At 46.2% G+C, this 70839-nt stretch overlaps 2 protein-coding genes across 2 annotated transcripts in view; one reads left to right on the top strand and one right to left on the bottom strand.

The window, feature by feature from the left end:
* UPK1B (uroplakin 1B) overlaps nt 1-5414 on the top strand; it is a 6299-nt gene extending 885 nt beyond the window's left edge. The window contains exons 3-7 of the mRNA XM_032202364.1: nt 1527-1601; nt 2348-2470; nt 2770-2949; nt 3845-3928; nt 4533-5414. Of these exons, the coding sequence (XP_032058255.1) occupies nt 1527-1601; nt 2348-2470; nt 2770-2949; nt 3845-3928; nt 4533-4583 (513 nt within the window). The 3' untranslated portion in view covers nt 4584-5414. The remainder of the gene's footprint in view (nt 1-1526; nt 1602-2347; nt 2471-2769; nt 2950-3844; nt 3929-4532) is intronic.
* Nucleotides 5415-11511: 6097 nt separating this feature from the next.
* On the bottom strand, nt 11512-70363 carry ARHGAP31 (Rho GTPase activating protein 31). The gene is made up of 12 exons (XM_032207652.1): nt 69547-70363; nt 36590-36692; nt 35940-36084; nt 30565-30647; nt 29743-29850; nt 27841-27986; nt 26302-26500; nt 24425-24549; nt 22095-22154; nt 20825-21451; nt 20176-20489; nt 11512-19288 (listed from the first exon to the last, which is right to left on the bottom strand). Exons 1-12 carry the CDS (start codon nt 69644-69646, stop codon nt 16820-16822), a joined length of 4479 nt encoding a protein of 1492 aa, XP_032063543.1. The 5' UTR covers nt 69647-70363; the 3' UTR covers nt 11512-16819.
* Nucleotides 70364-70839: the final 476 nt, after the last annotated feature.

Here is a 70839-nt window from a genome sequence, read left to right as displayed (position 1 = left end):
TGATAATCACCCACTAAGCTTTTATTAGTGAAGACAGCTTTTATTAGTGAAGAGGAGCCAAAGGATCTTCTCCACCATGGCTGTGTTCTCCCACAAGGTGATACCTGTGAGGACATATGCATGACAAACTCCCAAACCAGGATGAGGGAATCAATAGTGAGAGCTGCAACAGAGGTATAAAGTCACGGGCTTGACCCTGACCTTGCCCTGGAACCATGCAGAAACACTTGTGCAATCACATGCAGCTGAGATGTGGTTTAGATTCTTGTTTCTCCCCACCCCCTACTGCCTTTCAGCTGTCATGTACCATTCAGTTTAGGAGCTTATAAGTAATGACTGCTTTACAAGGCATTAGTATGTGTAAGTATACCAAATATGGGTGCAACTGACAACATTATACATCAGCAAGCAAGCAGAAATTACAGGGGTGAGGACAGAGAGCTTTGGATAAGCCAAAGACAATGTTAAGGCATGAACAAAACTATATAATTTCTTACTTAGTCCCTCAGGTTGACAGTGGTGAACTTAATTGGTGCTTGCATTAAGGAAGGGTAGAGCTGAAAACTATGCAATCAGCTCTCTCTTGAATTAATGTAGGATGGCAGGGTGTCCGTTTTAAACAGGAGACACTTAGAGATCTGAGCTCTTGTGCCAGAGAATTCACTAAAAAACAGCTGATGGAAGAGAATTTCTGAATTTTAGTGTCTTGGCTGAAACCCAAGGCTGTGGTATAAGAGAAAACAGAGAATACAGGGGGCAGAAGCTGGGGTAAAAAGAAAACCAATGCCCTGAATATGAGGGGAAAAAAATAAAAATAAAAATAAAAATAAAAATAAAAATAAAAATAAAAATAAAAATAAAAATAAAAATAAAAATGTGAGAGTAGAAATAGACACATGAAAACTGCAAAAGGAATATGGAAAAGGCTAAAAGGAGTTGTGCTATGAAAGGAAGAGAAGCAGGTGAGAGGTTCTCTTGAGGATCAGTTTTCATGAAGGATCTTTGCTTACAGAGTAAGAGTGCTGAGGATATCTGATGATGCTGGGGAAATCCTGAGATCAGGAGGATCTGATCAACCCATTAAATTGCACCTTCTTTTTCCATAAAGTATGAGGTCTCCTGCTACGATTGAATAGCTTCTTGCTGAAAAGCTATTAGCTTGCAAGTGGAAGTGAAAGGAGACGTGGCACAAACATAATTTGCCAATGAAATACAGCGATGAAAATGGCTAATGTTATTCTAGGGCATGTGGGGCAAAGAATGGCATTAATGCCATTCAATGAGGTTCTGATGAAATTACGTCTGTGAGATGGAGTGCAATTCTCATTATCTACCTTCAGGAAAGCAGGCTGCAAACTGAAAACAATCACAGAAAAGGGCTACATGAATGTTCAGAGGAAAAGACTGGGGAGACTAGGATAGCCTGGCTTCTTCTGGCTTGAACAGGAGTCGGGGCTTAATCTTGAAAAACACAGAACTGGAAGAAACTGCTTAACTAAGCCAATTCCGCTCTCTCTCTCCCACAGTATATTATTCTGATGCTGATCACTTTTGCATTTGAAATGGCTTCTTGCATCACGGCAGCAACTCACCGAGACTTTGTGAGTATTGTTTTCCTCATGTATTCATGCAACCACATCAGAAAATGTTACATTTCTACGGCACGGTGCCTCCTGTTTGGGAGAGTAAATGGCCTGTGTGGTGGTACACTGTAAGCTCAAAGGACTACTGCTGAGATACAATAAGACCCCACAAGGGAAACCTTCAGCCTCATTATTCTAATGAAGGAAATATCTTTGTTGTTTTTAACGTAGTTTTGTTATTTTTGATACTTTAAAATGTTTATAACTCTGCATCTAAGGAAATAATAGCGTGGGTTAGCTGAATCATCAATACCGTGTTTAGCCTTTCAGCTACAGGCTGATTAATCTATCGTACATACAGACTACACATCTTCATCATTGCCACAGGCAGTGTTACTAGTGAGGGAAAGATTACGTGAGTAACTGCAGATATTGGTGGGGGGAAATGACCTGTGGCACTTCAGCTCCAAGCAGCATATCAAGTGTAACCTATAGCTCCTGCAAATCTCCTGGGATCTGACATCTGGAGGGACTTGCTCAAGAGTCATGATCAGGATCTATGTTTGTGTTGCTCCTGCTCCTTCAGTCTGACTCATTACCCTCCTCTGTGTAAAACTGGAAGAGGGAAACCTTCATTCCTCTCCTCTATCAGGACACTGACATAAGCAAACAAACCCACCCCACATAACCCCATATTTGCTTTACATGGCCACTTAATTACATAGTTCCTTCATTTTTTTTAATTTTTTTATTTTTTCCTGCAGCTTACACCAAATCTCTTCCTGAAGCAGATGCTAGAAAGGTATCAGAAGCCTGAGGCAGACAATAACAATGACAAATGGATGAGTGAAGGGGTCACAAAGACATGGGATAAACTCATGCTTCAGGTAATAATAACACCGAAAATGCTCGTTAATAACTAAATGCCCTGCAGCTCTGGAATTTCAAGTCCTCCTTGGGGCCACTCCCTAATAAAGAGGATGGTATCTGCCTTGAACCTTACATGAAGTCCTGCCATACTCCCTATTTCGCTCATTTATCAGATGGCAGACTGTCAAAGGCAGGAACTTCAAGAATCTTTCCCATAAATTCATGGTTAATGACTAACCAGCCATGTGCAGGGTCCAGTCTTGTCCAGGGCCGTGATCTTGGCTGTTGAAGAACTTTCCCTTCTCTCTCCCCACAGAATCAGTGCTGCGGAGTGAACGGGCCCTCCGACTGGCAAGAGTACACATCTGCCTTCCGCACGATGCACAGTGATGCTGACTTCCCTTGGCCACACAATTGTTGCATCTTGGATTCTCAAGGGCATCCCATCAACCTTGATGGCTGCAAACTTGGAGTCCCTGGCTTCTTTAAAAGCAATGTAAGGTTTTCTCTGCTTTTTCCAATTAACTTGTGTTGGCCAAAGGTGTCTTGATGTTAGGGAAAGAAACGAGGAATAGCCTTCCTCCTCTATTGTAAGCTACAGGTGTTAAAAAGGTTTCTGGAGGAGAAGCAATGCCTGTAGGGTCCTCGTCATGTTGAACACAGGACAGATTGTGATAAAGGCATTTCTGATAAAAACATTATTTAGAAAACTCTTCCAGTGCCAACTAGGGCATCTTCTACATGCAGGTGGACCGCAGCTAAACCAAACTTACCCCGAAGATACAACATGAGTGAGCAAGTCAGCAGTTCTCCTCTTCAAGGCAGTTGCCATAACCAATGGAGAACAGATGTCAGGGGAGGATGAAGAGGCTGTCTTCTGGCATGGTGCCCCAGAAAATGAAGAGTAGGGCATCTCTGAAAAGTGGAGGTTGTTTCCTGTGGGAAGATCCAGTTACTGAATGCATCACTGGCTGAGCTTTCCAGTAGACCAGCTTTTCCTATTCAGACAGATTGCTGGGTCATGAGCTAACAGGCATTTCTAGAGGGTGTTCAAGTTTCCAAACTAGCCTACACCTTCTTGATTATGGAGGCCATCTCTTTGCTGGCTGTGTTTGGTTACATATGTTTATTTGGCATGTGGATGTCACAGAGAATTTTCCTTGAAGTGTTTAAGATGGATCTACTTTGTATTTGGAGCTAGAAGCAGATAGGCAGTCTGCAAGTTGTCAATAAGCAGTTCAGTTCTGGCTTGTCTTCTTGAATTACACAAATTAAAATAGGAGAGGAGCATGCCACTTGACTCTCTCTAAAAGGTGGATGACCTTGTAAAAAGGATAACCTTTGAGCAAAAGCTCAAAGCTGGTGTTGATTCAGGCATGGTTGTCTTACAGGGTTGTTATGCTGCTATTTCTGGGCCAATGAACAGACAAGCCTGGGGTGTTGCCTGGTTTGGTTTTGCCATCCTCTGCTGGACTGTGAGTACTTAATATTTGCTTTTATTTCCACTTCTCTTTCCTTGCTATTCCACACCCAGTAGGGCGGAGGTAGATGACAGCTGACACATTTTTTAAAAATCTGTAGATGATGGTTATTTATTTGTCACCAATCTGCTTGTAGCCAGTTCCACTAACAGGGCTACATTCAGATCTTCCCCTCCATCCTGGCTCCCACACTTGAAGAGCTAAACGGCCTGCCAGCCTGCTGTGGCTTGCTGCCACCTCAGTAATACAGCACAGCAAACACAATGTGCAGACACTTGTTTTTTAAGGGCATTGAATCATCTGAACTGCAATCATGACAGGTAATCCAGTATCTGGTTCAAAGACTTTGCATGAGTGTTTCAGGTGTTCTGGGTTCATCAGCTTCATGACAGATAATCCCCAGTGAGCTGACTGATCCAGTCAAATAGTTACATCTACACATATCTTCTTTCTTTCTGTAAGCCTCTTGTGCCTGAATGGACTTTGCTTATCAAAGTCCACTGTTGCTCTCTTCTATCAGTAGGACTACATGGGACTCAGGGGAGAGGTATGGAGAAAGAAAGGGGAGTAGAGAGACTTAGTAGTCTTGTTTTTTCAGTTCTTTGTCCTCCTCGGCACTATGTTCTACTGGAGCAGAATCGAATACTGAAGGCCCGGTGTCCTCAACGTTGTCCTGAAGCACTCCGTGAAACTGCATTCGTCTCCTGCTCCATGTTCCTTGTGCCACTGAGGATTTGAAGTTTTCCTGATCCCTCTCCCATATTACTTTCGCCCCTCCAAAAACTTGACACACTGAGTTGATCCTTCTAGGAAAGAACCTTCTTGTTCCTTCCTTGCCCCTTGTTCTGCCCTCTGGCTGAGGTACAGTCCTTCTTCTGCTGTGCAAGAAATCCTTGGAGCATAAGATAAGAAATGATCCGATTTCTTCTGTGATGACATCAGAGAGGAAAATGCCCAGGTGTGCTTGCTCCAGAAAAGTCTCTCTCTAAAACTAGGCTGAGTGTAAATCGTAACGCTAAAGGCTCTGGCAAGGGCTGTATGAGCAAAGCTGTAACCTCCTGTGACCAATAAAGACGGACGCTGCAAGGGAGAGGACTGCAGAACTCTCTAATGTATTTCATCTTTCAACTTCTGTTCCTGAACTCTGTCACCCCGTGCCTTCGAGTAAGGCAGATTCTCTGAGAGTTTAAGTGTGTCAGCAGTAAAGACGTATCACAGATAAAAAGCCTGTTGCTAGTCAGGCCCAACAAAAGGCTAGCTCACTCCTCTGCAATACGCTACCTGTATCCAGGCCTACCTCCTGTGACCGATGAAACTGCTGCCTGTTCTCCTGCCTTCAGAAGTGCCAGTTCATGAAAAGCTCCACTTGCTAGCAAGCGACACCACCAAAATCTGCATGTACTTCACAGAAGATTTCACTAGAATTTGTTCAGAATACAAGGGGTCCTGTGCCATAGTTGGCTTTGTGAAAGTGGGAGTCCCACACCCCTAAATCATTGTGCTTCTTGTGCCAGCTACCTACAGGTACATGGTCATGTCTCCTTTGTACTCCTCCTCCCACATCCCCAGATAAGGCAGGACAGGCATGAAATAAAGCCAACAATCTTGTGAAAAATACCAGCAAGTTCCTTAGTGAGCCAAGTCCAGTTGGTGCATCAACAGTTAGAAATCTCACTCGGTTCAATAGTGGTAGTTTACTTTGGCCCAGACTGACCTGCTGTCTTTCCTGGTGGATGTTTCAGTTACATGTGTAATGTAAACGTGCTCCTATGTAGAGCATTTTAAGGTGAAGCCTCTTCCCAAGGTGTTCTGGCTCAGGTTGTGACAGTTTGCCAGCTGCTGTGATGCCTTGTTTTTTGTATACTTGCCAAAATGCTAATTAAAAAGAAGTGGAAGTGAAATTTTCCTTTTGCTCATGATTCTGTGTTTGGGAAGGGAAGATGATGAAGGCCTGTATCTGGGACATCCTGGGCAGTGCAAGGTGAGGCCTTGTAGTCCTGTAAGCCCATCCTGAAAGTCTGAGTATGCAGTGCCGTGATGCATGGTGCTACAGTATGTCTGCAGTTCAGTAGTCCCTCACTAGAGTACTGGTGGAGAAAAAGATGGTGAATACCTTGAAGAAGAAACAAGTCCCTGTAGCACAGAAGTGTTTTTCTTTATGTGTGTGCCTTCAAAAAGGAAAATCCCCATGGATCAGCCACTCCGGTAAGGGAGATCATATGGAAAAGTCCTGTTTTAGTGGGGTGGTGATGGTTTTTGAGAGCCTGGACTCTCAGCAATTTCTGTAAGGACTGCCTTGTGTCTTCAGTACTTTTTTGTGAGACTTGAGGACATGGATAGTCCATGGGGACTGTGTATGTCAGTGGTCTGGGCTTGTTTTATGAATGCCTTTTATGTTTGTTTGTGTGTGTGTTGCTGAGAGCTACAATCATACATAGATCTAAATAAATCTGAAGAGAATTGGTGTCTGCCTAGGATAGGCAGCAACAGCAAAGGCTTAGTTAAATGCTACTTGCTCTGAAGTGCAAATCCCTGCCTACAACATAAGCAGAAAAGAGAAGAGAGGAGAGGAGAGGAGAGGAGAGGAGAGGAGAGGAGAGGAGAGGACAGGACAGGACAGGACAGGACAGGACAGGACAGGACAGGACAGGACACAAATGGGGGAATAAGGACAAAATGGAGCCACACTGCCTCTGTCCTTTTGGCTTGTCCGACTCACCCTAATAACTTCTCAGTCATGAGAGCCTTCGTGGATAGTTGCTCACCTGCCTAAAGATCTCTTGCTTGAGTTACTTCTACAAACCAAGTAGCTCTGAAAATGAGTAACATGACCAGTATGGAACATGTTAGAGACTAGCAAGGCCTTCTGCTGGAGAAAACTTTAAGACCACAGTAATAACTGACTTCAGACATTATTTTCTCCTCTGGTCCTTTACTTCAGACCCAGAACTCTCTTTCTTCCTTCACCATCTAAATGTGCTGTGATTATAGAACTGCTCTCAATATAGGGAAAATGCTGTAGGATTTTATAAAAGAGGAACTGAGAGAGTAGCTTGAACACACTATTGCAGTATTATCTGCTCCAACCGGTTGCAGATGTTGTTATTGACCTATGGCATAAATGGCAGTTTAAGCCAATAAAATTTGTGTTCATCAAGTTTACCTTTTACTTTTTGAGCCTTTAGCTCATTTGGCACATTATGATTTATGTTTTTTTTTTTTTTTTTTTTTGTATATATAAAAAAAGAAAAATTGTGATGAACTAGCATTCTGTGCAATGGTGGGTCTGAGCAGAAGTGCCGTGCATTTCAACCAGGAAAAAATTGAATAAATACATAAATAAAGACAGCTTTAGCTGTCTGAACTAAAGTGGGAGAAGAAGGCTGGGTTGATGGCAGAATGACACTGACCATGCTATTGAAAAATCCTGCACAGCTTTTTCTGGTTTTTCAGCTTCTGAAGGTTGATTCCAATCTCTACAGGTTCCCTACCTGGGATGCCAGGAGAGGGTGAGGAAGGGATGGAGTCCATGACAGGAATGGTGGCAAACTGGTTTGTGTGTTAACTGGGGCTTGTAAAGAAATCCTGATCATTCTCAGCTGTTTGGATTTCTGCTGGAGGTTATGGCTGTAACTGGTCATCAGAGCAGGCCATGTCCATAGATGTATGAAACTGGACTAAGTTTGCTGGACTAAGACAAGAGGAAGGAAAAAATCTACCAGATGGAAGTTGGGTGGTATTTTTTGTTTGTTTTGTTTTGTTTTTGCAGATTTTCTCTGTGTATTTCTTCTCTGTAGGTGTGAATATTCACAGTTCTCTCCTAGCAAAAAGAAAAAAGTTTCAATTCTCCCACAGCCACCAACTGTATTTCTAGATTATTAATATATTGTAATATTCTAATTCTGAGAAATCAGACTTTCACTGAGAAATATCCTTTGTTCATGCCTGACTGAGCAGCTTGACCTCCAAGCCTACAAGTATCCCAAATCCCAGCTGCTCCCCTCCCATACACATACAAATATAACCCAATGCCTTTCAGATTCTCAAATAATTGTAGCTGGCAGTGCTGAAGGTCTTCATTCCTTCAGGCCATGGGGCAACATAGGCCTGCCTTTGACCCCGTTTCTCCAACAGGTTCTCCTACCCCTTCCTTCTTTCCCCTCACTTGTTCGTCATCTGCATGAAATCCGTTTGCACGCAATCTCTCAGGCCCTATTTCTCCTCACCTCGCTGATTATATACAAAGCCTTGCTGCTTTGTGCTGTGCTTGCATCTAGCTACCCACCTCAGCGCATGTGCTCCGATGATTTATTTCCCATCCTGCTCATTGCCTTGCCATCTTCGTTTTTCGCATTCCTTACAACAGGCACTTGTGCCAAAAAAATATTTATTGGAACCAAGCATGACCTAAAACTAGCTCATAAACGAAGCCTCCTTCTTCTACCCCTTGGCAGCCCTACTCCCTCTGGCAACTGGGGAAAGCCTGTGCAACGTGTGGTATGCTGGGAACCTCCTGTAAGAACTCTCCCTGTAATCTCTGGCATCTATCTTTAGGAGAGCCTGCTGCGTGAGGAGCCGAGGATGACTGCTGAGGGTTTATCCGCAACAGAAAAAAAAATAAAAATAAATAAATTTTAAAAAAGTGAGGGTGTTTTTGACAACATTAGCTTGCACGCGAGGTGAAATTCCAGCATAGGCAAGGTCATCTGCAGTTCTTACACATTCACTCGCTGAGATAAACTCTTCAAGAGAAACAGTGATGAGCAGTGAGCTGTTCTGTCTGCTCGGGGCTCTTACTGAATGTGAGCACAGGGCTGAAAGCCTTTAATCTCTACCTTTTTCCTTAGGCAAGGTACAGAAATGTACACCTTTAGAAAGACACTGTGGATGGCACCAAGCCTGGAGGAGGTAAAGCCACCACAGATAACCCCTGCAAATAAGCTGCCTAGTCTTTTTACATCTCCCTTCTACTTCCACTGTCTGGCAGATTGTGTTTAAAACAAATTATCTCGTGATACAAGAAAAAAAGAAAAAAAAAAAAAAGTGAGTAAAGCACTATGTGAGCACCTGTTTTTAATGATCTAAACTGAAACTGACTTAAATGAAGGAGGAGGGAAAGAAGTTACCTGATATTTTCCAGACTGGTTCAACTCTATCATATAGCTTATGGGCATGTTTTTTTTCTTCTTCCTTTTCTGGTTTTACTTATCTGGAAACTTTCCCTGTTTAATAACCGTCATATGTGTTGCTCTCTTTTCTCTAGCTCTGGTTGTTCTCATGTTCCTGTTCCTTGTGGTTCATTCTTAAGCAGCTACTGAATTTTCTTTGAAGTCATTTCCTCTCACAGAATTCAAATATTCCCTGGTCTTTTCAGATAAGGGAGTTGAATGATAGATATGTGCTCCCTGTAGCAGATGTACTGTGAGAGAAAACAGGTCCAGTTTTAAGATGCATCTGGACCCAAAGTGCAGGATGCAATTCCTATGAATTTTCTAGGTACACAAAACATTGTTCCTCTCACACTGCAGTTTGCAAATAAGACATGAAAAAACAGCTACCCTTTTTCTTATGGAATGAGCCAAACTCTCTTGTTTTAACCCTTATGTTTTACCTAGCTTCTGGAGGCATCAGAACCTGGCCAGGTGTGAGCTTTGCAGCTCCTATGTCAGACAATATGTTCTTGGAAGAGTTAATCCTGTTCAGCTAGAAAATGTAATGAAATATCTTACTGCATTTCTCCATCTTGGCCATTATAATCATGTTCTCCTTGCTGTTGTTGTTGCCTTGTGCTAGCTTGACCTAAGTTTCCCCCGCTGGGATGAATTTCCTTCCCTGCACTGCCTGCCTGCCAAGTGGGATAGCAGCTTGACATGTCCTGTTGCCCACAGCTGCAGGACTCCTGCGTGGCAAGGAGATTGTATGAGACACAAATATTGAGCTCCCTTTGTACTGGGTTAGCTTTTCTCCTGGTTAACAGCCAGCTCGGGAACTCGCTTAATCTTACTTTTGACTTAGCTGACAGTATTGAAGATGTTATAGCTGGTGTTTCCAATCCAACCTACACAGATGTTTGTCCTGAGTCAGACTTTCAGACCCATAGTGATGGGAAAATAGGGAAAAGGAATTGGCTGAAATTGCAGTGAAGCACAGTGCTGACTGAAGTATGGCCAGGTCTGTAGTGCCCCTTTTGCTCGATATCTATAATGGAAATGCTGGGGGCAGTTTGAGAGTCTCCTCTTGTCTTATTGCCAAGTCATTGATAGACTCTGTGGCACAAAGAATACAAACATACTGTTTCTCATACAGCACTAATAATTGGTTAAGGCTAACACAATCAGAGTTCAACAGACGTGGTTTTCTGTCCCACTGTGCATGCCAGTTGCCATGGAAAGCAGGAAGAACAACCCAGGCATTTTCCTAAAGGGAAATCGCAGTCATGAAACTGGTAGGAAAAAGAGTCAAGTTCTGAGTTCAGCTGCTGAGTAGGAAAAAAAATAATGTATTTCATTTACCCTAATGATTCCTCTATTGTTTGGGGGGAACAAGAGCAGGCTGCACTGCAGATATGTCCAAGAAGGCTATAACCACAAGAACATCTGCCTTTTTTTACTTTTTTGGGGGGTCTTTTTTACTCCACAGTAGAATAATGGACACATAATGTTTATATCCACACTACATCTCAGAGATTAAATCAATGAGGACTCTGCAAGAATCCAGAGAACCAGAAGACTTAATTCTTTCTTTTTTTATTTTTCTTTTTATGTTTTTACTTATCCTTTATATACTGACAAAAGCGCATACATGAGGCACCAAAGGCTTCATGGTTAACTATCTTGTTCAGCTTCTCTTGTTCACTCTACAAGTGCTGGGATCCCAAAGTATTCCTGCTCCATACTCTCTGCTGCTCTGCATTATTGCAGACAAGGCAGAATTCTGCAGGACCTGTACTAAATGGTAGGACATTCTCAGGTTGGAAATGAGGAGACATTTCTTCTCAGAAAGAGCAGTCAGGCACTAGGACAGGTTGCCCAGGGAGGTGGTGGAGTCACCATCCCTGGGGGTGTTCAAGGACAGGCTGGACACGGTGCTTAGGGACATGGTTTAGTGGGTGACGGTAGTAGGGGGTGATTGGACCAGGTGATCCTGGAGGTCTTCCCCAACTTTAATGATTCAGTGATTTTGTGACATGATTAGGCATCACTGAAGCATCAGCCTGGTAGAACTAGAAATAGTTAAAAAAAAAAAAAAAAAAAAAAAAAAGAATTTTACCTTTGGAAATTTTAAAGTGTTGCCAGTAATGGTACTTCTACAGAAGTCTCCGAGTCCTCGCCATTTTCAGAGCTGCTGAGCAGCTGTAGCCCTCATAAATTCCAGTCAGAAATATGTATGATCAAGGCCTTAACATTCACCCCCACAGTCAAAACCCAGACAAGCACAGCTTAGTGCCCTGGCCACTCACACAACAAGAGAAGGGCTCTAACTCCATGTCAGAGGAAGACAAATGCATTTACATTGCATTCATAAACCAAATCCAGGAGAAAGAAAATATTTCAAAACATCACTAGGGCACAGATCTGTTTTTATAAAAACTCCAGTTTAATCTCATGGCTGAGACCTGGCAAAACATCTTTTTTTTTTTTTTTTTTCAATGTTGTTTTTCTTTTTTCTTTTTTTCTTTCTTTTTTTTTTTTTTTTAAGCAATAAGGCACAAAGACAGGCAAGTCCACACAGAGAACAAAGCTTAAAAAAATACAATCCATCAGGGCTAGCAGGAGAAATAATCAAAAACCAGAGCCAGCGGGATGGGGACAGTCCTTTTCACAGTGTCTGACTTCCAACCTTTCCCTTGATGTGGCAGCAAATAGTGTTTCGAAGGAGACCAGTGTCTGCAAGAACAATATCCGAGGTCTGGGCTGCTGCATGGAGCCCTCAGGAAGCACTTGCCTCCTGCTGTTCTTCCTTTCCAGGCCTGTGAAAGTCCTGCTCCATCTCCAGTTGAACATAGTGGCAAGCTTTCCATTCCTTGCTTGGAGCACAAGTAGTTAACACCAAGCCTTTACATTGATTAGGAGCGAGAAAAAGCTAAACTGAATTGGGATCAGCTACAGCTTCTCCCCCAGCCCTAGAGGTTATTTTCTAGAGATGGAGAGAAGCAAGAGAGACAACTGCAAAACCTGGGCATGCCCAAAAGGGACTATGTGTTCCAGCAGATTGCTTGTTTTCAAGGACCGGGGAGAAGCTTGTGGTAGGAAGCCAAGTCAGTCTTTGCACTCTGGTCTCCCCTGATGTCATCCTTCCTCTCCCAGGACAAGATCCTGCTCAGGAAGGCAGATTCAGGCCTTCTGCCCACCACAAAACAGTCAGAACTAATTAGCTTCTCTGCGGGCAGACAGCCAGTTGATCTCACACTTTCAGGGCTAGAAAAGTTGCAACATAAAACAGTTCCACGCATCAGCCCAAGTTTCACAGATGTGCAGGATTCCATTTAGACAATTCCTTCATTTTAATTACATTTCCTTTTTAATATATTTATATAAAATGTTCTTTTATATATATATATATATATAAATTTAACACAATATTCACCACTACAGGCATTTCAGAATTCATTAGGAAAGAAAATAGACTTTGATTGCACCTTTTGGACTCCAGGTGAGGGAAAATACTGCAGGGCTTTATGAATGCCCTCTGATGCAGACCTACGTTCCCCTGAAGCTCTAAAGGTGAAAAAAAGAAGTGCTTCGGTCTTCCCGCAGTAATAGCATAGGATGGGCAGTCCAGAGGAATGTGGCTTATAAGGTGAGATTGCACACTCATTTCTGCTTACCCTCTCTCCAATAAGGCAGCTCCCACACAGGCTAACATTAACCACGTCCCTCCTTTCCATCAGGGGTTTCACCTCTTTGCCAGCCCAACCATTTCACACTGAGCTATGCTCCTGCACTGAACAGAAGCTGCACAAACCCACTGACGACATGCGAAAAATAAGTGAAATTAAGCCACCTCTCTCATTTCCCACCGGTAGAAGGCCACAAGCAGCAAATGCTTGTGGTACAATGTCATGATTGAGACGGAGTCCATCTGCAAGTTTAGGGGTGGCCTAAAGGGGACAGTCCTAAAGGAGATATTTAAACATCCATAGTCCCAGGGAATTAGATTTTTCTTTTAGGTCTCTGAAATGATCTTTGCAAAGCTGCAAACGATGTGATAGACTTTTTAGGAAGATCCTTTCTATAGTGCCAAGAACCTTTGACTTAGATCTCACACAAACCTTCAAATACTGGGCCAAGCCCATCTCCTGTAACACTGTCCTTTCTCTCTCAATGCTTCACAGAAAAAAAAACAAACAAAACCAAGGAACAATCAAAGAAACAATATCCTTTCGTAAAACCTTGTGTTTTCAGGATCATGCTGGAGAGCAGGAGTTTGGTACTGCCCCAAATACAACTGCAAAACCCCAAACCTCAGAAAACCTTCTGGTCTCAGGTTCAATCTGCTACTGCAGGGTGTCAGGGAACAGCCTAAGGGCCCTAAAGGGAAGATGACGTCAGGTCTGATCCTGGGGCTGACCCCAGGAATGGCTTAGTAATGTGGCGTCTCAGGAGGTTCCAACCACACAGTCAGCACCACTCAAAAGTTGACAACTTCTCTTTCCTGGCTCTGTCCAGATATCAAGCCTTGGTTGTTGAAGCTGACTGCAACTGTAGTACCAACACAGACCCACCCTTGATCATTAGAAACTGCAGAAGTTTGGGTCTGGAGCTGGGCATAGTGATATTTGGGCAGTAAAGAAATTGCTCTCAGCTCTGAAGGATCTGGGGCCTTATCTCTTCTCTCGTGACACGAGTCCACTTGCAACCATAAAGCTATCATGATGGGCCTGCATTCTGTCCACCTGGCTAGGATCTTGGAAGTTTGATACAGCAGCTGCAGGTCGGATCTGAAATTGCAAATACAGCTCTGATCAAGCTAGAAAATAGAGATCTTGTTGCAGAATCTCTGCTTAATTAAAATCCAGGACCTGGATTTGAGTTCACATTCTGAAGCACCTTTAAAAATTACAGTCTGGATACAGATTTTAGTCGAGGTCGATCTTGAATATTACACATAATTTTCTAATAATTTTCTCTTGCAGGAACTTCACCAATTATGCCAAAAGCACTCTTACTAACTGGAACGCTGTTAAGAGTTGAGGCAGTGTATTATATACAAATTGCCAGACCTCATTTCTTGTTCGTAGATCAGCTTATATGAGATCAAGGAGGAAAAGAAAGAATGGTTTTAAGGTGCCAAGGTTTCATCACATTTTCTTTTTCTTTTGACACATTACTTTATGAGTTTGGCTGGCTCCATTCCAGGTGCCTTGGCAGTCGCAACTAGGAACTGAGAGAATATAAATCCCTGCCCAAAGTAAACTGTTTTATTGACGCCAAAAAATCTGGGCACCATTTCCATTACTTTTGCTCTCTGTAAAGCCTCACCACAATACCTCGTACCACACCTTCCAAAGTCATTTGCCACTACTCCAGCCGTGGTGTTTAAAAGCTTTCCCATGAGGCAGTAGGAAAGCACTTGGATGCCATCTCAACGCAACACAGAGCTGTACTATGAGGAATATGGAAAACTGGCAAGCCCCTGGTTTTAATGGGAGGCTGCACAGGCATTTTATGATCTGGGAGGAGGCTAATAGAGTTGTCATGAAGCTGGATATGCTGAACTGGCTGTCCACAGCTTGCCCAGGTAAAGCAGAGGCTGGCATCTGTGAGACAGTATGGACCCAAACAAGAACTCCAGGATTAATATTCTCCCTCAACCAAACTGACAGCATGGGCTTAGTCCTTTGCTCTGTTCCCTCCTACATTGCATTACACACAAGTGGGACGTGCAATGGGGAGGATCAAATACAGTAACTTGTTACAGAGACACGCCCTCTTGTTTTTTCGCGCTCCCTTTGGATATGGCAAGATAAAATTCTGCTGAAGGTGTATTCCTTGCATCTGTGTGCCCGGAGCTTCTCAAAAGCACTCTGTCACCTCTCCCCTTTAGCAATCAAAGTGTGCAGACAAAGCAGTGAATAGACCAGGCCCTCCAGCCACAATGACACTAATTAAGTGACACGTTCATGACAGACCAAGAGCTCATGGGCTGAGCTTGTGTGTTGGGTTTTACAATTTTAAAATTACAGTACATTATGAAAGAAGCCCTAAACATACATCCACCGGGAAATTCCGACTGATACTTGTGGTGGCTATAGCACTAACTACCAGATGCCCAGTTACTGCTCAAACTATAGCCCATAATACCCATCAGAGAGCCTACAAACTCATACACCTCCACGAATGATGGGCCCTGCAAGCACCATTACAGGGACAATCTCAGCGCTGGTAGCAACACCTGTGTTCCCACCTCCTCCTAGCCACTGGTGGCATTTAAATCTCAGAAACAGCATGGGCTGTACCTGCCTTTGCAATCACCCACCGTCACGTACCAGGCAACAGATGAACCTGCAGTTAACTCGGAGTTAGAGGCTTTATAAAGGAAGCTTTAATTCTATTCCCACAGCAGCTATTGCTTATATGAACATGTATTTGCCTGTAACGATAACGGCCCTTCAGGAGAGAGTTTAATTCACTTCAAATCCCCCTCTCAGGATATTGTTTGCGATCTGTTCTACAGTCCCACAAAGCATCCTCTTTACCATACCCTCAATCAATTTGAAAGCATTGAAGGGCAGGGAGGTGAAAGCCAGCCATGCTCTCAAAGAAACAACATAAAATCGTAAGGAACAAGAAGTTTGAAGGAGGAAGAAGCACCTGGGGACATGCCACACAGTGGCAATGAAAGACCAAGGGTCAAAGATCCATCAGTCAGGGTGCAGGAGGGCAATAGCCCAAGGACATGCAGATCAGAAGATCCTCTTGGTTTTCTCTGCTGTAGGCAGTGTGGAGCACAGCTGGAGATAGTTACAGAGGTGTCACCTGGCTTTAAGCAATGATGAAAATAGTTGATACTGGCCTTTGTTATGACTGTGTCTTCACTTCCATTGATAGCAGCCTGAGAAGTCTCTATCAATGGACACTCATTCTCCAGCCACACAAATCTTGCCTACCAAAGGAAGGTGTGGCTGAGCACAAAAAATCTCATGATCAGGACTTGGAAGACTGACAGAACAACTGGGCGTTTCCAGTCCAGCTTTCATTCCACCTTACACATGGTGGAAAGATGCCATCTTTGATGCAGGAGAAAAGCTGGAGGCAGTGCCCTCAGGTTGCATGTTTGCCACTGGAACATCCTTGTGTAGCTCACACCCTTTGTCACTTGCTCGTGCCAGCTTCACCTTCCTCTTCAGCTATCCCCAGCTTCCTACACTGTTTTCTTACACTCTCCAAACAAGACAGCAAGACAGCAGAGACAGACAGCCATGGTCCTTCAATAGCTGCTGGGAAAATATAGAAAGAGGCCCCAAGCATCTAAACTTACCTCCTCAGCAGATGTTTGCCCCTGCACCCCGGGCTGCAGTTTCCCCCCACTCTGTTTTTTCAGTTATTCTGAGATTTACTTTTCCTTTTTTTTTTTTTTTTTTTTCTTTTTCCTGTAGAGAGGATGAGGCTTCCACAGGGCTTGTTAGATAACAAGAACGAGGAAAGGCAAGTTCCTTGGGACTGGTTTACAAAAAAGCAAGACAGTGAGGGACTACAAAGGGATGAGAAAGGGAAGGAAAAGCAAGACAAAAAGACTGTGAGCAAAATGCTTCGCAGGAAATGGTAAAAGATTTGGGTCCTCCTTGCACAAAACAGTTACAACAACAGCAAAATGGAAAGAGTTGGTCTTGGTGTAGACACTGCCATCCCATCCACCACAGAAAAGGAGTAAGGGAGGCTGTTGCTATTCAATCTGCCTCCCACTTCGTCCATCCAGAATCACAGAGCGCCTCTGTGGCTGGTAAAAGCAGCTGGTAGAAGTCTCCAGTCTCTGGCCATTCTTGGGGATGGTCATTTTGTTCCTCAGAGTCACCCCCTCGGGCGTTGTCCTCGAAGTCTCAGACAGATCGCCACAGATGGGGCTCGAAGAGGTGGTCTGAGTGGGGCTCCTTATGGGTGATAACAGCACCCTGGAGTCTGCTGAAGAGGAGGGGTGGTCCATAATGGGGAAAGGGGGGCTGAAGAGAATCAAACTCTGGGGCCTCCCGGGCCTAGATCTATAGGAAGGCTTGGAGAACCCCGACGGCCTCTCCATCTTCGAGGACTGTGGGTTATCTTCAGCCGTCTCCCCCTCCGAAGTGCGCTTTCGGCGCAGAACGGGGGCATCCAGGGCAGGGTTATGGTTGGATTGAGATGGCTCCAGTGAAGATCCAAGGCTGCTGTGCCAAGGGCAGGCTGAGTCCTTTTGAGCTGGGTCGCTGTTCTCTTTCTCCGCCTTGGCTTTCTTCTCTGTCTGCGGGCTCTTGGGGGGCTCCAGGTGGCCCCATGCCACCCGCTGTGTCTGTCTGCCAGCCTGCTTAGCTTCTGCCTCCTTCTTCTCTGCTGGGGGAGCAGCATTTTGAGCCTGCAGGGGTTGGGGGATCTGGGTGTACTGAATCTTCGGTGGTATCACAGGCACGGCTCTAGCCTGGCACATCTTAATCATGAAGGAGGTTCTCACCGCCGACACGCTGACAGGGGCAGAGTTACGACGGCCGGTGGTGGCATGGGCCACAGCCAGGTAATCCAAGTCCAGATCCACGTGAGCGTTGAAAGGAGATCCCCAGGGAACACCTTTACCCACAGCAGGGCAGGCAGTTGGCAGGGATGGCACAGAGTCACTGCTTTTCACTTCCTTCTGCCCACAGAGGTGGTGCCCAGTGGCAGAGGGCAAGGCCAGGCTCTCAAAAGTGAAGAAATCTGGGGCTGGAAGGAGTGTATCCAAGTTGAGGGACGACGGCCTAGTCTTTACTTTACGAGGTGTTTCTTCACCTTTATTACTCAGACCTGATTCAGTGGCAGAGCACAATGCTTTGGTAACGGCATCTCCTCCCAGGGCAGTGTCTTGAGATATGGGCAACTCCTCCTTTGTGTTCTTTGTCTCTAAAGAACACTCTGGGGTATTTGGGTACGACAAAGACAGCTCGAGCTTTGAGCTCCAAGGGTTTTCTTTGCTCGCGTCCAATTTTTTCTCCTCTGGTTCTGAAAGAGGGATTCTGGAGGGTTCTTCTTGCTTAGCTGGTGTTTCCTCCCTGTCATGGGGATACCTCAGCTCTTCAGGTTTCAGAGGTTCTTCTGGAAGACTTGTGCTATTCTCATCTTGCTTAGCTCTGCCCAAACCAGAGGGGAAGATGGGCTGTGTTTTGGGCAGCTCACAAGATGCTGGCAAGATGTCACTGCAAGGTTGCTGCTGCTCAGGGGCATCTATGAAAGGGAATGGGATAGTCCACAGACTCATCACCGTGTCTTTACTATCCAGGGAGAGGCTGCGACTGAATCGTGGTCTAAGAGAAAGGCCTGTCTCTGATCTCTGACTCTGTGGCTGAAACTCTGGTATTGTCTTCTCTTGAATGTCCTTAAAGGTGGGGGAGTGGAGGGGGCTCGTGACCCACTGATGATCCTCCCATGGCTCCACAAGTTCTAAGCTCTGCACGTTGTCTGTCCAGGTATCCTCGTCATCCTGCTCACCAGCTTCATGAGTTCTGCTAACAGCATTGCCCTCCTTCAGCTCCTGGATTCCAGCTCCACTCAGCTCCTTGGAGGAGAATGCATCCCTTCCATCAGCAGGCATTATCTCAGGCTTCTCCCTTTGAGTATGAACTCTGGTATGACCCTCACTTTCCTTCTGCAGCTTGCAAGTGCTATCTTTTTCTTTCTCTGGCTCTGAGCAGGCTCCTTTGGAAAGAGAAAATGTATCTATTGGGGGAACCTCAGTAATTTCTGGTTGACTATGAAGCTTCCAGTCCAGGGGAGGAGTGAGACATTCACTCATGCTGTCCTCCACCACTGGGTGGTGGTTCTTTGGTATGGCTGCACCAGTCGGGACAGTACCCGGTTTGGGTAGGGCTGGAGCACAGCTCTGCTGTGCAGCCACATCAGACTGGCAGCTGTGGTGGCTGTCTGGTCGTTCCATGTTGCTGGCACCAAATAAAGGCACCTGAGCTGTGGTCTGTGGTGTCCCACATGCAGATTTCTGCTCAGACAGGGTTGGGCTTTGCCCTGGGCCAGAGGAAAAGCTATTTGTTTGTGCTGAAGAAGAGTCAGAAATTGGGCCTGTCTTGGGGACAGCTGCTGGCAAGATCAAGAGCTCTTCTTCAGGTTCGATGATTTTCAGTTCATGCTGTATCTCTGGCCACAGTGGTTCTAGAAGAGCATTCACTGGGTCCTCCTCAGTCTGAAAAACAGAAGAAATGCCATGATCAGACAGCTCACAACTTACCAGTAAATATGCTTCTGTTTTCCTCATACAGCCCTCTTAGGACAGAGTGGCTCCTGGACAAGCATATTCATGGGTACAGAAACACACACACACACTGCCACTAATCCACCGAAGGAAATACTTCTACAAACAAGTAGGTTTATGAAGAAGGTCTGTGATGCAGCCAGAATGAGGCCTGGGAGGATGCACTTGGAAGAGTGAGGTGAATGAGGAGCTGGAATGCCTCAGCCCATTTCTCAGCTCTTCCCATTCACTTGTCCTCGCCAGAGGTTCTGCACTCCGAAATTGCACTCTAACTGGAACGAATAACCTGTTTAAGAATATATGCCAACAGATCTTTGAATAGATGTCCAGAGAGGAGTATATCCGTAAGAAACTTAGTGAAAAAGCTCTGGTAGAGATACAGAGGAGATAGGGGAAAAAAAAAATTAAAAAGTGTCTAGAGAATGGAATGAAAATGAAAGGTTCAGGCTGTACAGATCAACAAAATGGGACAGCAAAAATAGAAGAGGATTTCAGAGACCCTGGGTCAAAAGGATCAGACACCTGGACAGTCTCACATTTGGATAGTCTCACAGCAGACAGATTGTACCGACTGCAGGCATAGTTACAGAAAGAGAAAACAAAGAAGAGACAGTCGGTTGTTGCATAAAGCTAAATCACCAAATGCTCATGGGAGCAGAAGTGAAACTAATACATGGTCAATTCTTGACCCTACTTAGCCTAGGCCATGGACTGAGTTTTCATGCCTATGGACGGACACACAATGAAATTTTGAACAGCCTCCCAGTCACCACCATGACATTGCCCCCAATCTTTTTTTCTCACAGCTTCTTCCTTACCGCGTCCCTTAAGCGTGGCGCCTCCTCTGGCTTAGCCTTCTGGGTATCCTGCTGGCCACAGCTGCCTTCTGGGGAGATGTCCTTCATCTTGAGCGGCCCTTGCTCTGCCTTGCCTGCAGGGAGCAGCCCTGCATGAACCTCTGAGGCTGGAGTTTGCTCCAAGGTGGGACTTTGCTCTGAGGATTGCCGGAGGCTGCTGCTGCTGCTGGTGCTGCTGCTCTGCCCACATAACATCTCCTGATTTTCTGCTGCGGGCTGTGCAGTTTCTAATGTCTCGGGTTTCCTGGCTGCCACCAGCTCCTCCGGGTGAGAGCCTGGATCAGAAACACAAATGAACTTTGTAACGACTTGTGACCAAAAGCATGTGCCTGGCAGTGCTCCCTGAAATGAAGCAGTGCAATTTTGGCCCAGCGAGAACAAAGAAAGCTGCAGAGCTTCCTCTGGGCAGAACAGGGCGTTGCTGTGAGGACAGCCACCTCCTCAGCCCCAGTATTCGTCTGCAGCTGCCAACGCCAACCCTGGCACTGCTTGGCCTCTTTCCTGCCACGAGATCAGGCTGGAGCCACCTCCACGCCCCTGCAGCCAAGCATCAGGGTACCACCAGTAGCCCAACATGGGCTCCACACAGCTCTCCACAACACACCTTTACCTCGGGCTGCTCCCGTTGGCAGGAGAGGTCCCGGTGGCTTCTCCTTCTTCTCTGGGGCCAGCTCCATCCTCGTGTGGCTCCCCGCTTCCAGGGCCGAGGGGCTGGGGCTCTCGGGCACCAGGGCAGACAGCTCCTCCAGGCTGGAGAGGGAAGGCTTGTCCTTGGCAGGCACGCGGCACGGGGTGCTGTTGGCGCTGATGACTGCGGACACCCGGAGCGGGACAGAGACAGCGAAGGGCTCTGAGATGTTCAGGGCTTTCCTCTGGTGCCGTGGGGAGGCCTCCAAGGGGAAGAGGCTGCTGGGAAAGCCCGACTTGGTGGCTGTTTCGGAGGTGTAGAACATGCGGCTGCCTTTGGGGCAAGTCTGCTCGTTTTCGGCGTCCTCTGCTGCTCGGAAGACCTTCAGCTGCTCAGGGGGTGATTTTGCCTGTGGTGTCCGGCAAGGAGCTTTGTCTCCACTCAGCTCTGAGCTTCCTTTTGCCCCCATGGCAGATCCTTCCCGCTCCCACTCATTCTCCTTGCTAAGGTCGTATGAGCTGCCTGTGCCTCCAGTCCGCATTTTCATCACCGGGACGAAAAACCCTCCAGTAGTCACCGCCCGTTTGAATCTGCTCTTTTCATCCTCCCCTAGAGGAGGGAAGACACAAGGCAGTCAGTGGGAAGCAAAGCACTAGCAGCAGCCTTTCTCTGCAAGGAGCCCATGTTCATGCCTCCAGGAACGGCTCCTGCCCTTGGTGAACACCCACATTTCCTCAGAGGGATGGGGACTGTCACCCTGGGACTCCTTCAAACTGGGCAGGCAGGGCTGAATGGGATGCCCTCCACTGGAAATCATCCAGGACTTTTATTAGAGGCCACTCTCAATCCGAGGCAGCCAAGTCTAGGGCCAGCACACATTGCCCACAGAGATCATAGCTCAGGGCTTTCTTGGTTTGTTGCGAGTATTTTTAATTGCTTTATACTTTTTCTTGTAAAAGGGGACTTTGCACCCAGCAGAATAACCAAGAATGAAATCAAGGCAATCCCACTGCTAATAAAGATGCAGCTAGGCACAGTGATAATTCTCAGGTGCACGCACAAACAAAAAAGATGCAGTTCAAGGTTAAAAATGCATGCACAGAAGGGTGAGGGCACTTGTGAGCAGCTGTGGCATAAGCACATGAGGATATACAACACGGTGAGATAAGAAAAGACACAGACCACAGCATATATGCAAGCTTGGGGGAGAGCTGAGAGGGCAGAGGTGCAGCATAGGCAGTTGATGTCTCACCTTCCACTGGCAGGGAACACAGTGAGTCCATGCTCTTCGCAGGCCGAATGGTTGCTTTTTCTGTGGAAAATGAGTTTTAGAAACAGGCTTCAGATCCCGCAGCTTTGCAGGCTTCAGCCCATAAAGAACAAAGGCTGAATATAGACAGACATGCCAGACAGACATCAAAGTTATTTTCCGTTTCCGAGCGTTCCCCCTCTGCATCTACACCATGCTGCTTATTACCCACAACACTTGTCCCCACAGCTGGGGATCCACTAGTGCTAACAACAGCTTTGCACCTGCCAGACATGTGGAGAGCTATACTTAACCCAGCCAGTCAACACCATCCTCACTCTGTAGCAGTTTGACATCCCTGTCTTGTGCCATTGCCCTCCCCGATCATGCCAGGTTGTTGCTTGTGGGGACTTTTTAACTAAACTGGCATAAACGTCTTCCCACTTCTCATTCTTTAGAGTTGGGTTATTTCCATGTTACATTCCCAGATTCTTGCTTGTAAGAGCATGCCCAGCCTCCAGCAAGCACACCAGGAAATTTATGTGGTCAGTAAGCCACTTATTCCCTGATCATCCTCACTGGACTTACTTGTCCAAAAATGATCTGCCATTTGTCACCAAACACTCTACAGGTCTGTTCCTGAGAGGTTTTGGAAGCATGTGACTGTTACTGCTCTGAAAGGGGAGACGGAGGGGAAAGTAGCTGGCAAGAACAGCAAGTTAGTTTCTGGCAGCACCAAAAAGGATCCTGGGAGCTCTGGAAAACGTCTGGGAGCAAACTTTGCTGTTTACGATGGTGCACAAAGTAGGCAGAAAGTGAGCAGGCTTGTTGGACTTTATTTGTTTATATAATTGAGGCTTCTGGGACTTTCACATGAGCACGGGAGAAACTCCAGCTACCTTTCGCATTTATATGGAGTCCTGGCTACCTTTCACATTTATAGGGCATGATGTCTTGAGCACCAGCTCTGCACTCCCAGAGGAACAGAATTCAAGCTGCAGAGCTCACATTTTATGTGACTTGCAGACTTGTGTGCATGGACACAAACCGTGATAAAGCATGTGCTGAGTTTCAACAGCAAGTTCATCTGTTTCCCCACATTATGCTGTAAGCAGAGAGTACACAAAAATACAACATGGCAGCGCTAAAGCATTGCTTCTCCAAAGCACTGCTCTGATGCCTAAATCTCTGCATGGTTCTGCATTTTTACGTCCTGCTGGTGAAAATGTGCAACCTCCTGTCACTCAGTACTGTGCTTGGAACAAAGGCTCAGCCCTGACAATCACTGGGCTCCAAACATTCCCAGGAAACCCTGGGCTAGTACTATTTTGGGACACAGTATTCCTTATCAAAGTGAGAAGGTGATCCCATGATCAAAATAGGATGGCGAGCTATTTTGAGGTCTGCCATGGACACTCTGTGTGAGGCCATCTGTACATGTAAAACACAGGGGGAAGGCAGGTGTCCAAAGAAAGTTGGATTCAGCATTTGGCTTCACACTTATCTTAGATCCAAAGACTGCCTCTCTTATACATGGTTGGCAGCATTCTATAATGTTGGCAACACTAACCATTTTAAGTCTTGCAATGTTTGGTAGCATTCCTTCAAACACCAACTCCTAGAATCATGAGGTTATCTTAAAAATTGCAAGTTCATCTTGTTTCGAATAAGCAAATCATGATTATTCTAAAGCTATCTCTATGATTTTTAGGTCTTGAGTCATCATTTCTGAACACTTGGAATTGGCACTCCTAGGTAATTTTCTAGGAAGCACAGAGCTTAAGATATTGCAGCTCAGGAGAATCTAGAATTTAGGATTACAGTCAGGAGGAAAGACATCTTCTCCCTTGTAAATGTTGAAAAAGTAATCACTTTCCTCAACATACTGAGAGCCAGGAGCCATAGGAACTCCTTGTTTTTCACAAAGACACTGAACACAGTTGGTTCTTTAACGTCCTTTGGTAGAAGGACAGCCGCTCACCCAGTGCTGTGAAAGGAATGTAAGGAGTTGGCTGGGTTGGAAGAGTGGACTAATCCAACCCAATATGCCACATAGCATTTCCTAGTCCCCAGGCTCGACAGCTGGGCAGTGGGAGCCTGTTTATCACATACCAAAATGGAATATTTGCTGTAGCTGCCTGGCATAACATCCTTAAGGGTGCTTCTTGCCATCACATGAAAATAAGATGTCCATGAAACCAGGAAAAACATGATTCCATTAAACTGTCTCAAGTCTAATGGCATTAGTGTCACATGGATACAGGTTGCTAATGCTATCAATGCTCCAGGAGAAATTCTGGAGAGAAATATATAACTGAAAAGTGTGTTCTTACCAGAGAGTTTCTGTGCCCTTACGAAGACACTCCCATTTCGACTCAATTTAGACTTTGATTCTGAGCCAGAACGGCCCAAGTTAAATATCGACTTCCATTTCTTGGACTTGGTAGATAACTTTCTCCTGGAACAACAAAAAAAAAAGAGCTCAGGAGATTAACAAAATTTACCTTTTTGTTTTCTTCAGAATCCCGTAAAAGCCTCTGAACTCTTTCCCCTGAACACTTCGCTTCTTTTCCTCTAACATCTCTTTTAATTTTAGTATATGCAAGGCATCACTACACGAACATCTCTCCCTTATCTGCAAGTGATTTATCTGTACTGCTGATTTAACTATGTCAAGGATGGAAAGACACCTGAGCCAACTCTCCACAGAGTTGGCTTTGGCATCACTCTACAGCAACTGTGATTGACTGAGTGATCAACCATGCCTGCCTCCAGAAAGGAGGCGTTTCTGGGGCTAGAACCATCTTGTAACACAGTAAAGAAATAATTGCCTTTTAGATAGGTTTTAATGACAGTATGCAAGATAAATTCCATAGAACTGATGGAATGTGAGCTATTGCCTGGTGCACAAAGCTATCCTTTAAAGTCCTCATGATTTATAGTTTTTATGAATTTGCAAAAATAAAAGGATCTGTTAATACAAATGGCTATTAGTGCTTCTCAGGTCAATCTGAATTTAATCATGAGTGTTGATCATATGCTAGTATAATGTAATAACTGAAAGGAGGAGGCTTAAGGGAATTAAATCAATTTCTTGTAAATGTCAGAGGAAGTGGGATGCCAGTTCCCTGTGTCTTTTCAGAAAGCCCGGCTTTAAACAGAAGGAAACTGCTGTTTTGGAAGCCAATTTTCTTCTATGAATGTTATTGCATGAAACTCTGTTTCAGTTCCTTTACATACCCATTCTGACTCCTCCTTCAATCTTCAAGAGCAAGACCATTTTACCACCCTGTCTCAGTCTCCAAAATGTGTTTCCTACCCATTCTCATAGTTCTGCTTTTCTTTCAGATCAGTGCTCAAAAGAGCACAAATCAGTCCTACCAAGAGGATTAACATCTTAGTGATAGGACTGTTCTCTTCAAGTGAGAAAGGAAAAGGAACTGTAGACAGGCAATACACTTTTTTGTTTTAAACTGGTTATCTTCTTGCCAGTATTCTATTAGACAGCTCATTTTTCCTTTAATATATCAAGTGTGAAGAAATACCTTTGCTACGGTGCTTTATGGGTCAGTAGATTAATGAGTCTCCTGCTGCAGAGGCTATAATCTCTCAGAACAAGGCAGTCAAGCAGACATATATTAGCAGATAGATAGACCAATAGATAAATAATTAGGCTGGGCACCAGTGCCAACAACTGCAGCAGTGTACGCTGAAATTGGACTCTTGTCAGCATAGGTGCCACTATGTAAATATCTCATAGTGCTGGAGAAATTTCGCCTTGCTGCTTGGCTGTGAGCACAGAGGAAGGTGGAGAAGGATGAAGCGGAGTAGGTCAGTACCACCAGGCGTGCTATGGGCAAGCTACCAGCAGGTGGAACTCGTAGGAGAGCAGTGTCTGGACCTGCTCCTTGCCCAGCCCTCGTTCAGCCAAGCCTTGAACTCACACAAGGTCGCAAAGACAATTAATTCCTCCTGCAGGGTGTTCTGCCCTAATGGAGGGACGAGGACTAGTGCAGCTATGAATCCAGCAACTGAAAAGATCCTCAGGAGCAGCTGTGCCTCTTGAGAAGAATATGCAATTTTCTCTCAATGGTGGCTGTAAATTCATGTGTGCAGGTGTGCGGCTTTCACACTAAGAGAAGTCTCAATCCTAATCATGCTGGGGAACCTGCTCCTTTTGCTCACACTTTACACTCCTCTTGGCACTTACTTGCTGTCAGGGAGGTCAACAACTGTGTGGAAGAGGGAGCCGGTTACAGGGACAATCTCAGGCAAGCTGTTCTCTCTCCTCTCCTTCCTAGCAGGGTGGGAGGCTGACAGGCTCCGTGCCTGTGCTTCTTCCAGGCTCACCAGCTTCATCGGCAGGGAGGCCGAGGGGAGTGACAGATTTCTCACAATTGGTGCGTTCTCTGAAAAGCAAGAAAGTACATTCCAGCCCCGGGGTGAGGAGAGATGAGAGCAAGAGCTTTGTGTCTTTATTTGACTGGAACAACTCCTGCGGAGGGGGAAAAGGAGCAGCACGTGCAGAGAGAGAGGCTTTTGTCAGATAAGCCTTCCATCTCCCCAGCAACCTTATCCATCTGAGTGCATTCCCAGCAGGGGCCACACTTGCCAGCCAAAGGCTGCTTTACACAGGCTTGCTTTCCCTGCTGTAGATGCGTTGGTGTTAAAGAGGCGTCCCTGAAAAACACCAGGATGCATACGTTCTCCTCCCTCCCCAGGTTTTGGAGCAGCTGAGTCCCCTGTCCAAGCCTAATTCTCCCTCTCACTTCCACATCTTTCTCCTTGTCTTGTTCTAGGAAGGGGGACCGCTCTAAAAACCTCCATTACTGTACCTTCCCTTCAGGGCTACAGGGAGTACCTGCAGTACATACAAAAGGCTTGGAATTTGCTAATTGATGTGTTTCTGTACTGCTGGTGACAGTAAGGACACAGTTCCTCACTCCCTGCCGTCTGCTGGGGCAGAAACATGGGCATAGAAATGGCACCCACACCAGCACAGCAGTTCAAGGAGGGCACCATGCGGGAACCGCAGGCTCCAGGGATAGCCAGCAAGGAAAAGTGGATGGGATGAGTTGACACAGGGCAGGAGAGCAGAAGCATGGTTACTCCATCACTTCTGCAGGTGCCTTCCCAGTGTGTATAATGTGTGTAACAGGAAGACACATACTGCTGAAATGATGTGAGATCACTGCGGTTCCAAGCCCTCTCACTTCTCTGCCTTATAAGAATTTTGACAGCAAATCTGTCACTCAATAAAAAAAATCAGCATCTCCCAAATCTGCTGATGTCCCAGTAAAAATAAATCAATCATTTCCCATAGAACAACAGAGAAATTTGTAAAACACAAGCATAACTTTTATCTTGGGAGTGTGGTCTCCAAGTTGGATGGATACAACAGCTGACAGAACTGAGAGAGTGACTGAAGCGCTTAGAGAGAAAACTTAGGCCCAAACTGAGAAGCTAGTTGGGTGGTCTTCCTTCTGAAGAAGGGGTTAAGCTAGGTGAGATCATGTGAACAATGAGCCTCGGGGCTATCTAGGAGCACACTGGAGGAGGCTAGTACCCAGAGATGTTGGAGATGAGGATGGGGAGGACTAGGGTAGCGAAGGATTGGGATCAAGATGTATTTAGGGGAGTGTGAGAGCTTTCTAAGTGTTGATGCTTTTGAAATATCGGTGGAAGGGGATACAGTTAGAGCTGTAGTACAGGGCAAGTGACAAATAGGGTGTCTTGGGGAGGTTGTTACCGATGTTCTCTGCAGAGCTGGCTTTTCTGTTTTTGCTGAAGATCTGATCCACGTGATTCAGGATGAACTCTATCACCAACTGCTGGACTCGCACCTCCAGGAAAGCTGCATCCCCGTTGCAGCCAACAGCCTCTATCTCCTTTGACCTGCACCAGGAAAGAGGTTTACTAGTAGCCAGAATTATTGTCACATGAGGCCTTTGGGAATGAGAAACTGGCTTTTTTCCTGCAAGACTTGGAACAGGGATGTTTTGGCCTCCCTTGCTGCATCTCTTGCTTTCCTTCGATCACCAAGCCCTCACCTTCTCTCTGTCTTTTCACTCTTTTAAAAATCTGTTTCCATTTTCTCTCTCACCTTTGTTATTTCTTTCCTGCCTGTGTTATTTTCCCTCCTTCCCTTTTACATTCTTTAGCAGTAGATAAAACTGACTCTCAAACTGCTCTCTTTTCTTCATCTTTGGTCCTCCTTTATCTCTTTCAAAGTTGGGCCTGAAAGGCAACACACGAGCCTTCAAGCACTGCTTCCAGATCCCTATGCAATGCTTCAATCATCTCTCCAAGGAGAGTTTGAATGAAATCCCTCAGAAACCTGCTCGTGTTCTCCCCATGCCAGATTTGCCAATGTTCTGCTGTGTGTCCCAGTAGGCTCTTCACTGCCCCCTGCACTCTCACATTCTCACTCTTGCTCTCAGCAAAGAAACATTCCTTATCTTGACATGCCAAAGTGTTGCTGAAGAAATTATCTCTGGGCAATGGATCCTTTGTAAAGTTAATGACTGGTGTGTTAGATAATAGCTTGGGGCATTGCCAAGAGGATAACCATGTAAGGAGACTGCAATTGCATTGCTTGCTCCTTTCTTATCCTCCCTGGGACTTGCACTTACAATAGATTGCAAGAGGAAACAGACTTCAGTTTTTTTTGACAAGGACAGATGCTGGCATGAAAACGTCTCAGTAGTAAAGGCCCACTTTGTGATGTTCAGTAGAGTAAACATCTGAATCATTTTCAGAACCTGTTCTGCCTTTGTTGTGATTTGCCTTTAGCTCTCTTGCCAATGTCCCTCCGGCCTGCCCTGCAGCCTCCTCTCAGCCCCCCCAGCTCCTGGCTCCCTACACCAGCTTTGTCAATGTCCCTCTCCTGCCCAGCAGGCCTTATCTGGACTGCCCCTGCATAGCTCAATCCTCTCAACACACAGGTATGGGATAGGTGGAGAAGGCGACTTCACCAAAATAAAAAACATTTCAATATAAAATTTTCAGACAAAATGTTTTCTTGTTCTGCCTGGCTCTACAACATATCAGACAAACTTCTGCCTGCACCTTATCTGGGCCTCTTCCCAGACAAGTGACCAGCAAATCAACCAAAATCTACCTGGTGGTCTTGTGATCTGACACTAGCTGCCATCCTAAGTCCATCGAGCTCATTTCACTTATGGTGTAGCAGACCCGGATACAAGACAGGCCTGTGATATTATTACCCTGTTTTCTTCCCTTCCAAGCCCTGCCGTCTCTCACCGCATCGCTGCAGAAGCACTGGCACTGTCAGAAATGTCATTTCCGTTCCACAGTGATGAGCTAACTCGTCATTTTTAAATCAATGTGCTCAACTTACAAATAACAGCTTTATTTTTGAATAAAAAAAAAAAAAAAAAAAAAAAGAAGAAGAAGAAGAAGAAGCAAAACCACAAGTTTCCTTGGATGCTGGCAGTAAAACCTCAAATTATTCAACCTGGAAGAATTTTTTCTCATTTTAAAAGCTGCTTGCTCTGCTCTAGCACTCCCTTTAGTTGTTCTGTTTTTTCCTGCCTATGTTTTTCCCTCAGTGGATGTGTCTCTAGGCTCAGGTGCTGATGCTCTCCGTGGAGCTCAACATGGTGCTTGGGCTGGGAGGACTCTACTGTACCTGAGGAGATTGGGAGCCCACACCAAGGCCAGGTTTCTCGTGTGCATGTTGGTCATGTTGCTGAAGGAGGCCAGGTGAGTCAGGTGCTTGATCAGGTATTCCAGCGTTCTGCAGTGGTTTCACAGGAATAGAGAGAAAATCGTCAGGTCCCTCATCGTGCACATGGTTATGTCTCCCCTGAGGGCTGCTCCTTGCAGCCTGAAGTGTGAGACCCACCGGTGGGCTCTCCCTTCCACTCGGGTGACCAATGCTTGTCTACAGGGACAGCAGGTCTCGGGCTCAGCCTGGAGCTCAGAGTTGTCCCCTCCTCAAGGAGGGCAGTGTCAGCACAACAGGTCCCATCAAATTGAGGATTTACAGAGCCAGGATTTTGATGGGATGGCAGTGAATCCCTGAACATCTTTGCTCTGGGATGGCCAAGGATGGGACACAAACAAATCAATCCTTAGCATGATGGGTGCAAAGGAGATAGCAGCTGGGTAGGAGAAAGGGTTGGACCCTGCAAAGTCCAAGAGCTTAGCTCGTGCTTAAGTGCCTCCAGCAGATAATCTGCTTCTCACCACACCCAGTACACTGGCTAAGGGTGCCATGGTGGTCATACCCAGGGAGGAGGAGGATAGACCGAGGCAGGGAGAGCCTGTTTAATGATGGCTTGTTCAATGACATTTACATGCCAGATAAATTGTTGCCAGATTTGGAAACAGTGAGTCAGCTTTGGGGAATTAATTTCTGGAAATGAACTCTATTGCTGTTTCAAGCAACGTTGCCTGATGGTGACAGCCACCACCCCGTTCCTCAGAGCCTTGATGGACACATTCTCACCTGTAATGTGATGGTGGGAGCTCCTGGATGACATTTTGTATTCGTGCCAACTGCTCGTCCTCAGGGAAGCGTGATACTGCTTCCTGTGGAGATAGAAGGAAACAGTCCACCCTGGCGACAGACTTAGGGGAAAAGGAAGAGGGATAAGGAAGGTCACATGAGACAGCCTGTCTCTGAGGGAATGCTCTCTTGTTACCTTGCAGAGATATTGGTAGGAGAAGTTGATTTGTGTTCCCAGCACACCAGAGATTTGCTGTGCTGTTATTTCATGTATTGGTACATCTTCCCCACACCTTGAGACACGGTGGTTAATGTTTTGAGGGGAGGGAGGCTTGAAAACTGAAAGCTTCAATTAGGAATTATGTTTTTTGTGTGTGTGTGTGTTTTTTTCCTTCATTTAACAAGGATAGTGATGAGTAAATTAGAAATAGAGAGGAAAGAGAGAAGTGAAAATATTGAAAAATTAAAAAGATGAATGAATGAAAATGTCCCTTCCCCAAAACTGTGTTAAAATAAAACAGGTCTTTCAAGCCCAGTGTAATAAAAAAGGGTTGGATGTGCATACTTTACATTCATTAAAATAAGCCATATGTGTCTGTCATATAAAGATAACTAGAAGTAGTCTGTGTGAGTTTGCCTCTTTTATGGTGGGAGAAGCCTTAAAAAATCACTGTCCTGGTAGGTTAATAAGTTCCTATACTCAAGGTTAGACAAGGTTAGACAGAACCGAGGTTATACATCTTGGTCTTGATCAAGTGCCTCTGGAGCAAAAGCTTAAAAAGCCATGATAAGCTTTTGTCTGCATTCCTAGGAGTTTACTGCATTGGTATCCATCTGTTCAGCTATTCCCTTTCAGTTTTTGTGCTGGGGGAGGGCAAACCACCAGCGACTTCAAACAATGCATGACTGTCTGGGAACCTCCTGCCTACCCTGCTGCCACTGGAGTTTGGAGTGAGTTCAAAGAAAGATGCTGGGACCCACGCTGCCAGCAGCAGCTTTGCCTACAGACAGACGTCAGCACTGCTAGGAAAGGAGAGGAAGGAAATAACCCGTCCCAAACCACCCGCCGCTTAAACACCATCAACCTGAAATTACGAGTTACAACAACAGAAGCATCTTCTTGTCCTTGCAGTCCCTATGACATCCCCACTAACGATGCTGTCGTCTCTGTTGAGGTCCCTGCCCTTTTCCCTGCAGACCATTTCTCATGTACAACCAACAGTAAGCCAAATCTAGCTAGCTTATATATTTTATTCCCTAAGACTGGGAATTAAGATCTATGCCCTCGAGCTTGAACTTACTCATTGGTGTCACAGCAAAGAAAAATGAGTGAGCTCACTAGTTGGGTATATGTGAGATGTGGATGCATTTCTTTTGCCCAAATTAAAGGTAGGTTAACGTCTTATACTACATTTTACCATAAATACAGCAGTGGGCCAACTGCTTATCCTTGTCACAAGCCCACACTCATACAAATGCCCAAACATTGCCATCTCCAGAGGCCAGGAATCCAGCCTTGCAGTGCCACAGACGGGGGCCACGTCACAACACTGCCAACAGCAGTACAAATCCTCCATGACCTGCATTGCCCTCACAGGCAGCTGCACATGTGCATGAATCAGGTCTCTGCCAAGGAGAGCAATCCACAGCAGCAGTGTGCCAGGCCGCCTGTTGCAAAACACCTGAATTGCAAATGACAAGCCCTTGTGAATTGAAAAGAGCTGGCTGTACGCTTCATTTCCAACTATAAGCAGGAAACAAGATTGTTCTGAGATTTGAGAAAGTGATGCTAACTTTCTCCTTGTTTTCATTGTTATTCGGCTGACACAATGCCTTGGTGAGGAGGAAGGACCAAGCAGAGGACCCCTTCTGAGGTATGTGACTCATCAGGAGGTTTAGGGGCAGCTCTTTCACTGCAACAAATAGGAATATTAAAACGTTTGAAATCAATCCTTTAAAAACAAACAAAAAAACAAACAAAAAACACTATTACATTCAGCCTAGAAATCCTAAAAACAAGAATTCTCACAGTCTTCATACAAGGTTTCCAGTTCAATGGCCTTACCCAAAGATGAAGAAAGAGAAGAATGCAAATTTTAATTAGTGCATCTAAAACATTATATTTCAACTGGATTGTACACAGAATTTTCTCTCCTGATTTGTGCTGATTTTTATTCCTACATTTAACTTCCAGTTCTCAAAGACCTAATGCTTAGACAGCAAGTGAATACCAGACTTTCTGAGGTCGTGACCCATTCAAACCTCCACACCACATTTCTGACCCACACATGTTGTGCTTTTGAAATCTGAGGACCTTTCCAACTTCAGAATTAGAACAGCAAAATACAGAATCCAAGGAAGAACCAGTAACTCCATTTATTATATGTCCGCTAATTACAGCATGAATTCCAGTTGTTTATATTTTCATCTCACAAACAGGAAAAGAGCGCTCTGAGGATGGTAGAAGGTAGGTATCTAAAACAATTTAAAATCATTTAAAATCAAATTTATTTTTTTTTTGTAACTCTGATAGTGATTCCAGGAATGCACAATTCACAAAAGCCTCAAATAACAACTGGAACTGAGACCAGAGAGAGAAGGTAGGCTTGGCCTCCTACAGCTGACTTGTCCTGAAGGACCATCCACCCCTATGCCCAGGATGGAAGGAGCCAAGTAGAGTCAATTTACCTATTCCATAAAACAAGCAGCCAGCACCAGAATACTGGACGGAAAACTGGGGAGCTTGAGAGGACACCATGCTGCAAAGGTTGACGGCCTATGAGGTCGTGACTGGGATGTTACAACCATGAATGATGACCAAAAGGCCGATCCCTCTCTAGTCATTAAGAATTTGACTTTCCTTAGCCACAAATGTCTGAATCACTCCGGTGACTCAATGTGGAGCCTATCCCATCTCAGAAGCAACTCCGAGTGAGTCAGTCTGGGATTAGCATGCATCCTTTACTCCTACTAGCGCTCTTCTGCTCAGGCACAGCTGCCACCATTCCCTGCTCAGACACCCCACGCACACGCACGCTCCTATAGCGCTTTTTCTGCTCCTTGGGGATTTGGTCTTTTTTATTTCTTTCCTCCCTGTATCTGACTGTGTTTCCTGTCAGCTGGGTTACCCATTATAAATCTCCACTGAGCAGAATTATGTGAATAATGGATTTTGTGGCAGAGCAAACTAAGAAGACGGAGTTTAAAAAAAAAAAATCCCTTTTAGGTCGATCTAAAGTGATAACATTTGGGGGAGCTGGCACAAGATTTTTAAAAACAATTGTTCAAGGTCGACCAAGGATCACATTTCAACCAAAAGTGAAAGAAAAACTCATTTAAATTTGGGGCTATTTAACCCTTTTCTGAAAGATGTTTTATTTAAGAGCTGGATGTGTTGATTTAAAGTTGAAACATTTCCTTTAGAAAGTATTTGTAAAAGAAACATTTGGATAGTTACAGAAGTGTTTTCCCTTTTGTTTTTGAATAAAACTATTTACCAAATGTATCTGACCAAAATCTGCAAGTCATCATCTCAAAACTGCACTTTTCAGCAAACATTCTTTCCTAAAAAAGTTTCCATCTAAATCTTCATGTTTCCTTTATAGCATTTTTCTTTCATAAATCAGTAATGATAGCCAGAAAGACACCAGCCAAATATCTGCAACAAGAATGAGGCTCATCAGTTACTATGAATGGTTCAATTATACCCTGTATTTTCAAGGTCCTATTCACCCTGACTGTCTCCATTTTGGAGATCCTATCCTATATCCTAAGGATCCCTGTATCTTGAGGGTATAGGAAAATTTTTCACATCTGCTCAGAGTTGTGACTGAGGTTTTGACTATCCACCACCTCAAACCACAGCACAGTCTTACTTAAAAATTATCATGGGAATAGCAAGACACTTAGCACTGTTGTGTATCTGTCAGGCAGCATAGCAAGGCTAGCAAGTTGTTGTTCCCCAGCTCAGTTATAGTCCCAAGCAGCTACTTGACTTCTTATAGCAAGTTGCTCTTTGACTGGTCTCCTTTGGCTCTGCCCTACAGTAAGACCCCTTGCACAATGCGTCTTTGGATAATGTCTTCTTGTGTGGACCCAACACGTTTTTCTCAGTGCCTCCTGAGCCACAGTAGTGCTGTTTGGAAATTCTTGACTCAGGGTAGAGGTGATGCAGATAGCAGCACCTGAAGCTCAGCTTGCTTGCCACTTCCAGTCTCATCTGGACATGATTTTGCAAAATTTCCCTGCCACATCCAACATTTTTTGGCAATGTCTGTCCTCTCCACCCTCCAGCAAATGAGAAAGAGTAGGATGATAGAAATTCTTAACAAAGGATGGATGTTTCTAACACTGATAAAATAATCTTCACCATCCCCCCACCCCTGTTGTTTGAAGAAGATAGTGAATGCTTTTAAACTTAAAATTCACACCTCAAGCATGGACAATTTCAGCCTAAATGACTAGACTTAAATTTGTTAGTGTCATAGACAGCTAAAAGTGGATTTAGAAGGGTAAGAAACAGGCAGCCTTTACGACAAGTATAGCTTGCGCTGCCACCTTTTAATGAAATATTATCTGTCACCAATATTAGCCAACTCTCTTAAAAATTCAGGCTTCACAGTCATATTTTCCAGCTCCCTGCCATCTTCTCTTACTGTATCCATGTATAATCTATGGTTGTTTTGCAGAATCAATTTACTACTCTCTGAATTACAATCCATTTAAACAAGGTTGGAGATTTCTGCTTGGCCAGCTGCCACTTTCCTCTGCTGTTTGTATTTATGGTATGATCATGACAGACCTGATATGTCATAGCTGGCATAACCTGTGTCATCATTTGCTCTCTGACAAACTGTGTGAAAATGCTACAGATGAAAAAAAAAAAAAAAAAAAAAAAAAAAAAAGTCGATACTTTACACATGGGTTGAGCAATCCATTTGTTCAGGTGTCAAGGACTGTGGAAGGAACAGAGAAGAGGAAACCACTCCCTTGTGATTATGATCAGAGGCCCCAGATGACCCCAAAGGCTCTCAGTGATGGACAGTAATGAGGAAAACAAAGAGAATTAGCCATTCTGGAAGGAGGTGCACAGTGGGGAGAAAGAGTAACACCAGGGAAGCAGTGCAGTGAATAAAATGAGCAAAGGAAAGGAAATAACAGAGAAAACAAGAGAAACAAACATGAAAGGGGGGAAAGAAACAAGGACAGGGAAAGACAGCCAGTGCAAGATGAGAAGGGACAAGCACTGGGAAGTGTTTATACAGATATATGCACCAGAAGCCAGGACACCAGACTGAAACCCAAACAGCTGTCATGGGGGAACCTGTGACATGTCCATGCTTCTGGTTAGGAATGAGGGCAGCAAGAGGGCTCACCGTGAATTTCTTGTAGAGCTCATATGTGAGGAGAGGGTTGGGCAGCTCCCTGAAGTACAGCTTGCAGAGAGATCCCACGCAGTGGATGTCCTGGAGGTAAACTTCCCTTGTCAGGTCCGGGCATTGGTCAGAAACAAACTCTTGTCTGAAACAACACAGAGACACAGCAACCTAGATGAATAAGAGCTGTAGCACCCCTAAACTCCACTCTGCATACTCTTTTACAGCTGGAGGACAAAACAAACTGGAAGGCAGACAGGACTGTGTTATCTGCAGCCTGGCCCAGCCTGACTCCTGGGACCAGGCCTTGAGGTTTCAGCTAGGCTCTGGCTGCCCCAGCACAGTCCCATGAGGGGCCCCCAAACTGATATAAAGAGATCTCTTTGTCTTGAAATGAGAAAGAACAACTCAGTATTTGTGCTGAGACCCTCCAGGCTCTTCCCATTAATAGACACAGAGGGAGACTTTTTTCCTTGTCATGGCCTAATCCCCAAACCACTGTATTTTCCTGCTACCAGCTTCAGAGACAGTTCCCATTCTGCATCAGTGCAGAGCTCCGTTGGCCCTGATATGTACTTGAGGGACTAACAGCTCGAAGATGCTGAGCAACGCCATCAAATCCCTCTGGTGCTCAGACTGGTTGCCCTTACCTCAGCTTTTGGATGTTGGACGTCACTCCTGAGAGGCGATATATCCCATCCACAATGCCATGAGTCTCAATGAACTCCGCACAGCTCTTCAGCACATAGGGGACTAGGAAAGAAAGGCAAGACACCCGGTGAATACACACCAAGAGCTTCCAGAAGTCACCACAGAGGACACAGTTTCATAAAACAGTAGTGGAGGCTCTCTGCAGACACAGGGAAGGGTCCAGTAACAGAAGAAATACAGAGCAAACAAAAAAAATAACCCCCACAAAGTAGCCGTAGATAATTTGCAGAGTAAGGATATGCAGTGGTTCTGCCACGCCATGCTCATTGCCATGTGACAATTACTGAGCCTGAAGTCACAGAAGTACTGTGGGAAGAAAGGTAGGGTTTCTCTTTTTTCTTTTTCTTTTTTTTTTTTTCTTTTCTTTTTTTCCTTTCCAGAAAAAGAGGCGTTTTCACTCTAATTGAAAGCATGAGGTAAAGCATGTGGTCCCAAGAACCTCCCCCCTCCCCAGGATAGAGCTCCAGCCTCGCTGAATCTAGCCAAAAGGTCTGATTGGCTTGGATAAAACTCAGAGAAGCATTCACACTTCCATATAAGCCTACATACCCACAGTTTAGTGCTCATAAACTCCCACAGAGGGGGTATAAAGTTCAAATATTGACTAGATCTGCACACTGGCAAAATCTGACATTGGCTTCAAAAGAACTCCATCAACGTAACCAGCCAAGGACTTAATCAGCCTTAAAGCTGAGAGGAGCCTGAGGCAGAGCATTTACATCCAGACCTGGACCCAAAGCTTGTGTTTATTTTTTTCCATTATATAGGTAGAGGAAACCCTCATCCCCTTGGTCAGACCAAGCCTCTCTGTCCCCAGTACTATAACAACCCCAGCTATAACAATAACAGTAAGAGAGTCCTTCCTTATTAGGTGCTAGAAACTACTGTGTATTTAATGCAATGCTTCACACAGCCATAAGCACAGAAGCCAGTAAATGCAGAAGCTGAAGTTCCCCCTGTAATGCTGACTCTGCTGCACTACACATTCGGAAAGCTGTGCGGAAGAAAACAGGCTAAGCCACACATTTTACTGGAAAGCCAGGCATAGCAATTACTGCATCTCTGTGACACCACAGAGATAATGCCTCTGGCTGGACCTTCCCTGAGTTTTTCTGCCTGAGTTCAGGGCCATAATAACATATTAACACATGCTTCATCACACAGGATCCAAAGACATCACCCCAAGGATGGCCTGAAAAACAGAGCTGGTACATTGTTGTTTTTCTCCTAGGTGCCACTGAGGCCAGAGCCAGCTCATGGTTTCTCAGAAGCGTGGGCTTGCTCCTACCACACAGACCAGGGCCCTGGCTCTGGTGAGGAGGGCTCCTAGGCTGGTGCCTACATCAATGATACACTCTTCCTGAGCACAAAGAGCCAGGGAAGTGCTGCCCTTCTGCCTCTCAGCTGGCACCAGGAGAGGGAAAGAGGTCCTTTTCATGCATCCCTTCTCTTCTCAGCATGGCCAACCCAAATGGAGGGGTAGTGGCAGTGATTTCTTGGAAACCTGAATGACCCAAACAGGCTAATTCTCTTTGAAAGAGGCCAAAGGAGCCTCCTCAGAACAACAGAAAAATTGTCTTTTTTTTTTTTTTTTGTCCTTTTTTTTTGTGTCCTTTTTTTTTTTTTTTTTTTTTTAATCAAGAACTCATAATGCAGGTAAAATAGCCATGCTGGATCATGCTTGAAGTCCTTACGCTGATTTTTAAGACCTTCAGGTTGCTGGGCTAGGACTAAATACCAGCTGAACCTCTTGCCCTAGCCTACCACAACAACGTTCATGGGAAACCAGTGAAGACTCCGTGGTAAAAGATTTCTCCATAGCAGTCATGGACTTTCTCACATCAGTGCCTTCCAGAAGGAACATGGGAAGCATTCTTTTCAGTGCCTACAGCACCGACTTCCTAAGAGGACTGGGTGAGGTGGAAGGATACAGAGCAAAATAAAAGTACAACATTTCCTAAATATCCTGCCCAAGTGACGCATCAAGAAAGAGGACCTTCCTTTCTCCAAGTAAGACTTGGCTATCTGTAACCACAGCAGAAAACTCAGATCATATGATGATGAGCATGCTAGAAATAAAGACACGGAAAGAAAATAACTTCAGGCCTCTTCTTCATTTTTGTCTGGTTAGACTGTACTGTCTTTGAGGCAGAAACTATGGGTACATGGCATATTAAGATTGTCTTATTGGTTGGGGTCTAGGAATAAATATGAAATAAGCAGCAAAAATGAAACCAAGGCAGATCCATCATCACTTCAGACCCACAGGGGTGGGAAAGTGAGTGAAGTCCATGCCATCTAGAAAAAGAAGAATGAATTGAACACAAAACCTATCTGAGCAGGAAATCCACTTGCCAAAGCCTGTTAGAAAACTGAACAGCCTTTCATATAGACAAACTGCTTGTGATGGTGTCTAGCTGCCACACGAAGGTAGTCTGTACCAACAGTGACCTTTGTTAGACACTTTTTAAGACCTCACTGTTAAGAACAAGGACACCAAATAAAAATGCATACATTGAGGTTTGTTGTGACTAATTTGACCTCTTGCAAGGAAGACCTATTAAATCACACTTTTTTTTTTTCTGTTTATTTTGTTTTGTTTTGCTGAGGTTTAAATTTCCTTGGGATAAATTAGGTCAAGAGGCCTCAGGCACGTAAGCAAACCTCTTCTGCATAGACTGGAGAAGGCTAACTCCATCTGTTAAGGACAGAAAGCAAAAAAAAAAAAAATAAGGGGGGCCTGAGGGGAATAATCTGCAGCAAACATAAAAAAAAATCAACTAATTTGTAAAAGTGGGTGAAGACTGCACAGTAGAGACAACCTTATAGACTGCAGATGGACAATATGCACCAAGCTCTGCCAATATCTCTTACACCAGCCCCGCAATCTTAACTGCTTTTCCAGCCCTGGGCTTCTCACATATTTCTGCCAGTGCCCTTCACTCATCATGTACATAACTTCCTGCCATACCAGGTCTTTGACTCTAACGAAGAGAAACAGCTAGTCATGCCAAAATGTGTGGCGGTTTTGTGATGTCAATAAAATCCCACATAGGGCACATTTCACTTGCAACCAAAAATTACAGACTTTGACCTCAGATCCCTGGAGGTGAAAGGACTGCATCGGCTTCCTGCAAAGCAAGCCCCTAAATGCAGCACTTGTATGAAACCAGAGCACAATAAGTGTTTTCTTTGAGCAGAACCTGCAGCTCTGAAATTCCTGAGCAGCTCTGATCTCCTACAAAGCTGGGTCTTTAGGGCACTTGGGGGAGGTGAGGTTAGAGAGGCAGTGAGTGGCTCCCTCCCACTTCCAGCCATCTCTGAGGTGGCTGGGCTGTTTGGGGTATGACTACTGATGTGCACAAACAAAATCACAGGCTGTGATCAACCTTGGATGCAGGGAGATGCAGCCTGAGACTCTATTTGCTTTACAAGAAACACATAAATCAGAGACGTGGGTGTCTCCTGAAGGAAGATTAGATGGGGATGAGGATTTGTAGTGAGGGCTGTGCGTGCATGTAGACACAGAAGATTGGGGGGGGGGGGGGTCCAATCTTGACACTTCTATAATTAAAACTATGCTGGAGGCTTAGAAGTTGGAAGAGGCAGCTGGTGTCACACAGACCCTGCTTGTTCTGCCAGACAGCCAAACTGTCCTCATTTAAAACTACAATAGAAACCAGATGGAAGAGGAGAGGAGAGTGTGGAGCGAGGCATCAGTCAGAAGGGAAATTGAGTTATAAACATACTGCGCACAAAAAAACAATACTTCTCTTCCCCTAGACAAAAATAAACCAGAAGGGCAGCCACAGTAACTCATTCCACTCTCACTGGATATCACCTCCGAGCTCAGCATACGCAGACCCTCACCTTCACCAGGGTCTTTTCCACGAACACAGCTCATGCCAACACCATTGGGTCTCTCCCATCCTGCCCCTTCCAAGCCATGGTGCAGCATCCACCAAACTGCCCATCAGCAGGCAAAGATCTCACTGTTTGTCAGCCTGACCAAGGCTTTGTCTGGCACAGGGCTGAGCATTTTGGATCCAAACCAGCAAGACCTTTAAGGGTGTAGGTAACTAAATCACTCAGCAGCCCTAAGAGGAAGGGTCACTAGGAGGGAGGGAGTTAGGCCATTTAGCAAACAAAGCCAGCATAGAGCAAGGAAGACATTAATCCAGCAGGAGCTGCAAGCAACCACCTGTGGTCTACAGTGGAGCCTTCTAGAAGAAACTCTGGGTCTCTATGGACTACAGAAGGATGCTAGGGAGGAGGCTGCTAAGTTAGCCACCCAAACTAGTCGGCATGAACACCATTCAGCAAGGCTGTGCTTAAAGTTAGCTAGCCTGGACTGGGTCATCTTGCCCAGAGCACACTGTACCAAACTGGCCTGAATAGTGGCAGGCTTCATTTTTTCCTTTATCCTTTTGCTGATTTCTCAGAAGACTATTTCCAAGGGCAAAAGTCAGTGACAGAGCTACTCAGATCCTCTTTAGAGCTTGCTTTAAGCTAGATGGAGGTGGTTTCACATCCTTTTTCATTTTATTTTAATTTTAGTTCAAGTAACTGGAGGGATAAATGTAGACATTTTATTTCACATGAAACATCAACCATTTGACTTTGTAGGAAACAGTGTTGCTGTGGTGGTGATTTTTTTCAAAAATTTCCCCCAAAGAATGAACCCTGTGCCATAAAAAAAAGGAGATGTGGGTATTTGTATTTCACCATTTTGGTTTTGTTTTGTACCAGTATTTTCTTAAGTTTTCTTTTATTTTCTTCATTGCCCTTAACTGTAATGTATGCTTCCTATAATGCCATGTGAAATCATCAGACAATAAAGGTTTAAACAGTCTCTTGTTTCAATTTAAATGACTAAATTAGGAGATATTTCTCCCTAGAAAATGAGTGTCTCATTCTGTGCTAAGCAAGAGCTGTACTTTACATGCACAAAAATAACAAAACAGTACACATTTTAGAACATACTAATATATTAACTTGGCCTCTTAATCAGAGGAAAGAAACAGCATTGTATAAATGGCAACAAGCTTGAGAGTTGGTATCTCAGATGTGACATTTTTCTGCGTTTCCTGATGATTCCTGTTTTAAATCACGAGCTTTAATGCTGATTCACTATTTTTTCCCCCATTTATTTATTTATTTACTTATTGCTGAACTTGTCTGACTTTTACTAGGCATAAGGTTGGCTGAGAAGCAGATTCTAGAGGAGATCAAACCGTGCTCTCCCCTCTGTGACTCGCTTAAGCCCTGGTTCAGCACAGCAGTCAGGATTTGAAACCGCATCCCAGTTTGCACTCCCAACCCGTGGTAGCTAGGAATAAATCCTGCCTTGCCCCCGGGCATCACCTCCTTTGCCTTCCACAGTCCCCTTGTCATCAGCGGCCAGGGATGGCAGGGACCACAGTGTCTGAAATCCCTGCAGAGGACCTCCCCTGCTCAGAGGTGAGGTGCAGTGGCAGAGCTGGGGATGGAGAAGCTTTCATCTGCCCACCAGGACAAACAGAGGGCTTCATTCCCCGGGATGTCTGTGCATACCTTTCACCATCAGTAAATTAATTTTACAGAAGAAGAAAAAACAAAACTGTTTCATCATCAACTTCCAGTGTTTAGTTAGGCTGTGAGGGCCGAGCTACCAGCACCACCCACACCCACCTGTGTTTGAACAGCACGAGATATCTAAACAACACCAAACAGGCTGAAAAACAAATCACCTTGTTGGAGCCCTCCTCGCCGCTTCCCCCCTAGCTGCCATAAACACAGTTTAAAAAAAAAAGATGAATAGCTGGCGCCGAGGTGACCCTGTCTGCATGGCCAGCACAACTGAATCACCACCTCAGTCACACACTTCGTTTTCTTTTTTTTTTTCCTCTGCTTCTGTGGGAAACCTCTCTGCATCGTCACGAAGGTCAGCACAACAATGCTGTTCCGTGCGATGAAAGCACCGTCCTGAATGCACTTGTGATTTTGGCGGGCCCAGACAAGCAAAAAAAAATAAAAAAGTGTGATCTCAGGTCTGCCAGATGCTGTGAGCTGTCCCCATTCATGGTCAGAGTGGGAAGTGGGAACACCAAGCACTGTTCGGGATGGGGCAGGTGAATTTCAAGCAAATGCACCTAAACACAGCCTGCGGGCTCAGTGTTCGCTTGAATAAAGTCAACAGCACCACCAGCAAGGTTTTTTTCACATTGGTATTATACACAGCTTACATCTCACATATCTAAATAAGACATGTAGGAACACCTGATTTTCCAGAGCAGATTTGATGATCGTGATGCTATGGGCAGAAATGAAAGAGCCTGAAGCAGACCTGACCAGCACACCAAAGGAAAACGAGAAGAAAGCGCTGTGCAAAGAGACTTTGAGTGCTGACTCTCAAACCCAGCGGTCACCATACCCCTCTGAAATGTGGCTAATACCTTGACATAGCTGGCAAATTCTGTCATGCAGGCACTTTTGAAAAGAGATTGTACTAAATACAAGAATAGTTTTGTTAGGGAAACATCCTGCTGTGGGTTTCCTGCTAAAAAGGACCAGATAACCCAACAGGATGTCTCCAGTCCTAACTTTTATGGCTTTGTGGCTTAGATTCTGCGGGGCAGGTCAGTGAGCTGTGCACAGCCTCAGCTATTGTTGAAATCCTAAAAACTCTGATCCACAGCATGGACATCATACGGGATTTAGTTCACCACAGGAAAGGCAATTGGGATATTGAATTCTGGACACAGGTGAGAAAGGACAATTCATGCTGTCTCAAAAGGGTCAAATATAGGAAAAATCAGAATAGCTGTGGAGCTGCGTGTAGCGAATTGACCTTGGTGAAAGCCTAGGCACAGTGAGAATAAGCAGGCTGTGAGGCAGGGGCTCTGCTGCTAACCTCGTTTCTGACGACACATACTGAGCACAATGCCAAATTCGCAGGCGGTGTCAGAGGCTGAGGGAATGCAGGAGCGTGTGGGGCAATACTGATGTTGCAGCTCAGGGGAGCCGGGAGAAGCAGCCTGCAAGAAAAGAGCGCCAGGATGGATGGACAGTGATGTAGGCTCCATTTGAAGCCTCTTGAGTGCTTACTGTCTTTCATCCAAATCAATAAACAAGTTTATGGACTACAGCTGTCTCGTTGTATCATGTTTTTCTTCCTTCCTTCGCTCTCTACTTAAGCATGGAAAGCAAAGTAAGCCACGCTAAGCTACTTTACTGCTGGTAACAAAGCAAAGAAAATATATGGATTTCATAAGTTTTTTTTTCCTCCTCTCCACAGCTTTTAGACTATATGCTTTCATTTACAAGGGCTTCATCAGCAAGTTAGATAACAAATAGTCCACAGCCTCCATATCCTACTTGAGCATGTTTAGATCATGCAGGTTTGCTCAGTTTCTTACAGCCCCCAAATAATGCTAGGAGTGATTGCAAGCTATTACAACCATTTTTTTTTTACCATAAAAAGTGTAGAAACCAACAACTCCGTTGATGCATGGGAACTCCTGTACAGGATTCTTAGGATCCCAGAACCTGGAGAAGGGTAATTCAAGGGGACTAGTTCATACTCCATAGCTGGCTCTCATTTTGTTCCCTGGTCCTTTCTAACTTCAGTGTGTAAGGATATCTACAGTTCTCCATGTGGTTCTTTCCCAACAAAACACTGATGTCCTTTGAGCAGGCAAGGGTAGAATGGACCATCAGCACTCATGGTTCTCTTTCCAAGCTTTCTGTACAGTGGATCAGTTGCATGCATATGTAACAGCCATTCCCCACCTTTATAGCACACATCCAGACGTGCCAGCTAATGTAGAATGGCACTGCCTGCAAGCTCATGTGTTTGAAAGGGAAACAAGGGGAGAGTTACCCCTCTCAGAGCCCAGGTCAATGTTTGGTAACAAGGTACGAAGTGACTGAGAAGCAGGTCTTGGACCATGTTTTCATACAGATTTAAAACTGTATAGCTAAATCTCACAGTACACATTTATAACTGATGCTGTGATTTTCTCTTCTTTTTATTTTGCCCTCTGTCACACTGACAGACTGATGCAGACTGACACTAGGCTATGCATCAATGTTCTTTCACTCAGGCTCTTCACTGAGCCTGCCTCTAGGGCTCTCCTGGTGAAGAGTGGATACAGCAATTTCCAGAGGTTAGTCCAAGTGGGCTGTTTCACGGATAGTCAACAACTTAGGGCAAAGAGCAGGGAACACTGTTGAGAATCATTATATATCACAGACAGACAGATGAGGAGCCCAAATAACAAACCCTTACAGGCTGCAGATGAGAAGTGAAAAGCAAATGAAAACAGACTTTTGAGAAAAAGTAAATAAGGCTTTATGATGTCAATGTGATTGAAAACAAACATGTGAAGGCACTAGCAATAATCAGTCATTATAGTTGAAAGCCAAGCAGTATAAAATCCATTCCATCTTTGCACAGTTGTTGAGGCATATATTTAGACTGAATGTTTTCACTGCAAGGCTGGCTGGGCCTGACCCAAGGAACTTCACTCACACAAAAAAATCCCATTGAATTCAGCAACATTTTCCACAAGAGGAAAAAAACTCTATATCCAACTCTGTTACTGGAACATTCAAATACTATGAAACTGTGGACAGACTGATAGGAGCATTTGCACCAGCTTTTCAAGAACATAAAATGATGGCGTGAAGTTCAACACAGAACAGAGAACTAAGACTGCTGCTGACAGTGGGAGGTCACCCAGAAATGCTCCTCACAGGCCTGCTCAGAGAAGGATGAAGACAAGTTAGTCTTTATTTCAAGAGGATTAAGTTGTGGGTGACTTGGATCACTGATGTCTGTCTGGTGAAAAGAAGTGCTGTTCTACCCATCCTAAGTAACACTGCCCAGGGTGTACGATCACCGCAGCCTCTTGGCTCAGTCTCTGTGTCCAAGCAAGATGGAGAAAATTCTGCCAGAAGAAACATCTGGTCAGACACACATACCTGTATATATAAATAAATATGTACATATAAAGTGACATCTATATTTAAGCATGTGTGCATACTTACACATATATGCATACACATGTATTTTTACATGTACATACTGATATATTCACGTACATGTACGTATATCTGTGTGTGAGAGCGGTTTCCTGTGTATTACCAGGAAATTCTTCTTAGAGAAATAGATTTTTCTCAGTAAGGTGTCAATTGAAATCCTAAGACCCACAGGTGACATTTAGAGTCCGAAGCCGCAAAAATCTCTCTAGGCTGATGTCATTGGTCTGAGGGTGCATCACTACAGGCTGGTGCTCTTGCTTGTTGCAGCTTGCTCGGCCAGCCAGAGAGTACACCATTGCCACAGACATTTCCTACTCTCTACCTTCCCAGGCAAAGCTCATTTAGCTAGTTAGTGCATTGCCCTGCATATTGTTACTGTATACTGAAGGCCTTTCTGGATGAAGTACTTGCTCCTAGTCAAGGAAAGCTGTTGGTTTGGGGGTGAATTCCTCAAGTATGCAAGTATTTCTACATCAGGAAGTTCAGAACCTGTCTCTGTGGGTTGGTTTAATTCAGCAGCTTAGTTAAGAGTAGCCCATGGGATGAGGGTCATTTTTTCTATACCTCTTCACCTCTGCAAGCTGTACTCATCCAAGCTGTACCTTACAGCCTTGATCTCAGGGATCATGTTTTCCTTTCCATACACCAGGGAGCGTTAAGAGCTCTAAAAGGAGCAGCTAAGCAGCCTGGTTCCAATATCTGGATGCGGTGCTGCACCTTCAGGACTGCTGGCAGAGGCAGCAGGGAATACAGCACTGTGCCATGTGGCAGATCTTGTGCTGCTGGAGGGCAGCTCTCCCTCTCTGACCTCCACAAGAATCATCAAGGACAGCACAGGATGCAGAACATCATTTGCAGATGGTGTCACGCAGCCTCCAAGCCTTCTGGAGGCTGATGCTGGGCTGGGCTGGTTTAGAAGAAAAAAATTCCTGCCATGCTCTTTGTGGCTACCTCCACCCCACAACATCAGCTGGTAACTGCTGCGATGCAGCCCTGGCAGAGGGGCAAGGATACCAGAACCAGAAACTGGTGCTCTCAGAAGGCCAATGAAGAAAGGAGGCCCGATACAGCTTTTACAGGCCCTAATAAAAAGGGGGAAGAAATAAAGCTGAATTAGCTGTTACAGCATAATCCTGTCTTCTTATTCCCCAACCAGGCTTTGATTTCCTCACTTGGTAGGGACAAGGCAGGAGAGGTTTCTATCTTTAGGCTGCTATAGGCCCCAGCAGGAAGAGTTGTCCCCATCCATGGCTTTTCTCCCTCTGTTTCCACATGGGATAGAGCCTCCACCCCCCTTCATCTCTCAATAAATAAGCATGGCAGCGGTTATCAAGCTGAGGGTCATTCTCAGTGCTAACAATGGAAAAAAATGGCAATATCCAGCTGTTACCAAAGTAGTAAATCTAGTCACTTCGCAACTGCTCTCCTCAGTTCCCAAGCCCCCCAGCGGACTCCTGATACATTCCATATTTTGCTCTTTATTTTGTTTTCCATTTGGCGAAGGACGGGCTCCAAACCAGTGTGAAGAAAAACAACCTTTCTTTTTTTTTTTTTTTCTCTCCTTTTTTTTTTTTTTTTTTCTCTTCGCTATCTCTGCTCCAAGTCAGACCAGGTAGTGCTTATCATTTCCTCTGCACTGCAAACACCAGCATGCATTCATTTCCTGCCGGCGAGCCCTGAACCTCGGGCCGACATTGTTTTCAAGGCCCCTCTCGCTTGGACGCGGCAGCCGTCCGGCTGCACAGCTCTTCCTGTTGATGTCAGGCCCCTCTTCCTCCCAAAGCAAATGGCCTTCCTGCCAGCACATGTATCCTTTTCCATGAGGACCAGCAGGAGCCATTTTCCTATGCTGCGGCTGAGAGAAAATAAATAAATAAATAAATAAATAAATAAATAAATAAATAAATAAATAAAAGAGACGGGGGTTGTAATGGGGAGGAGCAGAGGGGGATTCCTTTCCTCGCGGTGCTGGAGGACATCGGGACATATCTGGAGCCCCTCTCCATGAGGAGGAGTGGGATCAGAGGTCACAACAACAGAGCTGTGTCTCAGGGATGCCTGTACTTGCAAGTCCCAGCGAAATCGCTTATTAGCAGAGAACATCAGAGACCAATTACAGCTGACGATTTCCCACTGCTAAGGAATGAAGGCTCACAAAAGAAAAGCTATAGCCTCGGCCCCTGTGTTCCAGCAGCGCTGTCATAAGCTGAGGGAGATGCCAAGACCTTTACACTAGACCACTGCCTTCATTTTCATTCTTTCAAATGGAGGAACCTCTTCTGCTGCCAGCTCTGTTTCATCAGCAGTGGAGAAACTGAACTGTGATTGCAGAACATGGCTTACACCAAGCTGGAGTGCCTCTTCACAACCTGCCATTGCACCAGTTGACTCCCCAGCAGGGAAGGGTGAACCTAGCCCAGCACCATTTTGGACCTCCCCTGGTCCATGGCATTCAAGGCTTGCACTTGTTCCACGGAGAGAAGCTGATGGGCTTCCCCCAGCTCCCAGCAGCAGGTTATCAAGGACAAGGTCGCCCAGATGAGGAGGAATTCCCTTAGTGCTGCCTGGGCACCGTAATATGCACAGAGAAGGATGCAGAAGAGCCCACGTGTGTATTTACATCACCCTTAGTACAGCAGGGCTCACAGTCTGCATCTCTGCAGCATGTACTGCACCACTGTCAACCATCTCAGACCATAAACACACCCTGGGTGATAGGAGGGTGTGCACTATGTGAGGAGCAGCCTGGGAACGCGTGTTTGCAGGCTCCACCATAGCTTGGGCACGCAAGCGGGCAGAGCACGAGGAGCACAGCCAACACTTGCAATGGTATTTCCTGCCCTCCAGAGCATCCCAGCTACGCAGCTGCCACAGCCTCCGGCACTGGGCGAGAAGCTGGCTTGCATTAGGACACGTTCCCCTGCAAAACCAAGTTTCCCCTATGTGAGGAATGACCAGGGAAATAGGGTCCCACGGCATTTTCTACGCCACACCTAAAACTACTGCCAAAAGAGGGGGAGTGAGGAGAGGATTTACTATAGGGTCCTGGTGCCTAGCAATAGCCAAAACAGGACCAGATTTCTTGATTCATGGTCCTCCGGAGATGTGTGATGTATAGTTCAATAAAATACACTGTTCCAAGATGATTTTCTCCTTCCTTTCCTATCTATTGCATGGCCACTTTCTTGTGTCACTGTAGAAGCTAAACAAAGGGTTACTCTTCCAGTCCCTGTGTGTGAGTTGCCACAGAGGCTGGCAAAATTTCTCAAGTTTTATGCAACAGACGTGGCCCCAAGCCTGGCAGAGCCAGCAGAGTTGCAAGAGAGTGAGCTGGAGCTTCGTTTTCCTCACAAGCAGAACTTCTTACTCAAGGTGCGATTGCAACATCCTTGTTGGTAAGAGTGCAACAGGCAAAGGCAAAAAGCCCACCTAGGTCCTCGCAGCAGGAGCTGGCTGGGGCAGCAGACACTTGCCATTTGGAGCCCAGCCTCACATAGCTAAACCCACGTGGAGCTGAATCCCACGAGCACCTAGGACACTGAGCATGCTGCAGGATCAGGCCCTGCCTGCAAAGCTGCCCCGTGAGCAAAGTCTTGCTTCGAGGAAGGACCACAACTCGAGATCCCACTGAGCTCACATTTTCCCTTCATGCTCTCCCTCTCTCTCTCGGTATGGCTTCGCTGTTCGTGAATGAATTACCTCAATCACTCTTAAGCAATGTACCGACCAGGAAAAGGGTGTGGGGTTTATTAATGGAAAAATCCTTGAATCTTTTAGCCCTGTGCATGGCTACAGTTACAAGGAAAACAGGATACCACACTGCATATGGGGAGGAGGAAGAGAAAAGGAGCAGAAACTAATGGTCTACAGGGACTGACTCGCGAGGAAGAACAAAGTGACGGTGGTAAATAGGCACAGCTGGCCCAAATTAGGAGGAGAGAGGCGAATGCACAATAGCGGTCTGCAGAGGGAAACACCACAGAGGGAAAGGGCTCGTTCTGGATGATCGAGGGGCTGTAACAGGGAGTGACTGAATGAAATTACGAGGGGAAATTTAGGTTGAGTGGTAGGAAAAAGGGCCTAAGAGCGAGACATAGTATCATGCTGCAGAATTGCCTCCTCGGGGGAAGGGGCGTGAGCCATGATGCCTGGATATTCAAAATTAGGCAGGGGATTGCTCTGAAGGGAACGGTCTTGCATGGGCCTCCGCAAGCAAGACAAAATAATCTCACTGTCCTTCCCGTGTTGTTATCAGGTAATGCTTTCTAAGCCACAGCAAGATCCCCTGGAAGAGTGCAGTGTGTAAATTATAAAGGAAAGCGTGTAGTGCCAGCACTTGCTACAAGAAGGGACAACCACAACCAGCAGCTGGAGTTTAAATTGGATACTAAAGCATGCGGGAAGAAAGGCTACTTGAAAACCTTCCAGCAGAATGATTTTCCAGTGGGAAAGTGTGCATTTCACAGAATCAGAATGGTTCATGGGAATGCAGGGATTCAATTCAATTTTTTTGACCAAAGAACCATCCAGACATATTGTTTCCAGAAGGTGAAATACATTTGCTTCGATATCGTTATTTTCAATGTAATATCACCTTTGCGACAATTTTTATTTATGGGGAGTTTCTGCTTTTCTATTCTGAGTATGGATGAAGGTAATCGTGCAGCAGTGGAGTGGAATGCAGTGCGAAACAGAAGCCAGCTCTAGCGGATACGTAGCGATATCAGCGGAGGCTGGCTAGCGCCTGCTCCTCTCTGCACACTTGAAGGATGGCAGCACTATTCCTTGCCAGCCAAAGTGCAGACTGTTGTGTGTGTTTCTTGTCAGCGAATGAGAGAAAAAGGAGGCAAGTGTCCCAGGGTTTGCTTTTCAGCCCTCGGGTTACCACAAACCCTCATTTGAAATCTTATTTGTATCTCACATCCCCCATTGTGAGGATAAAGCCCCAGCATGGCCTTACAGAACGTGCTTCACTTCCATCAGCAAAAATCCAGCCCCTCGGCAAGGAGCCGTGAATTCACACAGGATAAGTATCATTCTCATCCCATAGGTGCAAAAAATGAGAAACAGAAACGAGCCAGCAGCCTGAGGTCGTGCAGTGAGTTAGTGGAAGAGCTAAGGTTAGAGCTCGCCTCTTTGACTCCCACTCCGTAACTAAACCACAGAGCCCAGCTTCCCTGCATCCAGACTCCGAGTACATAGGAGCTTGGCTCCAAAAGTTCGCAAGTTGGTAAAGCACATGCAGATTACAACAGGCTTATCAGAATCGCTGACCCCAAAAGTCAGGCTGAAAATCTCACACAGATGTGCTTTTCTGGGGAGAGGCTCAACTCTTCCCAGGTCCCTACCGAACCAGCAGACCCTCCTTACCCAAACCTCCAGCCAAAATCTGGACACACAGTCTGAAACCTCAGAAGGAGATTTGGGTCAGAGAGTGCCAATCAGATTATTGGAGCTGTGTTTCAGTTGCCATAAAAGTTAGTCTTGTACCAAAAGGCCAGATGGCAGTACCCCTGTGCCTGGGAATTTTGGAGTGGGATCCAGGCCTTGTGGCTTGATCTCACTTCTAATTCTCATTTTTTATTTTTTTTTTCCCGTGTGAATGGTTCTCTCATAACTAAATACCACAATAATGGCAAGAAGCTACCCAGAGGCTATCTGGGAAGAAACTGCATTATTTCTGATCATTTCAGGGAATGGAGGTATTGGTGGGGGTAGGAGGGGAGGCCTGAATTTGATGGAAAAGTTTTGCTGTCCTGTCTGTTCACAGATCGGTTATCCCAAACTTCTTGAACTCTGTCCTCTGACCTCTTTCATCTCCTCAGCTGACCACTGCTTTCCCTTCTTTACCTCTCATCTCTGTTTCACAGGGCACACAGTTTTCTGCATGGCTTTTTTTTTCCCCTTGGAGGCCAAACTGAAGGGACCCAAGTGAAGGTTTAAAATGCTTCCCCTGCAAAAGAGGGAAATCTGGGTCTGGTGTTTACAACTTAGTCCTGTATCTTCCAACTGCAGCTCTGAGCTGGATCAAAGGCTTCTGCTCCCAGCTTTTGTTCCCTCCTCGGCTCCCTTGAAATGTCAGCAAACATGATGGCTCTGTCGGTGCCACCGGGGTGGTCTGACCGCTTCCCACGCTGGGCATGCAGACTGGGCAGCCGTGGAGCAGCCAGCAACTTGCTGGGTGTCTCCTCTACCACGTTGTTGTTCCTCATACCACGGCAGCGGCCTGAAGCAGCAGCGCTGCCATGAAATCAACAGAAAACAAATCCACCTCCAGCTGCCCCGGCTCGCAAAGGGACATGCAGGCTCTTTGTTCCGAGCCAGCAGCTGCCGATGCTGCCGGGAGGACAGGGAGCCGCTCTAGGAGCTTGGGGCTCTCCTTGGACGTGGGCACGGATGCCATTCCCCACTTTGGAGGCCCCTGGGGCTGCTCTGAGATGAGCTGGGACTCATTCAGTGCTGGCTGCAGAGCTGGAGAGCACTGCTAGCCATCCTGGCCCTACAAGGCTACGGGAGAGCCTGTGCAGAGCCCAGCAGGCTCTGCCTGAGCCGTGGGGAGTACCCACAAAACGTGTCCGCCTGCTGTCAAGGCATCACAGGGTGGCTCTTGGGAGAGATGGGGAGGAAGATATGCTGTTAGTCAGCTGTCAGCCCCAGGCCGTATTTCTCTGCCCCATCATAGGATCCACTTTTAGCCTGCGCTGCAGTGCTTGCCTTAGCATCACTCCCCTGCCCACATGAAGTATTTCTACCACAGGGGATCCTCATGGGGCTCCCAAGACATACGTGCTGCTCTTTCTCTGCTTTGCCTACCAACACACTGAAAATACCAGCCCTGGCCTCTCAGCCTTTCTGAAACATGTTTGGCTTCTGTCTGAAGAGCCCAAGTAGTGTGGCTGTACTGCACTTCCCTGGTAGTCGTCATGTTATGGATGTGACCGTGTTTACAAATGAGCTGAGGCTCTTTGTGCTCTCTGTTCTGCATCACTCTCAGGTTCAATCGACCTTCTTCTACCACAATGCTTTTTTCTTTTTTTCCTTGCTGTTTATAACCAATTTATTTTCTCCAATTACAGCAGAAAAAGCTCTGGTCAAAGGGGAATTTTGCAACAAGTCTCACAAAAGATCGTATTTGTCTGCAGTTTGGCTTCGCTTAATGTCATTCTGTGGTCAGGCTCCCTGAAAACAGACAATGCCTCATCTCCAGGTGTCCAGTATGGCCCATCCTTCCACTGTCATCGAAGCTTTCTGGTATGTATCCAACCTCACCAGTACTTTCTCAGCACTCTGTCCCACAAGAGATTCAGGCCAACGCAATCTCTCTTGGGGTTGATGGTACCACCACTGTTAATGACAACTGCAGTAAATCAAAGCAGTGTTACCTGCTGTTGGCAAATTCACCTAAAATCTGTTTGTTGTTGTTTTTTGTTGGTTTTTTTTTTTTTTTTTTCACTCCTAGTGGGTTTGTTCTGGTGCATTTCTTGGACCTCCCTGGAGCTAATTCCTGGCTCAGCCTGGTGATAACGAGACAAGTGTGGGTGTCCAAGGAGCACATTTTCCACTTTGAAGGGTGTCACAGTCTCATAGATGTTGCTTTTGTTCTGCTGTTGTGCTAGATGAAATTGTAACCCTCTTTACAACCGAAAACACTTGCTGTATATGCAGATTTGAAGTACTTCCATACCAGTTGGCTGCAGCATCCCAGATTCATGCTAGTGTCACTGAGGTCAGGAGCTGGCCCCGCGCCACACAGCCTGTGCTTCTGGAGGAGCTCAGTGCTAAAAGACAGTATGCTGAAATGCAGGCATGGTGTCAGAGTGCCACAAGGTGCTGGAAAAACCTTTCAGAGCCACAGGAAAAAAAAATGAAGACACCCTTTCTCTGCCAGCACACGAATCCCTTACACTCCTGGTGTCCCAGTGTGAGAGATGCAACTTGCTGGAGCTCTAGAAAGGACACACTGGATCCCGGGCATGTGAAGGTTGCTGTGAAGCAACATGCAGCCAAGGAGCATCCTCCTAATTGCCCCCCTCAGGGTCCTCGGTCTCATGCAGAGTTAGACACACACACAGTGTTCGGGCCATCCTGTTATTTAGGATGGCTTTGGGGAGAGCACAAGATGGCAGTCAGTTGTATGGACCCCACATGTAACACGCTACCCTTGATGTGAAATGCTGGCCGTATTGCCATGATTTAACTGCAGAGCTTGGTTTATAACTGTCCCCTTGGTTTTACAGTATATGGGTAAACATTTGGGTGGATGATGTCTTGCTGGACTCAGGATGGAAGAGGAGATGGCAAAGTGTATGGAAGTCACAGGTATGTATCAGCAAGCTTTTCCTGCTCAGAAGAAATGAAGGAAATGATGCAAAAGACAGTGATGTTTCCAGGGAAATCCAAGGAACTTTTGAATTCATCTTGCCTGGCCATGACCTGAGACTACGTTATAAATTGCATCAAGAAGGCAGCATTGGCCAACTAAACACAACAGCTAATCATAAAATCCAAAGAATATCCATTATATGCACAGCTAGTGACATTTTAAAGCCTATAATTTTTTGCATCTGTAGGCTCCTGGCCTGTAGCGTTCATTCTGCCTTCCCTTGGAGCCAAGCTAGAAACAGACTCAGATAAAAACCCTGCAGCTGAACACCCCAGGTTTCAGGGAAATTGATCTCAGGAGCCCTTATTTCAAATTCAACGCCGATCAGAGAAACCTGAGAAGAACCAGTTCAAAATGAACAGGGCTCCAGACAAGCATCCTCATCTCCTGCTTCGGGCAAGAGACAGCAGAGAGGCCAGCGCCAGACCTCCAGAGCATAACCTAAGCAGGCTCTTGAGCTTGACATTGAGATATGCAAACCTCAAGGGCAACTCAAGTCAGCTTTGCAGACCCATAGACCTTTGTAGACAACAGACACGAGGTCTTTTTCTTCTGGCTTCAGGATTTGTAAAGGGAAATTTCTTAACTTTGATTTGGTAGCACTTGGGTAACCTCAGCCCTCTTTTACACAATAGCCTGGGCACTCTTGTCAGGAAGCTTTCTAGAGGGTTTGAAAAAGAGAATTGAAAAAATATGATTTCGGGGAATAGGAATGTTATAACCTTGCTAGTACAAAGGCAAAAGCCATTGCACACACACACAAGTTTTGAAGCAGCAAGAGCAAAACCCTTTGAAGGAAAACAGCAGTGATTTTTATTATTGCCTTATATGAGTTCAGAATGCTGCAAAGTTAAACAAAGCAATTATAAAGCTGGGTATTTAAAAATACTTAATGTTTCACAGTCTCCTTTGAGATGAATCAGGTATCCAAACATCTGGGGACTGCAAAATCCATCAGGAAGCACAGACAGATGAGACGTATCAAGGCAGGAAGGTTCAGGGCTGCCATCGGAGAGACGAGGAACAGCAGGAGATTCCCGCAGCTCCTTTTGGGCAAGAAATGTTAGTACTACATGGATGTGTATGCTAAACAAAAAGAGGAAGAAAAAGAGGGAGCTAAAAAAGGTTTCTGCATGTCTCCTGCTGTTCTGTGTCTTTCTCGCCTCACTCTGATCTCTCTGTACATGTCACTGGCTGGCAGGATGACTGCTTCCTGCTTCATGATTTCGTATTTAATTCTTCCTATATAAAAGGAATTTAAAGGAAATGATTACAAACAGTTTGGCCACACTGCATCAAATCATTGGAAACTATTTTATTACCCTTGCCATTTTTATTTTTTTTTTTCGCCCTTCTTTTCTCCCTGAAGAAGAAAAGTTAGACGCTTTCCTAAACACTTTCCAGACTTGAGCTATTCAGATCGCATGCGGACAGCAAACACAGCCCAGGCCTGGAAGAAAGAGGCTCTCACACTGGACATCCCAGTAGCTCGGGGCGTTGCAGGCGGTGTTCTCGGCAGCATTTCATTTCGGAGAGCCGTTGCAGCATGGAAATGCTTTGGGTGTAGCAATCCTGGGCTCATCCCACAGGCGCTTCATGAAAGAGGCGACTGTTCCGTGTTGGGAACCCAGAGAAACCTCTGGCCAGTGGCGGCTGCTGGAGGCGCCCAGATTAAAGCCCCATTGTTTTGCCCTCTCCAGCAGCAGGGCTAGACCACTCTCTGACGGAGCCCCCGTCTGTCCAGCGGTTTGGGAAGAGGCAAATAAATAAATGCAGTCGTCGCCGGGAATAACAAAGATTGGGGGAAGCAAGGAAAGAGGAAGTAAGAAAAAAAAAAAAAATCCTTTAATGCTCTATGTTTCTTCAAAGGCGAATGCCAAGGAGTTGCTGTTCTGGGCTGTGTTTCTTTTGTCTTTCTGACTGCTGGATCTTGCTGTACTAAGGGCTTTGAGGCACTAATAAACACATTGCAAACACAAGAAGGGGTGTTGCAGGAAAAGGGCGTTGAGATCATACTTAATCAAACTTCCTTACATTTTGATAGCTCTGGTACTGCCGTATAAGTCAATCATCTCGTTGCCTTTGCAGTTCTCTGCTGTGGCAGAGGCTTTGGGCCAAGACCTGTATCCTGATGTTTGTATAAGGCTGGAGGGTTTCAGAACCGAAAAAAAACACCAGGCTGCCTTCGTCTCCCTGCACAAGCAGCCTGTCACCTCAAAGGGGGACAAACCGCACGATCTAAAAGCAGAAACTTGTTGAAGACTGTGAAGCTGGAGACGTTTTGATTCAGAGCACCATAGCACAGGCTTCCAAAGCGAAGGAAGCTGATGTGACAAAGCTGAGCACGTTTAAACATTAAGTATTGCAAGCTCACCCAAGCGAGACAAAGCTGCTGCTGCTCACACCCATAGACTCTGGAACCGTTCAGAGAATGAAGCTCATTTTAAAATCAATTAGGCACCAAAGGGAGAATGAAAAAATGTAGTTAGCTGATGAAAAACTGCATCCCTGGCAATGTAGGAACTCAATGGCAACTTCTCACACTTTCCAAAACCAAGCTTGTTTCAGGGGTTGGAAGGAGCCAGAAATAATTCCCTCATCTCTCACACTGACTCAGTTTTGGGTAAGAAGCTGGAAGAGGAGTGTGGGATAAGAAGAGCTGTTGGTGCTGTGAGCGTTTTCCTTCACTGACCACTGCTGCTGCTGAATGCTATTCCTGGCTGCTTGTACTCAGAAAAGCCTCTCCTCATCTGTTCTACCCCTACTACACAAGTGCCAGGACTCTGAATCTTGCACCCACTTACGGTTCTCTCTCTTCTCTTATTTGCTGGCAGTCTCCAGTTGCTCTGATATGGTTGGTTTTGTTCCCAGGCAAGTTTTTCCAACCTTGCCCTTCTTCAGCGTAAGCATATTGGGATTTCCTCACATGTTTTCTCCATTCTGACTTTGCCCTTTTTCCCTTTCCATGTTCATTACCTCCAGTCAATTTTTCATTTCTCTGCCACACTTCCCCCCTCCCAGCTGTTTCTTTGGATGCATTATCATTAGTTTCTATCCATAACCTAAGGTTGGGCCTGATCCCAAAACCAGAATCTATCGAAATTGCTGCCAGTGACTTCTAGGGCAGTCCTTTCCATGAGCCAGTAATGAACCATGTCCCACAACGTGCAGAGAAAGCTGTGTTATTGCAGAGACTCCCTCCTAAACCGGTGTCTGTAAAATGAAGGTTGCAGTCTTGCAGAAAGTTTTTGTAGCACTTTTTTTTTTTTGCAAGATTAGCAGAAATCAAGACAGCATCCTGGCTAAATTCCAGTTTAGGTAATCCCTACTGCTAGTTCAGATAGATGCTGGATTGTTTCTCCATCTCCTAGCAGCAGGGATCAGTTGGCAAATGGCTGTCACGTTCTCCTTAAGGTGTCTCTGTGGGAGCAGAGCTTGCCATGGCCAGTGGCATGTCACCGGTGGGAGTCCTACCACCACCTCCCTTGCTCCACGCAGCTCCAGCTCAGATCTGAGCAACTCAGCCTTCGTTCACACAGAGCCCACAAGCCAGGGACCGGCCCCGTGCTCCCGGGATGGAATAATCGGACATTGTTTGGCCACTGAATCACGGCTCTGTCGGGCTGTAGGCTCGTTTCGTTTGGATGGGCTAATTAACATGCAAGCTGCCCTTGCTGGAGGGCGTCGGAGATGGCCCTCACCCCCGTGATGGACAGAAGAGTTTCATATTCTGCAAATATTCTTTGGCAAGGGGCAGGAGCACATTTTCCTTATTTTTCCCCATTCTCCCAGAGCAAACGCATGCATGTCATAGAATCACAGAATGGTTTGGGTTGGAAAGGACCTCAAAGCCCATATAATTCCAACCCCCTCCCATGGGCAGGGACACCTTCCACCAGACCAGGTTCCTCACAACCCCATCCAACCTGGCCTTGAACACTTCCAGGGCTTTGAGCAACCTGGTCTAGTGCCTCTTTTTCCTTTTCCTTTTTTTTTTTTTTTTTCGTAACCTATTCTTACTTAAATTTCCTTCATAAGTATTTAATTTTATGAAGAAAACCCTTTCATAGGTATATAATTTTATGAAGGAAACCCTTGCTGTCACCCCTTGTTCACCTGCCAGAGCTTTCCACCATCCTGCAGTGAGTTCAGAGCTGTCATAAGAGAAGCACAAAAAATCCAAAGTAGCAAACCATTGTGTGTTAGGGCAAGGACAAGCCTCAAAAGCCTCTGGGATACAGAGCTGCAGTTCAGGTCTGTCTTTAATGGCCAAGAGCTAACATAAATAATTTAATGAACGCCTTACATCCTGAAATATTTCACAAACTGCAAAAACAAGATTCACTCCACCCAACTCTAGGCTGGGAGGTGGCAGCTGTTGAACTGGGCAGAGCAGCACTACGTGACAGTACGGGACATTGAGTAAAAACAAGTCACAGCTCCAGCTGAAATTGCTTTTGGAAAGGGAAAGACGTGGCACAGCAAGTAGGTACACAAAAAGGTCCCTATCCCTTAGAAATAAAGATAAACTAGAACTTTTTAAAAAGCATCAAAAGGTTTGGTGCCCTTGTCCTACTCTGCACCTAAACGGCAACATTTCCCGAAAAGATGCCAGGGCAACAACTTGACTGGCTGATGCTGAGCTTGCCATCTCCTGAATCACCCAGCCCTTGCTGGCAGCAGATTTTTTGGGGTAACTCCCATGCAAGCGCTAGCCAGACATGAGCCTGCTTAGGCTGTGGTTGCTGCAAGCAGGTCTTAGGGCTGAGTAGCAGCACGCTTATTTAGCTGCCATGTTTAGGAGCCTGAGCAGTATCCAGTTAATCTTCTCAAATCTCATTATTGCAGCAGAGTGACAGATGGGTATTTTAGCCGGCTAGAAATGAGGACTAATTAGAAGTCCTAACCCTGCTTTGTATTTATTACGCTGGTTCCTTCCCTGCCCCTGAAGCAGGTTTGTTAGCAGTGTCAGAGAGCTGCCTGCCAGCCTGGGTCACCTGTGCCTGGCTGATCTGGGGACAGAGCCACAGGAGGGTCTCATCCAGGTCACTGCAAGTCCAAGATGGGACCCCAGATCCAATTTTTGCTGGGATCTGGGACAGAATTTCCTGGCTCGGATCCCTTTTGTGGCTTTACACAGCAGACCTCGGGCAGCAGTTTGTGACTGACGCTCGTGATGGAGCCAGGAAGGAAGAATAATGGAGTCAATAGATCAAAAACAGCTCTTCCCATTTACTGCTCTTAAGCCCGCCTTAGGCGCAGACGCTTGATGTATTGACTTTGGCAACAGATGCATATTGCCATCCTGGCAATGAAGCTATTGAAATGGAAGGAGAAAAAAATGAAAAGCAAGCAGCTACGTAAGGGGAACCAAAAGTGCTAACGATGAGGGAGAATCCCCCACACCCTCCTTGTGACCCGGAGCCATCACCCCAGGCCAAGCCCCACTGTCTCTTCAGAGGTCCCAGACCATTTGTTTTAACTTTTCTTTGCTGCATTCCTCTACCTTGTTGTACTTCTGGTTTCCAGCAGGGACGGGAAGGGAGAGAACAGGATTATATAAGGAAGGCTGTTGCTCTATTTTTCTGGCTTGATTAGAAGCAGAAGGTGCAATAAATCTCACAGGAGAGCTTGTTCTCATTTAGCCTCTCACGGATCTGAAACTACCTGACCAGGGCAAGGGCAAGACGAATGCAATACCAAGCGGAGAACACTAGGAGGATAAAAAGAGCAAGGTGGTGAAGCTGTTTCCCTCTCCAATTCTGTGTAAGAAAGCAATTCAGCCCTGCTGACAGCTTATTTATTTCACACAGATTGTGTTGCAGACACCAGGGTCCAGAAGGAGGGCTCATCCTGCCCGATCACACCTCTGAACCTCCCGGGGTGTGACTGCGGCACCATAATGAAGGATGAATGGAAAAACAAGCACAAGGTGCACACGGAGCAAGTGTTTTTCCACGTGCTGGTTGGCCCTGTTGGGCTGCCAAGCTGCCTGTCTGCAACGGGACAGACAGTCACATTCACTGCTAGAGATGGCAAGTGCAGAATACTAACAATAGCAAGAATATCCCATCTGAAATATTCAGATTCAGATAAACAAACCCCTCCCTTTCTTCCCTTTCTTTGCCAAATCAGCATTTTTGATGAGCCGGTGAGCTTTGCACGGCTCTGGCCTGGATCTCACCCTGCCTTCTGGGCCCTGCATCCCACATTTAGAGAAGTTTGCGAGCACGTCAGCACCTTTCAGGAAAAAAAAGGCAGCACCGATGCCGCTGTGTCTGGTGAAAACCACAGTGATATTCTCTAAATGAAGGTGGTACTGGGGAATCTGATCCACTCTCTAGTCTACAGTCTGCAGAAAGCAAGTTACACAGCTTAATTATAGCAAGGATGTCTCCTGGCCTTTTGGCTGTTCAACCCCTGTTTTAGAGATGTAGGTACATCTCCTCTAACCATTTAGCCACGTATTCAATCACATTACAAAAACAAATGCATACACCATCACAGATGGGAAAGAGCAAAGAAAGGACATGAGCTGTAAAGGGAGTTTTCCATTTGGTTTGGGGTTTAGTTTTTATTCTTTCTTTAACTGTTCTGTGCTTTACAGAACTAAACGAAGCCTCCTGTTCCAGATGATAAATCTTCAAGCTGCTCCTGGCCCCAGAGAGCACGGGAGATAATAGCATTTCCAAAGGCATTTAGTTAGCTGAGCCTTGAGTGTAGAAGAGGGCAGAGAGGAGGTGGAGTCAAATGGCTGTGAACCCTGCTCAGCTGCTCAGGGCATATTTTGGAGAGCAGCAGCCACAGCTGAGCATCCTGCATGGGGACACACATGTCCCCCTGCCTTGCCCAGTCCCCGTGCTGGAGGAGGGCACGTAACACAGCAAACAGCAAAGGGAGAAGTCAGGCCACGAGTCCCTGGCTTGGTGCCTGCAGGACTACCCATCTAAGCACCTGAGAATAGCATGCTGCCTTGCAGCATTATTTTTAGGCCTTTATTAAGCCAAGGTGCTGCACAGATTTCACGAAATGCAGCATATCAGCATGTTATATAAAGCATACATTAAGTTGCTCGAGCTGGCCAGCAGCAAGACTGCAGAAGCCATTAAAGAACAGGGGCCCTTTATGAAAATATAATTCATTTTCAGCATTAACCAGGGCAGAAAGGATGCTCAATGCTGTCTCAGTTGCATGTTAGTTACTTACTGAAATTTCCGGCCTTGGTTGCCGAGGCCAAGTTCTGACAGAAACTGTACATTACTAGAAGATGCTAGAAGAACCGTGAAGAGCATTACCAGTGGGTCGAGGGAGGTGATCCTTCCCCTCTACTCAGCACTGCTGAGATCATGTCTGGAGTGCTGTGTCCAGCTCTGGGCTCCCCAGGATAGGACATGGACTTACCGGAGCGAGTCCGGCTCAGTGCCGCAGGGATGATTAAGGAAGAGCATCTCTCACATGAGGAAAGGCTGAAAGAGCTGGCACTGTTCAGCATAGGGAAGAGAAGGCTCCAGAGGGATCTCATCAATTCTAACAAATGCCTGATGGAAGGGAGGGAATGATGAAAAGGGAGACAGGCCGTTCTTAGTGGTGCCCACTGGGATGCCAAGAGGCAATGGGCACAAATTAAAAACCATGAGATTCCATCTGAACACAAGGAAATACTTATCAAACTGTGCCAAATTCCAAGGATGGCACAGGTTGGCCAGAGAGGTTGTGGAATCTCCACCTGTGGAGATATTCAAAACTCAACTGGACATGGTCCTGGGCAGCCATCTCCAGGAGGAGGCAGAAGAGGACCGGGACTTCCCTGTCCACTTAAGTGGTGTATGCCAGAAGGTCTGTAGTTGTAGAGACTGAACTCCTCACTTCCACACACAGTAACTGCATTGATTTAACACTCTAGTAAGTGGGAAGTTCAGTAACAGTGTTTTTAACTTCATTATATACAAGGGTCTATACATCTGACAGCACGCTAGGTCCCAAGGCCCATGTTAAGTTCTTTCCTATCTTCAGTCACTCTGGTGCAGAAGACCAGAAAGTCTGCTTGCAGCTTCAGAGAAATACAGAAAACAGAGGGTTACATTATTGCATTAAGTAGGAAAGTTAATAATACAGTCAGCACAGTTGCCCCACATTATTTGATTTAACACTAAATTAAATTTATGTTACTCTGTTCTGTCTGTGTCCATTGTAAACATGCTGCAGAATTTTTTGTTGACGATGCAAAACATGTCCACTGAAGTTATCGGAGGAGAAATTGAAGGCTCTGGCATAAGAACAAAGGATAATTGGGTCTTGAGGCTCTGGGAATTGATGGAATATAGATGGACACTTTAGTTGCCCTTAAAACAACCGTCAGTGGAGCCAGTCAGCAGCCTTGATATTCTAATAAGTACCTAGAATCATAGAATCATTTAGGTTGGAAAAGACACTTAAAAGCAAGCCCAACCATCAACCTAACACTACCATTTCATCCACCACTAAACCCTAAGCATCATGTCCACAAGCAGGTTTCCCTGTCAAAGCCCCGCATGCCCTTAGGCCCCTGATGGTAGCTCAGGACTGGAGGTAGCTGCTGGAAACTCTGTATCTGAGTACCGGGACACTCAACCTACTTGTTTGCCACACTTACAACAGCCTGTGCTGTACATCCACCTTGTGCAGTGCCAGCATTTCATCCATTGCAGGTATTTTATTTGCTTGAGCCTTTGCAAGTTGTCAAATCACAGGCACTGAAGTCCCTAGTCCTTGGTGCCCCATGTCCAGATGAAATCAGCTATTCCCCACAAAGAGAAAACATTTGCTAAATCAAAATACATTTTCTAATCTAGGATCTGCAGGCACGACGTGATTCATGCTGTTCTTCACCAGGGATGGGGGAGAAGGCAAGATCAAAGTGGGGCTTGGTGCATGCAGAGGACACGTGTGCCTCCTGCAGTGCTTGGTAGGGGAAACGTAATGCAGGAGGCAGCGTGAAAGAGCTCCCCGCTAATCACACGGTGCTAGCAATGAAAAGTCAATACAGAACAAGGAGCTGCAACATGAATTCTTAAGTGCAGCAACACTGTGCCACAGTGACAAAAAATAAAAAAATAAAACAGCTCCCAGGAACCAGAAACAGATTGAGGAAGTAACACAAACATGGTCCAAAGCAAGGAGTAACAGTGGAGCAGCAGAAGCAGACAGATGGCTCCTGCTCCCGTTGTTCCCAGTGTCTCATTGCTCTCACTTTGTTGCCATAGAGGCTGGTATCTGGGACCCAAAAGGTGGCACTCTGCTTGTGAGAACAGGGGGGAGAAAAAGCAACCTCTGTGTTATTAACAATTTTCCCCCTCTGCTATCCATCTTGGCAGCGCTCTGCCTCACCTCTCTGTGCCCTTCACGTGCCTTGGCAGACCCCAAAGTGGTAACCCCAGCCCAGCTCCTCCACTTCATGCACTCAGCTCTTAGGACCCCTCTGCCACGGTTCTCCTTCACTGTATAACAATGCAGCCCCCCTTCTTTAGCCCCAAACGTGAGAGACCAACTGTCCCTCTGGCTCCTGAAACAAAGATGAGGGGATGTAGACTTAAAAATCCACACAAGCTACATGTTTCCTGCCAGGAACGGACCCCACAGAGCACAAGTCATGGAGCAGCAGTGGGAAATACAGAGCAGATGCAGTTGCATGTCCAAGGAAAGAAGAGGACTACTGCCTTTCAAGCCAGCCCAAAAGGCTTTTCTTGTTCCCTTCTCCTCCCAGCTCCTGCCCCTTCCTCCTGTGCAGGGCAACAAGTGTTTGCCTAGACCCGACGTGAGGTGGGTCAGGGAATTGATGTGGGCTAAAAGAAACCTGGCCCCAAAAAGAGAAGGTTTCTTTTCAGATCAGTTCTTGAGAGAGAAATCCCCAGTGCCACAGTTTCTAATTTTGAGAGCGGGATGAGGGCAGCTCTTCATTCTGCAGCAGATTAAATGAGCATGTGGCATTTTCATTTTTCCAAGGAGACTTTTTTTTTTAAAAAAAGGCCTCCTCTTTTTCTCTTTTTCTTCCACGCTGCCATTAATGATCCTCCAGCAGCTTTCCCAGGACTCCCAGGACTTTCTGCGTGCATCGCTAACCAAAATCACCTAACCAAAAGCAAGGGCATGCATTCACTTCAATCCATCAACACAGGAAGAGCAGCTTAAGGAGAAAAGAAGGTAATCACAAATGCTTATTTTTTCGTGGTGTAAGTTTGCAGCATCTAATTCCACTTAGGAGCCTAGAAATACACGCAGCGGCATTGGGTAACTCTTTGATGTTCAGCTATGTTAGGCGAAAGCACATGCTGGTTGCTACACGCTTACATGTGCTCTGGGCTTGTGCACGCCCCCATGCTCATCCTTGCATGCTCTTATCCCAGACATACTCAGCTGCACGTGCAAGTGTGAGGAAAGAAAGCCCCATGGACCAGAAAAGCTGCTTCACATCTGGGCAGCAGGTTTAAGGATTGGCTCTGATGGGAGGCGTCGAGGCAAACTTTCTTCCCAAGTGGCAGGTCTCATCTGCCTGAGCAGAGGCAGCTTCGTGATTAAGTACAGAGCATCAAAACCAGGCAGCAGGCAGCATGCTAAGGGACTGTCCCAAACCAGACCAAAAAAGGTGGCCTCAAGGGCCACCTTTCCTTTGTACAAAGCCTATTACCATTGGATTATTGCTCAGAATTGCTTGACAATCCTTGACCTACTGCAGCAGTTAAGATTTTGTTCGGGGAACTAGCACCAGCCAGAACCACCATGTTTCTGTGAGACCACTAGCACTAAATGAAACCTTTTCTTACTCTTTCATTCAAATGCAGTTGTGAGAAGGCAGAAGCAGTCACTGCAAAGGCTGATAATGTCTCCCTGTGCTATGTCTGCAGAACACCAATCCCTTTCCCTCCCCTGCCTCCAGGCCAGCCCTGAGCTCTACCATGGCGAGAAGGAGAGCACAAGAGAGCCTCCTGTAGCGAAGCAGCCCTATTTCAACAACAAATAAAGACAATAACCAGCCTCAGACAAAGAGAACGAAAGTGCTTAGGGTGCTACAGGCTCAGGATGAGAATCACCGAGGGAGCTGTGGGGAGTGTGGGAGGGGGTTAAGGGGAAAAGCTGAGCTCATTGCATCCCAACCAGACAACATCAGGCAGGAAACAGATGTGGAACAAACCACAGAGTGGTACAGCAACTGCAGAATTAACTCTCTGGCAAATGGGGGAAGCTAAGGCATGCAGAGCTGACCAGCAGGTTGAGAAGAAGGTGTCTAATCCAAGATTTGGCCTTTTGCCATCATGGTATCACCCCCTTGCCCTGCCTCTAGACGCCATTGTAATAAAATTGAAGGAAATGCATCTGGCTCTAAGCAAATGAAGCAAAGGTGGATCTGAATGAGTAGTGGTTCCTAAGTAAAAGGCTGGATCATCTTTTACCAGCATAATCCAAGTTTCATAGATGCTGTGGCCATTTCCATTTAGAAAGCATGGAAGTTGTACCTGCTTATATACCTGATACTCCAGTCTGAATCTCCCAAACTAGGAATACTGGAAATATTAAGCTCCATTTTGACTTGGTTCCTCTCATTCTAACAGCTTTGACTTTTCCAGCCCCCTCTTACAGCAATTCTTTGATATGACCAGAAGCAAGGCTACTCTTTCTGACTGTTCCCTTAAGCAGAGCAGACTGTCTTGCCTCAATTAAGGTTTGTACACAGCCTTGCGACTTGTCTTTTCTGCTGGCCCACCCATCACTATACATTTATATTGTTGTTACAACAGGAGCTGGGGGCCTGACATGCAGCTCTTATTAACTTCAGCAGAAGCACTATCTGCTTTTCTCTGCTGGACACCTGGCTGATTATCCAGAGGCTAAAATATAACTCTAATATGAACCATTCAGGGTTAATACCCACTAGCTCCGTTGCACTGCTACAACATTTTAAGACACTCCAGCCACAATAAAACGTTTTAGTGGTGGCATTAGTGCAAACCTCCTCCTGCATGAGTGCCTACCCATGCCCCAAACATGCTTTCTAGTGAAGGTTTCACAGTCAAGAAGACCACTTGTCTCCATGTGCGAATTCGATGCTGGCAGAGACAGAAGAGGCACCATATGAAATCAGAAGCCTTTTACTCATTGGTATTGCAGTCACCAGTCTTTTATGGCCTATGGGACCTTTTCCTCAAATTCACTACTATCCAAGACATTGTTTGGGAATGTCTGTGGGGAGGAAGGGCTGCTAGTTCTTCCCCAAGCTTCTAGCCAGCAGAAAGACCTGAAAACATAACTCAGATGCACACTGACATGTCAGAAAACAGAACGCAGTAAAAGAACCCAGCACCGTTTTTTATTTTATCTCATGATTTTTGTGGCCTGATTCATGACTTCAGATGCTTGGGAGCACTGATAACAGTCTCCCTCTGTAAGGAGCATAACCAGCCTCTGTGTCGAGACTGCCAGCAGGAAAAGGCCAAGTAGGGTCAAATGCAGCAATGACAGGAGCTGCCTTGAAATATGGTAAATCCAACACAGCCAGGCTTCAAACCACCAGACAGAAACATCTACCTGTCCATCACCACTGATTTTTAATCCCCTGAGCTACCCTGCTGTACCTGCTGAAGTCTTTACGTCTACACCGCTCCTAAATATTCTGTAATTCTGCTACAGCTTTTATTGCCTTATATAAAGCTTATGACAACTGAGCCCTGGGTACAGCCATCTGATAAGGGAGACCGAGAGATCTTTCCACCTTTCATTGAAACACAGACATCTCTGATGAGGACTGTAGCAAGTTATTAAACAGTTAACATGACAAGAGAGGAAATGCTGATACCTTAAGCAGGACAGAATTCTCTCCACTGGAATTTGGCAAGGACACAGGGACTAAGGTCCATACAGAGCACACAAGCTGCTCTTCTATGACTGCAAGCATGCAGGGACCCAACGCGTGTATTGCCTCCACGAAGCATCGCATGAGTAGTGCGGCACCCCCTAACTGTAACGGCTGTGCATTAATCCAGATCAAAAAAAAAAAAAAAAAAAAGGCAAATTGAATTGTCTATGTTAGCCGCTCCCCTTGCCATCTCTGCCCCAGCACCAGCAGTGTGGGGCTCAGTTTGTCTTTGTCTGTGTGAGTGCAGGACCCGCCACACAAAGCAGAACTTCGGGGCAGCACCTGAGCACAAATGCAGAACCAATCTGACCGTCCCTACAGCCACATCTTCTTTCCCAGTTAACCCTTCTGGGTGCGTTTTAGAACCTGCTTTCTGCAGCAAACCGTTTCCTGGACAGCAGCCAAAGCGCTCTACCCCTCCTCAGCACTGCCAGCTACCATGAACGGTCTTGTATCATCGCTGCTTCCAAGTAGGGAACAGCCAGAGCCAGCATCCCACCAGTTAAACGCAGAGCACAGTCTAAAGCAGTCAGAAAGTTATTGCTTTACGCCTCTGACACAGCCTCAGCTTGCAGGAGCACTGGCTTGTCAGTGAGAACTGCTCTTAGCAGAACAATTTAACCTCAAACCAACCATCTCTCACACCCTGGTTGTTCTTCTGATTTTGTTTCACAGTTACAGGCTGCATATTTACGATGTCCTGGTGACATCTGAACACTAGTTTCTTCTCAAGAGGCCACGCTGGTCACATTCCTACTGATCCTGAGAGCCCTACTAGCAGAGAAACAAGTTATCTCCAGTTCTCTGACTTCTTCTCCCACTATCCCAACAGTTTGAATTGTACCAACACAACTTACACTCTTCCCAATAAACCTACAACAATTGAGCCTTTCATTTCAGGATCCCACAGCACTGGGCAGCGGGATGTGCTATTCAGCAAACAGCAGCACTGTATAAAGGGAAAGGGACTTCGTGTCCTCCCCCGGTGCTCCTCAGTGCAGAGAGTTAAGTAGGTTGGAACTGTGAACCATCCCACAGATGAGACTAAAGACAATGTCCTTCTTTCTTGTGCCCCAAAAACAATTTTAAAGGACTATAGGATTTCTGGTAATAAATCTTGCTGGTTTTGCAAAATTTCAGCTGCAGTAATTACATTTCTCTCTTAAAAATCCCCCTCACTGCTTCAGCTGAATATACTCTCTGTACCTGCCTTCCCTGCGTTGTTTTTAGTGTCCCTGTAAACAGCTGTAAGCTGTTCCTCTGCTGTGGTAGCTCGTGTGAGCAATGAATGGAATTTATCTAACTGCATCTTGTGCTGGCAAAGTGATATCAGTTCATTAAGTCTGTTACTTTGGCTGTTTCGACTCAGTTGCCATTAAGGGCTATGTAAGTTAAAAGATATAGTAATAGTTACTGTCGTCTCACAATGAAATTGAATGTCTATTTTTCCGCCATACCTAAATAAGTGCACATATATAACATTTTATCTTAGTGATATATGCACTGTCCTCCTCCCTGTGCAGTGGAAAGGGCTGCTGCTAAGCAGTCCATCCCTCTGCCACTGTACTTCCACACTGCACTTCATCAGCCATGCTCATCAGCAAATGAAAGACCTGATTGTACAGCCCTCCCCATACAAAGCTGACATTGCTGCTGGAAGCTTTTTTTGCTCTGAGTAGCCTGGCTTTGGTAAAAGTTAGTTAACTCTGACTGGCACACAGTGCTAACAGCAGGGATGGGAACAGGCGCTTATTTATTTTTCCTCTTCCTAAACTGCCGGTCTTTCTGCAAGCCAAACTCTCAGCTGCTTCTCTTATCCTCCAACCCTCTTTCAGAAAAAAAAATCTTGTGCTCCTTCCTGCACCCGCGACTGATCACTTCAAGCCTGGGACCCTCTGATCTTATCACTGTTATCTCTTGGCTGAGCTACCGCGTTCCCATCCGATATCTGGGGGCACGGAGGTCAGGGGGAGGAGGCAAGGAGGGAAAGATAACAGGCAGGGTACTGAAAATATTAGCTCAGCTGCCCCCAGCACCTCACACCCATCCGTTCTCCATCCCCAGCCTCCGTCCTGCCTCAGTCCGGCAGCGAAAGGGCAATATGGGACCTGGAGTCAAGGAGGGGCAGATAGGACATCCCCAGCTTCCCTCTACAGGCCCTGCCATGCTCTCCTCTTATGGACTTTGTGAGGATTTTGGGGTTTGGGAGGAGACAACTCTCTGCTTTCCAAGCCTAGCTCCCTAAAAGCCTGCTACCCCCACTCCCAAGGCCAAGGGGATGGGAGAGGGTTGCACAGCATACGCTTGGCTGTCTGTTCCCACTCACACAGCCCTGTCCCCATCCTTTCCCCACTCATTGCTACTCATGCAAGGGGCATGCAGGCGCATCACCAAAGCAATCCTCCGCTCGTTCATTCATTGCGAGTGCCTGGGCAGTGACTCCACTTCCCACAGATAAAACAGCTCCAGGTTGCTTAACCCTCACCCTTGGGAGAGGTTCGGTTTCCAGTCATGCTGACGGAGAACGAGCAAACAGACAAACCCCAAAACAGGACGCGCGCTCTGCTCTTCCACAACCAGAGTGAGAATAAAGAGGCATTTACCATCCTGACCAGAGCTCTCCAGATGCTCCGTCAGGTCGCAGCCGAACGCGCTCGCGGCTCCCTTCCTCTTGAGCTTCTGCTTGGCTCCCTTGTTCTTCATGAGGTTAGTCCCAAAAGAGGTTTGCCCCCCTCCTGCCTTGCCCCCCTCCCCCCGGCCTCACGCTGGGAGGCAAAAAGCTGTCTCTTCTCCTCAGACCACCGCCCGTGTCCCGCTTCCAGGGGGTAGCATCGGGAGTCCCGTGTGGCGTCCGGCTGGAGAAATCAACATTAATCCCCACCAGATGTTGGGCTGCTCCGGCAGCAGGGGAAGGTCAGGGCGTGAGGAGGCTCCCCAGCCGGCAGCAGCAGCGATCATAGCCCGAGCCCAGAAGGCTTCGCATCGAGGGGAAGCCCGTGGTGAACGGGTGCCAGCATCCGAGCTGTCGAGATGGTGCTGGTGGTGGTGGTGGTGGGGACGTCTGTTCCTCAGCGCTGTCCCGGGACCCTTCACGGCCACCCTTCTGGGTTTCGTCAGCCGGGCTGTCGCCGCCGCCAGCCGCAGGCGTCCCGCTCTGGTCTTCCTTCTCCCAGCTTTCGGAGGAGAGTGGGAGCTCCAGCGGGCTGGTGGAAAGGGACTGGGGAAGAGCCTGTGCGAGGCTCCTCGCTGGCTCCCCCCCTTCCCCTCCTCCTGCCGTCGTCGGACAGCGAGAGGAATGAGAAACCAGCTTCCTGTCCTGACTCCCTCGCCCGCTCTCCCTCCTTTCCCCCCCTTTGACAAATCCTAGGATTATCCAGCTCAAAAAAATGCTGAAAGGAAGTTAGCCGAGGAGGAGCTCTGTGTGTGTGTGTGTGTGTGGAGGGGAGTGTAAGGGGGGGGAGGACTTTTTTTTGGCAGTAAATTGCGTTTGTGCGCAAGAGGCTGAGGGGAGGCGGAGAGAGGAGTTTGGGGGACGGGGGGGAGGAAGAGGGGAAGCCTTCCCTGCCCGTGGGCAGATAACGGGCCGCCAGAGGAAATCACGGCTCTCCCAGCCCTGCGGTCGGGCGCTTCCTGCGCTGCCAGGGCTCAGCCCTGGAAAGGCCCAAGGAAGGGCCAGAGAAGGAGGAGGGAGGCCAGGAGCTGCTTCAGGAGGTCTCTGCCTCTGCTGGCTGGTTCCTCCATCCCAAGGCATCCCTCCACCGTGGCTTTGTCCCCTCAGGGGCATGGGCTGGGGCTGGCAAAGCGTGAGACGGGGGCAGAAAGTTGGAAAACTGAAGAGGGGGGAGGCGGGAAGCCCTCAGCTCCCTCCTCCCCAGCTCCCCGCCCAGCAAACAGAA

The sequence above is a fragment of the Aythya fuligula genome, chromosome 1 (genome assembly GCF_009819795.1).
Source record: "Aythya fuligula isolate bAytFul2 chromosome 1, bAytFul2.pri, whole genome shotgun sequence".
Taxonomy (NCBI): Eukaryota; Metazoa; Chordata; class Aves; order Anseriformes; family Anatidae; genus Aythya; species Aythya fuligula.
This window is presented reverse-complemented; position numbering and strand designations above follow the sequence as displayed.

What these genes read in the sequence shown, in the direction of transcription:
- ARHGAP31 (XM_032207652.1), bottom strand. Translation starts at nt 69,646, where the DNA reads ATGAAGAACAAGGGAGCCAAGCAGAAGCTCAAGAGGAAGGGAGCCGCG. An exon ending in TCCAACATCCAAAAGCTGAG is followed by an intron (nt 36,085 to 36,589) that starts GTAAGGGCAACC and finishes GTGTTGTTTCAG; the next exon opens with ACAAGAGTTTGTTTCTGACC. An exon ending in GTGTTCCCTGCCAGTGGAAG is followed by an intron (nt 21,452 to 22,094) that starts GTGAGACATCAA and finishes TCCCTCCTCTAG; the next exon opens with GGGAGGATGAAAAGAGCAGA.